At 43.2% G+C, this 72,089-nt stretch overlaps 1 long non-coding RNA gene across 1 annotated transcript; it reads left to right on the top strand.

Moving 5' to 3' along the window:
- Window positions 1-29,176: 29,176 nt before the first annotated feature.
- On the top strand, window positions 29,177-63,418 carry LOC129049924 (uncharacterized). Its single transcript, XR_008513325.2, has 4 exons — window positions 29,177-29,373; window positions 33,003-33,115; window positions 59,899-60,013; window positions 60,951-63,418. It is a non-coding gene; the product is annotated as an uncharacterized LOC129049924 (long non-coding RNA).
- Window positions 63,419-72,089: the final 8,671 nt, after the last annotated feature.

The following is a 72,089-nucleotide window of genomic DNA, read 5'->3' as shown; positions in this document are numbered from 1 at the left end:
CCAGGAATAATTAAAGGTAGCTGAAAGGCTAAAGGCACAAGAGGGATTGGTTAGATCAGATCTCCTCCACTTTCATAATTTTCTCACTGATACAATTTTTGCAAAGGTGGTTTCACTATGTGTCACCCTTCAAGTTCTCCTGCAGCCACCAGTGCATAACCTGGCTCTTGTGACCGTGAAGTCACATTCCAACCTCTAGGAAAGCAACATTTCCTCTGCCATTCCCAAACCCTGGGTTTGACTCATTTGAGGGCCACTAATTTGACTTCAAAAGGTAGTAGGATTTGGGGAGAAGGGAGAAGAAGTTAAAAATTCTTGTTTTTGAGGAGAATATCCTTCTTTTGCAATCCTTCTCTCTGTCAAACCTGTGGGTTCCCTTTTTCCTGCTGTCATCTTCTTCTTCCTAATTGGATTAATTTGGGAGAAAATCCATTTGGCTTTCTTTGATAAGTTGTGATGAGATGGGATAGTTCCCTTGACCCCCTTCATGTGCGGGAACTGGCTCATTTCACTCAGCCCACTTCTGGCCACTCCTCACAGGAGGAGCATGAGAACAAGTGAGTGCAGAAACAAGGGTGAATGAATGCTGGAACCAGGCAGTTGCTCCTCTCTGGCAGGAGCAGGCCCTGTGCGGGCCCTGCAGCAGCATCCAAGCATGTTACAACCAATATTATTTCAGCTCTGCCATCTGGGCATGGCCAAGCGCCAAGCAGCTCAGTGGAGGGCAGGGGCGGGCAGCCCCTTCCCTCTTGGCACCTGGGTTCTTGTCCAGCATCCAAGAAGAATCAGGTCACACAAACTGTCTGAAAGGTAATGAATGTGGAAGACTTTATTGAGTGGTGGGTGATTCTCAGCGGAAAGGGAGGCTGGAAAGGGGATGAGAGGTGATCTTTCCCTGAAGCCCAGTGGTCTCTAGCTGGGCCCTTCTCTGAAGCCGCACCATCTGAAGTTAGCTGTGTCTATCTGTAGTCTCCAACGCTGATTGCTTCTCTGCTCGATGCTCAGGCACTTGTGTTGCTCTGCTAGCTGAAGTCTTTTATGGGCACAGGATAGGGGTGAGGCAGGACAAAAAGGCAACATTTGGGTGGAAGAACCAGGTCAGCTCTTTTCCCTTAGGGCCACAGTTCCAGGCTTAAGGGTAGGGTTTAGCTGGCAGCCCAGCCCTTTTGTATCAGTGGTAAGATGGGCCTGAGGCAGCCTCTTACTGGACAGGAGTCCCCGCTCCTCGTGTACTGCAAGCAGAGCCTAAAGGGGAGCAGAAGGAAGGCATAGAGGGACTGTAATGTACCAGGTGTTCAGAGCCTGAGAGATGTGACTGGCTGGGGCCGGCATCACAGGCAGTAAAGAATTTACCAAGACAATCACAGATAAAGAAAGGCAGATTTATTAGAGAAAGTATGAAGATATGTTGCAGTAGTGCAACAGGCAGCACAGCAGAGAAAGGGCTGTCTGCGAAGAGGCGGGGGCTGGGGGAAGTTTTATAGGGTCATGCTGGAGGGGCTGCATGCAGACAAAGTTTGCCTATAAGATCGTGCTGCTGGGGCTCCATGAAAGGAGAGAGGTATTTGGGAGCAGGATGTCGTGCCAGCAGCGGGACCTGGTGCCCTTTCCTCATTGTTACTTACTTATTTTATTAGGACTCCACAAGACAGAAATCCCCTTTCTTCCTGTGTATGTCCCTCTGTGCTTCTTACCAACAGAGCAGTTAGAATAGATGCCTAAAGCAGGATGTCAGCCTTGGGGACAAAGCCAGAGGGCCACTTGGCCTGTTTCCAGCCCAGCTCACCAGCTGAGGACCAGGTTAGGCCGAATGTTCAGGGCCACCATGTATGATGGGTGTTTTGTGCATTTGAGACACAAAGGTCTTGACTGAGGGAGCAAAAAGTGGGGACTGTGTCCAGTTTATATTCCTTTAATTAGGATGACTCTGTCCAGAGGAAGGGGCACAACAACACTGTGAGCATGGGGATATTTGCCCAAAGAGGCCTCCTTTTTCTAATTTTCACGAAGGTGCTACATTGGCTGCCCTGCCTTTCAGAGGTGTTCGTTGTGCCACTGATAGCCCTTAGCATCCTGCAGCAGCTGTTGTTGGAGGAGTTCAGGGTTTCGAATCACAGCTTTCTCTTTTTCCTTCAAATGCTAGTCATAATATACAGCTGCTGCTTTTGCCATGAGGATCAGTCTTGGCCTTTCCGTAGGGAACTGACTGACTTTGTAGGGAACTGACTGACTTTGTTAGGAAGTTTGACACTTTCTGATTCTGTTCCTTTATGCGTGCAACAGGGATTCTCAGGAGCATTTTTCTTCTGGAAATGTAAGGATTTGGAGAGCTGATTCTCGGAAACTATAGGTTAGCAAGTCTTACTTTGCTACATTCCCAAGAGAAAATTTTAGGTAATCAAAGGAATAGAACAAAACCAGGATGGGGTGAGGGTTTTATTCTTCATGCCTTACACAATGTCATGAGAACTTTTGCATGATCAATACCTATAGAATATCTGTCAGAAAATAGAGGCCATCCACTTCTTGGAGCCCCACATGACAAAGAAAAAGCTTTAATGTATGGCACCTGTGAAACATCTTTTGGTGTAAATGAAAGAGATTGGTCACTTCCAGAAGGATGCAGTGAGCAGCTGGTGTCTGCAGATCTTTTCCTTCCACAAACCTCTTTCATTCAGCTTTCCCAAGACAAGTGGCAGGCAGGTCTCAAATCTCTATTCTGATGTCTGATGCCATTCAAGGAGCAATCTCATTAAAGAAAAAGGCTGAGAAGCTAGTTTGAGTATTATTTGACTATAATTTGACATTATCATGAGTTGAAAATGACAGAATTTTGTTGAACAAAAACTCTTTTGACTGATGTGTATCTCTTCTAGTTCGGAGCATTTCAGTCATCGTTTTATAAAAATAATTTTATTTACTTGAGGTTTGGCAAAGAGAAAGAGAAACAATTTACTCTTTAAGTCAAGGATTGCCTTATAAAGAGTATATGACCTGTTTTATTTTTTGCACAAATTTATGCAGTACATGTGCAACTTTGTTATGTGCATAGATTGGGTGGTTGTCAAGTCATAGCTTTTAGTGTATATTCCTCACTCAAATAACATACATTGTACCCATTAACTAATTTGTCATCATTCATTCTCCTCCCAATACCCCCCCACCCCGCCACTCTTCTGAGTCTTTGTTGTCCAACATCCCACTCCCTACATCCATGTGTACACATTTTTTAGCACCCACTTATGAGTGAGAACATGTAATGTTTGACTTTCTGTGCCTGGATTGTTTCACTTAAGATAATGTGACCTGTTTTGTTGTGTTTCCTTTCCAGAAACTCTTTATATCTTTTCCTATCTCCAGTGCTCTACACTGTTATGATTATATGCCTTGGTCTTTTCCATGTATTGTGTTGAGAGCTTGGTGAGCCTTTTAATCTGAAAGTTTATCTCCTATGGTCTGTGACATTTATCTCTTTTACATTTCTTTGAAAATCTTGTCCCCCTCTGTTTACTCTGTTTTGTCCTTCTGGAGCTCAGAGGATTCAGATGTTGGATTTCCTGAACTAAACCCCTAACTCGTTCAAAAATATTTTTTTCTCATGATTTTACTTAACCATTTTTAACACTTTTAAATCTTTTATTGATCTTTTATTCAGTAACCATTTTTAAACATTTTAAGACAAACCCAAACTTACAGGAAAGTTACAGATACAAAAAAGAAAAAGAACTTTTTTCCTAGTCCATTTGAAAGCAAGTTGTGAACATGACACATCATGACATCTCACTGCTTTAGTCTGTATTTCCTGCAAACAAGGACATTCCCCTACAAAAACACAAAATAAGCGTAACAATTAGGAAATTAACATTTATACATGACTACCATCTAATTCTCAGACCCCAGTTAAGTTTTTCTGTTTTCCTCAATAATGTCCTCAACAGCAAAAAGATCCAGTTCAGAATCATATATTGCATTTAGTCATTTCTCTTTAGTCTTCTTAATCTAATTTTTCCTTCATGACTTTGACACTTTGGAAAAGCACAGGCCAATTGTTTTGTAGGCTTTTCCTCAAATTGGGTTTGCCTGATGCTTTGTTTTGATTCGATTCAGGTCATGCGTCTTTGGTAGTGGATTTCACAGATGGGTCGCAGAGCATTCTCACTGCATCTGCTCAGGTGGTGCATGATTTTGATTTGTCCTATCCCTGATGATGTTCTCCTTGATCATTTGATTAAGGAGGTATCTGCCACACTTCTCTGTAAAGTTGCACTTTTTCCCTTTGTAATTAACAAGTACTTTATGGAAAGGAATTTTGAAACTCTGTAAATATCCTTTTCTTCATCAAACTTCCCATATAGTCAGTATTTATATGCGTATGACTCATGGTTTCCTATTATGTTCAGTGGATTATAATCCTTTACCATGATTATTGATTTTGATGCTCAGAATGTCCCAAATTTGAGCCGATTTCTGGATCTTTTGATATGCCGCATCATTCTTTGGGAGCCTTCTTACTTTTAGGCATACAAAATATTTCAGACTCACCTTAGTGTTGGAATTAGCCATCTTTCTAGTGGTCAATGGTATTTAGAAGTTGAGATCTGAGTGCTGTGTTCATTGCTATTGGGGCACTGCCGGGCCCTCTCAGAGGGTAATACACAAAATACACACACAAATGCACAAACAGTATACACATAACTATATATACATTTTTATTCCTATATCTATCTATAATGAAAACAATATATAGGTTCATTCTAATACCTCTAATACCATAAGGTTCATTCTAGTTTTCTCTTTTTCCATATTTGTAACTTCCTTCTCTGAGAGTGATATCTTTAACATCTTTACTTATCTGATCAATGGCTTTATGTAAACCAACTCCCAATCAAAGCCATCTTCCCCTCCCCCACGAGGATATCCGCCTCATCCTAGTCAGGATCTGACTCCCTGTGCCAGGCTGCCACTGAGCCCCCAAGTATGTGGATATCTTCCTCACTCCTCTTGTGCTCAGACACCCCAAGCAGGGCTTCTGACCCTGCACAGATACCATTTCAGGGTCACCCTGCACCAGGCCACCACGCCCCCACACCCCCAGTTCAAGCTCCAATTCCCGCACTGCGGCCAGCACATGGCCTCCCCTCCCTTAGCCTCCACATGATAAAGACCCTCACTTTTCTCAGCCTCATCTCATGGTTTTGAGACTGAATTGTTCATAAAGGGAAAAAGAAGAAATTCTCTCGATCTTTTTATTTTGCCTTCTAGAGTCTCTCTTCTCCTTTACTTTCCAATCTTTCTATTAAACTTTTAAAAATTTATGACTTTTTTTAAAGACAGGGTCTCTTTCTGTCACCCAGGCTGGAGTGCAGTGGCACAATTGTAGCTCACTACAGCCTTGAACTCCTGGGCTTAAGTGATTCCCCCTGCCTTAGTCTCCCAAGTAGCCCAAGTGTGTGCCACCATGCCCAGCTAATTTTTAAAACTATTTGTAGAGATGGAATCTCACTATGTTGCCCAGGCTAGTCTCAAACTCCTGGCCTCAAGCGATCCTCCTGCGTTGGCCTCCCAAACAGTTGGGATTACAGTCATGAGCCGACCTTGATGGCAGTGGCAGGCCCTCCAGAGCATCCACTGCCATCGTGCCAGCTGCAGCTGGAGGCGTGGGTGGTGGTGACAGGAGTGACTGCAGGAGCAGCAGTGGCCACGGTGGACCCCTGTGCCTCGCGTCCCCGAGGCAGCTGACTAGGCCACCTCCATCGTTGCACAGCCGGGCAGGACCCGCTCCCAGACCCAGAGCCTCCGCTGCAGCCTCAACCTTGCTCCCTGCTGCATCTCGGAAGCCTGCGAGCACCCGGCGGAAGGCACAGCCAGGACTTACTGGGACAGCCCTGAGAGCGTCAGGTTCATTTGTGTGGGGCTGGCCAGGGCTGCCATGCCACCTGCACCTTGTCCACAGATACTGCGGTGAAAATGCGGACAGGAGGTGGGCAGTCCCTAGAGCCCGCCCCTGGGAGTCCCTCAGAGCCCACTGCCCTGGGAACCGCAGTGATGGGGTCGGGCTGAGTTGTCCGCTGGTGGGGGAGCAGCACAGTCGGGCATGGAGGGGCGGGCAGAGAGGGGCCTCGAGGCGGAGGTAGGTCCAGGGTGGTGGTGCGCTCCACTCTCCACGGAACCAGCAGGGGCTGGGAGCAGGCAGGAGCCCCGCCCTCCCAGGTGCAGCTGCAGCCACCCAAGTCATGGCTGCACACCCAGGCATCTCTGCACTCTTGGGGTCGGGAAGGCCCCCCCCGCCCTGCCACCGCAGGCTCAGAGGTGTCTGCTCCTGCTGCCTGGCCTCTCCCCGCTCCCTGCACTTGCTCTGATCTTGGAGCAAAGTTGTAATCAAGCCTGGACGCTGTCGCAGCCTGGGCAGGTGTGTGCACGCTCAAGGCAGTATGGACACGCCAGCCCCCTGCCTCCTCGCCCTGCTGGACTTTGGGCGCCAAAGAGCACAAGAGGGAGTCCAGGTGGGCCTGAGGACAGCTGAGTGCTGGCACACAGGTGCCTATTGGCCCAAACAGCCTGAATGCCATGAATGGCAGTAGGAGGCAAGCAGCCAGAAGGGGACGAGTCCTCTGTGAATCCCCACCTTCAAGCTGGGGAGCACCTGAACCCTGAGGGCGGGGCTGCCATTCCCATGAACCAGAGTGGGAACTTGTGGTGCTTTTTCCAGGCCCACCCATCGACCAATCAGCATGCACTTCCTCTCCTTTGAGACCAATAAAAAGCTTGGGACTCAGCCAGACTCAAAGAGATGACTGGAGACCAGCTGCAAAGAGGTGCTATCTACCCTAGGGTCTCCTCTCTGCTAGGAGCTGAACACTCCTTAGGATGACCTGTCCAGCAGAGAGGAGCTACCCTTTCTGCTAAGAGCTGAACACTCGTTGGGACACCGTTGGGACACCAGAGAGGGGTTGCCCACTGTGGGTCTCCTGTAAGCTGTTACTCAATAAAGCTCCTCTTTGTCTTGCTCACCCTCTGCTTGTCTGTGTACTTCAGTCTTCCTGGACTCAGGACAAGAACTTGGGATCTGACAGATGGCAGGGCTAAAAGAGCTGTAATACAAACAGGACTGAAACATGCCCCTTGCTGACCACGTTGTGGGCAACAAGGAGAGAAGAGAGAAGGAGAAAAGAGCTGCAGCCCTTCAGGGAGCCCAGACCTAAGAGCTTGCCAAGCTGGGGCTGTGACAGCCTCTTTAGGGCTCTGTGATTCCTGGCGTCTCCAAGCTTCTGGGTGACAACACATTCCCTGGTGTCAGCCGTAGAAGCTCCCTATGGTACGCCTGGTCCAGCTGCTGCCTCACAGGGAACCAGCCCCTTTGCCGGTGCCTGGGGTTGCCCACCCCACTGGAGCCAGCATGCCTGGCTGTGCACAGTGGCCAAACCCCACGCTCACTTGCTTACACACCCCTTGCCGCCCCACTCACCCTTGGCAGGTGTGGGATCCAGGCCAGAATCGTGAGCTGAGCACAGCCTGCAGGGGCCGAGCAAAACTTGGGCAAAGGCACCTCTGGCCACAGAGGTTTCCAGCTGGAAAAGCAACAGCCCAAGGATCCCGTAACAACATATTTTTATCCTCAAGAGTTCTTTCTTGTTCTCTGAATGTTCTTTTTAAATAGCACTCTGATCTTGTTTAACAGTTATATTTCTTATCTGTCTTCTTATCTATTGCTTTTCTTTTCTCCTATTCTCTGCATTGTTTCTGATAGTTCTAAATTTCTTTTTTTATTGTTTATTATAATTTCTATCTTTCATTTAGGAGACTTCCTCAAATACCTGTTGATGACCTGTCCATTTGTAGTTAAGAATGAGCCAATAAAAAGCCTAATGCAGGTCCTATGTATGGACGAGAACTGCCAGCCAATTGATCTCACCATGACAAAGACCTCCCTTATGACTCCTTGGTTCCCTTGTATCACAAGACACCCCTACACTCAAGCTTCCCTATGTCACAAGTTACATCTAACCATAAAAAAGAAATAGTTATTAGGAAGAAATCCTTGACAGCTTTCTCTAGTAACTAATCTATTTCTGCATAAATGTTCCATGCAAAGGCATACAAGAGAACATCTAAAACTTCTTAGACTTGAGACTGAGGAGTTGAATCACTGAGGTATTGAACTTCTCCATTTCTTCCTCTTCTAAGCAGATTTTAGTAAATCTCAATTATAATCCAAAATTTGAGTCTTTATTTAAAAACTAACTATAGGATATAGATGTGTGTGTGTCTGCTGAGAGGACCTAGAATTAATGATACCCTTGTAACTAAAGGCACATTTAGAACCACCGCTAGTTTTTCAATTTCATTCTCCAGTAAAAGCAATGAGAGCTCCTTGGAGAAATAGCTCATTTTAGGCTACATTAGAAAAAGTACAAGGTAAACCTGGAACGTCTTATGTTTCCAGAAAGTAAGAAAGTACTCAAAAACTGTTGGGGATATGTCAAAAGGACAGAAAAGCCTATTTTAAAAAGTTTTCACTGGTCAAATTTGGGACAATTTGAACAACAAAATAAATAATGAGAATAATGGAAAATAACCCATAGAATAAGATAAATGTCCCTGAGTCCATACTGATATAAATAGATACTTTAATAAATAAATAACTGAGGAAAGAGAAGAAAGCTCTCACTGTAGAATTTCAATTAAAAATGTGGAAGGAGTTATGGAGAAAAAGAAAATCACCATTTGGCAATCACCAGAGTAATAGTCATTACAGTCAAGAAGCATCAATGCATGCTAAAACTAGTGGGTCAAAATTTGTTGAGAAACAGAATATGTTGCTCCCTATAATATAGTTAACTAATTTTAAAAGCAACGTTAGGGTGGAGAGGCCTGGCAGACACCACGTTAACCAAGTGATCAAAGTTAACCTCACTAGTAATGAGATATGTGGACATCATGTCCTTCCTGGTATGGTGCACTGAGAAGGAACATTCTCTAAGGCAACTGACTAGTACTTTTTAAAAGTATTAAAGTCATTCAAGACAAAGAAATAATGAAGATCTGTCTTAAACTGGGAAAAACTAAGGAGACACAAGAACTAAGTGCAGTGTCCTGTATTAAGTCCTGGACCAGAAAAGTAAAATTGGTAAGGTTTGACTAACGGCTTAAATTAATTAATAGTATAGTATCAATGTTAATCTTCTGATTCGGATAATTATACTATAGCTATGTAAAACTTTAACATTTGGGGAAGCTGGGTGAAGGATATATGTACTATACTTGCAACTTTTTAGTAAGTCAAATTGTTTCCAAAGGAAAAGTCTTTAAAATTTTTTAATAAAATAACTAAATCAGGACCATACCTTGCTTTTACACAGCCTTGAAACATCATCATAGATAAGCCTTTTGCTGGTGGTGTTCATTTTCTCCAAAGAACCTCTTTGCCAACCTTCTGGGAGGGGATGAAGAAGGCACTTAGAGTTTCATTATTTAGTCAATGTGTAGATGTTCATGCAGTTCTCTCCTTTTCATTTAGTGCTTTACCCTTTATTAAGCCTTGTGTCTCTAGGTCTGAGACCTTTATGGCTCAGTTTCTCCAAGGAGCATGCTTCTTGTTTCCTGTAATAGCTAGGGCAGGGCTGGCCATGTGGCTTCCTGGGGTGGAAGAAAGGACAGGACTCAGGTCTAAATGCTTCTCATGGAGATTTTTACCAGTTAGGTTGTTTTCAGTCCCACTCCTCAACCTCCCCTTCAGAGGTACCCAGTGCCTCCAAACCCAAAACTTTTTAGGGTCTGCATGGTACAAGTCAGCTTGCTTCTCATTGGCCATCCCTCTGAAGGCAGCTGGGCTTGGACTTTCTCCGTGAGTCATCACTCACCCATTCACCTTCCATTGTCCTGCTCTCTATTGTCTCCCTGCCCATTCTCTTTGTCTATAGGGTTTATTCCTTTAGGTGTCTGTATGGTCATTTTAGAGACATTGCAGTGGAAAGCAAAGATAAATGCATGCTTCTAATTTCCAGGCCTTACTGGAAGTCCTCAAAATATTTTGTATCTTTTCTCTGAGCAAGTCCATCTGCTCCTTGTGCAAAATGGATATGGGCCAATGCTGTAACATTCAGAATTCTGAAGCTATATATGAAGACTAGGTTCTTTCTTTGAACCCTTGCAACCTTGAGGGTCACTTGACCTCAGCACTTAAAAAGGCCTCTAGTCATATGAGAGACCAATGTAGGTTTTCATTTCAGAAAATACTGTCTGTCAAATATTCAGGCAATAGACCTCCAGGTGTACTGTAGAGGGGACTTTTTTCTGGGGGCTTGCAGATACAGGGTCACTTGACCAAGCCTTGAGATGCAGCCACTCTGGGAAGGGAGGGAGTAGAAAGTGAAGAGGAAATGGAACATGGCTAAGAGCATGAGCTTTGGAGCTAGACCTTCTGAGTTCAAATCTCCGCTCAGCCACTTGCTTGTTGTATGTTCTTGAGCAAGTTATTTATCCCTTAATATATTCAAGTTATTTATCTATAAAATTGATATAACAATACTCACCCCATTGGTTCATTGTGAGGATTAAATAATACCATGTATATAAAACATAAATGTTACCTAATTTTATTACTACATCCTATTAAAATGGTTTACTTACTGGACCTTCCAAGGATGACAGAAGCAAATAATAAGGAAAAAAATACTGTGCTCGTTTAAGAGACGAACTATGATAATCTTGCCATTTGGAACCGAGGTGGAAACCATGGACTGTGTGCACTGCTCCCCTGGATGCTCTGAGCTAGTTTTGAGTCATTTGAGCCATTCAAGCTGCAGGGGTCACCTTCCCACTCTGTGCTCTTCCCTGCCAGTGATACTGTTCTCTCCTTAGCAAGCCAGACACCTTTCAGGTGAGGCTTCTTGGCAAAAAGGACCATTTTTGTTCTCCTTTGGAGTCTCTTCGGCAAATAATGCCTGTCTCCTTTTTTTTTTGGAGGTTTAAACCCATGTGTATCTTTGGAGTAAAGCACTGATATCTGACCCAAGGCCTTTACTCCGGATGAGAAGCCATGCCTGAAGGAAGCAGCAGTACTTCTGGCCCAGGCAGCTGCCTTTGAGTGGGGCCATTAGATACATAGGAATGTTGTCCAGGGTCTTAGAGAGCACTCTGTTTCTCTTTCTCTCTCTCAAGTTCTCTCTCTCTCTCTTGCTCTTTGATTTCCTTCTTGTGTAGTTCATAGAAGGAAGGGTTCATAAGCCCCATCCTACATGGTTAGCTGGTGGCTGCCAGGAGGTCTTCTGGATCAAAGAGATGGTGGATAGGTGGACTCTGCTCTTGAATTTTAGTAGATTCCCTCCAGGAAAGTTATACGGCTGCCAAGAAAGATTGTGTTACAACAATAAGAAGAGCAGCTGTTGTCTCCATGACTGTTGTTCCAGAAACTCATAACAGCATGAGCCTTGGTTTTAACATTCTGCTAGAGGGCCTTGCAGAAGACATTTTACAGCTAGCAAATGTTATTAATCATAACAGGGTGTGTGTTCACCAAGGAGCCTGCAGAAACCAAGGGGGATACAGAGTATGACTAGAAGCCTTGCAATTTCTATAGAGAGCAAAGCGGAGGAAGAGAAGTGATCATTGCTGTCTTAGAAAACAGGAGAAGTTAACTTCTCCTAAGAACATATTTTGGGGAATAAGATTGTTTTCGCTCACACACAGACAAATATTTTAAAACACATGTTCTTCTCCCTAATCCATGGATAAAACTTCTTAAAGGAAACTGAGACCCACTTCATGCACATGGGTGACTAGCACAGATCACCTCTTATAAGTGTTACTTTTTCTATTGTAGATGAAAATTTTTGAAATCCATTAAATAGTACTGTTTTCAGGCCACAGAAGATGATTTTTATACAAATGGATGGGAAAGTCTTTCTGTGCAGCATGAGCAAAGGATTTGAGCTCTGGCTTTAAGTACTACAGTCCATAGAACACGTCTATAGTTCCTTCACTTAGACTCAGTCACTGGGTAGGGCCCACCAAGTAGTTGATTGCATGTAAGAAAGCACCCAACCCTTTTGTTCCATATGAAGTTGAAAAATCAAACACAATTAGAGAAATGATAATTCCAACTTCACTGACTACATAACATTAACCAGTCCCAAAGAAGTAATGAATCTAAGGAGCATCTTGAGCAAATAAATGGTCTTATAACATTTAACACGTAACATATTATATTTTAAAACCAAGATCCAAGGCTACTGTGAGGAAGCATTAAGGGGTTCAGCCGGCTGCCCACACAAGCTTTTTGTAGTATCCTTTAGCACGGACATCTTTGTCTAGTATCTGAATCTTCAGCATCAGTATGTACAGATGTGCCCTAGCTCTCAAGTATGGAGGAACATTTTCCAAATGCATGACACTGATTTTTAAACATACTAACACAGGACTTCTACAATGAGAGACCAGGCTTTTCAGTAATTGGATACTTAGTCCACCTATCTGTATCATCTCCCTCTCATTGTCTTCCCTGGAGACCATAAGGTTCCTTGGTGAACTTAGAGAGGAGAAAAGATTACCTAGTTTCATGGGACCAGCATGTCACAAGAACTGGAATTCTTGTCCCAGTTCCATAGGAAAAGGCACTTTTCTAGTAACCAGAAACCATGAATTGGTCAGACTACTGGTTAGACCTATTTTTAAAACCCTGACCAGGACTTCTCTATTTATCTCCTGTCCCTAGGGTCCTTGGAGAGCTTTGCATTTGCATTTGTCATTAGCATCCTACAATTTTCAAAACTGTAGCTTATCTCAATAACCTAAGTCCATTTGAGATGAGAAGTTTCCTGTGGAGACACAGAAGACACCCGGGGCCCTTGGCAAGATTCGGGAGACACTCCAGTCTTACGGGTAATGTTTGCCAAACATCTCCGAGTGTGGATGACTCACAGAGGAGGAAGAGCTGTTGGGGGCTAATCCCATGCATTGCATATTGATTTGTCACTTTCTGTTTTCAAAAATGTCACTTTCTGACTTGTTTCTAAATCCTAGTGCTAATTTAGGGACTTTTCTGACTATCCAGAATTATATTTTGTAGGATATTTATTGGATCACCAGGGAAACAACTTGTTATAATTCTACTTAGTCAAGCTGCATATACACAAAATCAAAAAGAAGAAATAAAACAAACCATGGCTTACCCCCATCAGCTCCATTCATAGGCGTGCAGCCTCTTGAGATTCTTCTCTCTAACTTAAAGTGGGGACGGGAGGAATGTTTAGGATGCCTTGCACACCACTCTGCCGTCCATTCTGCATTCATAGTGAAGTGTCTCACCGTCTTCAGTCAATCAGCAGCTTGAGGGTACTTGACCCTGGTATTTGGCCATTGTCTATTCATATCTGTCTGGAGACTTCATGGCCTCTCTGAAAAGCTCTGAGTCTGCTTCTTGGGTACATAGTGGTAAACCACTGAGATGGACTGGGACCTGATGAAAACTGCAAATGCAGCTGGAAACAGTCAACTTTGCCATCTCTCAAAAGAGAGGCTGAGATGCTCAAGTTTAATCTATTGTGTACGTATGATGAGGAAAACATTAAGAGCCTAGGAAAGGAAGCCTAAACCTTCTTCAGCCTTCCCCTTGATCAGGGTTGTGTCTGCCTCTGCTATATTTGGGAAACTCTTTCCATGTCCTGGAGAAAGCCCAAGAACTTTGACCTTAAGTTCTATGTAAGAATTTGATCCAGGATATTGGAAAACCTTTAAGGAAAAGTTTTATTTTCAAAGATGCTTTTACGTCTTGTTAAAAGCTGCAATCAAAATTCACTTCGAGGCCAGACACAGTGGTTCACGCCTGTAATCCCAGCACTTTGGGAGGCCAAAGTGGGTGGACCACCCGAGGTCGTGAGTTTGAGACCAGCCTGGCCAACACGGTGAAACTCTCCCTCTACTAAAATTACAAAAATTAGCCAGGCATGGTGGCACATGCCTGTACTCCTGGTTACTCAGGAGGCTGAGGCAGGAGAATCACTTGAACCTGGGAGGTGGAAGTTGCAGTGAGCCGAGACCACGCCACTGCACTCTAGCCTGGGTAACAGAGCAAGACTCTATCTCAAAATATATATATATATACATGTAAAATTTTTTTAAAATTCTCTTTGATTCTTTTGTTTATGTAAAAATCGTTCTGTGAGAACTTTTTTTTTTTTAAAAAAAAAACCTTATTTTTTAGAACAGTTCAAGATGTACATGTCTCTGCTTGGCTGGGATAGTTTGCCAACCTTTTCTTGCTTTTGATGGCCTTGGCATTTTTGAGCAGTATTGAGCAGGAATTTCGTAGGACAATCCTCTAGTAGAATTTGTCTGATGTTTTTCTCATGATTAGACTGGGTTTATAGATTTTGAGGAAGAAGATCGCAGAGATAAAGTGTCATTTTTACCACATCATATCAAGGTTACATGATCACATGATTTATGGTTGTTGATGTTGACTTTGATCGCGGGACTGAGTTGTGTTTGTCAGGTGTCTCCACTGTGAGGCTACCTTTCCTTTTTCTCTCTTCGCATGCTGTACTCTCTGGAAGGAAGCCACTCAGCACAGCCCCCCTTAACGAGTGGGGCATTATACTCCTTGAGGGCAGAGTGTGCATATAAATTGTTTGGAATTCTTCTGCGTGGGAGATTTATCTCTCGCTCCCCTCCCCGCATTTATTAATGTATTCAATCATTTACTTTTATCAGTGTGGACTCATGGATATTTATTTTATAGTTGGATTATAATCCAATATACTTGATTGTGTTGCCTAAATTGCTTCAGTACTGGCTACTAGGAATTCGGATAGTTGGTTCCTGGGCTCCTTTGGTGTACTCCCACCAATGCAGTATTTTTGTTTGACTGGTTTTTTAGTACTTCCTTTCTTTCTGGCATTACACGATGATCCATACTTATCGTGTATATTTTTTGCCCCAGCCTTAGAATCAGCCATTTCTCCAAAGCACTCTGGTTCCTTTTATTGGAGAATAAAAATAGAAATAAAGATCTGGGTTGTAGATGCACTCGGTACCACTGGAGTGTCACTTCATCTAGGCCCTCTGAGCTGAGAGAACCAAGAAATATGCGTGTGTATCCCAATGCATGAGTATACACGCATCTATAAGTATTTTGATATGTAACTGTCTGTATCTGTATTAAACTAATAAATTCCTCTGATGTCTCCATCTCTAATCCATTACCATACGGGTCATTCTAGCCTCCTCCCCATGCTTATCTGTAAATTCCCACTCCAACAGTGAGAAATCTGGCTCTTCAGGATCTGTTTTATGCAGATAAACCAATGCTAACATTTAAGCAAACATTTTTCAGACATTTCCGTCTTTGTCTCTGTCCATGTTCTTGCCTTTCTGCTAATATTATTCTAAATATATATGCTTATCTGTATTATTTCCTTATTTTCACATAAATTGTACCTATTCTTACATATGTACCTTTGTAATGTCCTTTTGTCCTATGTAACTACTTATCAGACACATTTTTTTTCTTGTTTCTATAGGTTTTCAGGGAACAGGTGGTGTTTGGTTACATGCATAAGTTCTTCAGTTCTGATTTCTGAGATTCTGGTGCACCCATCACCCAAGCAGTATACCTGTACCCAATTGATAGTTTTCCATCCCTCATCCCTCTCTCATCCTTACTGTCATGTCCCCAAAGTCCATTGTATCATTCTTATGCCTTTGCATCCTCATAGCTTAGCTCCCACTTATGAATGAGAATATGTGATGTTTGGTTTTTCATTCCTGAGTTACTTTGCTTAGAATAATGTTCTCCAATTCCAACCAGGTTGCTGCAAATGCTATTATTTTGTTCCTTTTTATGGCTGAATAGTATTCCATGGTATATATATACCACAATTTCTTTATCCACTCATTGATTGATGGGCATTTGGGCTGGTTCCATATTTTTGCAATTGCAAATTGTGCTGCTATAAATATGCATGTGCAAGAATTTTTTTCATATAATGGCTTCTTTTCCTTTGGGTAGATACCCAGTAGTAAGATTGCTGGATCAAATGGTAGTTCTACTTTTAGTTCTTTAAGAAGTCTCCACACCATTTTCCATAGTGGTTGTAATAGTTTACATTCCTACCAGCAGAGTAAAAGTGTTCTCTTTTCACCAAATCCACACCAACATCCATTTTTTTTAATTTTTTGATTATGGCCATTCTTGCAGGAGTAAAGTGGTATCACATTGTGGTTTTGATTTGCATTTCCCTAGTCATTAGTGATGTTGAGCAGTTTTTCCTATGTTCGTTGGCCGTTTGTATATCTTCTTTTGATAATTCAGACGCGTCTTTTTATGTTAGTAAATTCTGAGGTACTCTTTGTTTTTAAACATATGTATTCCATAAATTAACTAGTCCCTTATTAATGAATGCCTCGTTTGTTCCCAAATTTATCACTATTACAAATAATGCCACAGTGCAAAATCCTTCTGGACGTTACCTCTGCAGAAAATATTCCTAAAAGTAGAATTTACCCTACAGAGATAGGAATCTTTGAATTTTTCAAAGCATTTCCGGGAATATGAAATTTAATTTAGGCTGGACTTCTAGGAGTCAAACAAAATCTGATGTTTGGGGGTGCACTGAGTGAGGGCCCCACTGGCTCTGTCTTGGTGCCACAGTAGAGAGGGGCTGTAGGAAGGGCCCAGGTTTGTTTTGGCCTCCTCCATGGATCTGATGCTTTCTCCCCTGCGGGTTGCTTTCGACTGTCCTTGGGTCAGCACCTAGGATCTCTGTAAAGACAGAGTCTGGGTCATTGCACTTGATTGTTCTCTGGCCTAGTCTGACCTTACTCAGGAACCAACTGCTCAAATCTTCTCTGAGCCCCAGTCCCCCGCCACCACCTTTCCCCATATTCCTCTCTCTCAGCATTTCCAGGTCGATTCAACCCTGACCTAATTGATTGTTGAAAGCTCTGTGCATATCAGCCTCTGCTGTATCGTGGGAGCACCATTAACACATTTCTTTAAGTATCCGGGATAGGTGAGTCAATTTGCAGATCAAGCAAGAAAGAATAGAAATTAGATTAAAGCTTCACTCAAACCTTGCAGCCGAACCCAGGACAAGACCTACTAGAAAGTCAGACGTAGAGGCTTTGTCTTTGACGTCCTGGTGTGCTGATTCTACTAATCTCTGCCCTCAGTGTCAACTGCCAAGCTGCTTGCTGAAAAAGCCGTGGAGAACTTTCTTACAGGTATTTTCTTTAAAGAAACTCTCAAGGATTAGAAGTCTTCTTGATTCAAGTGAGTGAAGTTGTGATGAAATGGCAAAATGATAGTCTGTGGGGTCTGTGACTCCTAAACTCATGCCACCTGGGTGAACATTTATTCCCCTCATGTATTTGTTGTGAGAATTCGATGAGAAAATGTGCAGCATTTAGCATAGAGTGGATACTCCATAAATATGTAGTAACAGCCAAAATAGCTAATATTTATTGAGAATGGATTATGCACCAGACATTCTTCTAAGTATTTTACATGTGCTAACTCATTCGATCCCCACAGCAATACTGTGAATTGGGTGCTATTCTATTTCCTAATTTTACAAATGAGGAAATGTAAGTATAGGAAGTTAAAGCAACTGGCCCGAGATCACACAAGTAGTAACAAGATTCAAGGCCAGCCATCTGTCTTCAGAGTTTGTACCCTCCACCCCACTCTGCTGGCTCTCGTAAGGTGCAGTGTTCCCTAGTAGGATGAGGGTTACCTTTGGAATCCATGACAGACACTGCTAGATGCCTCCCCAGCGTCCCTGTCCCCACCTCCTCCTTGCTAATTGAACTCCAATATTTTTTGCAGGATGGTAACATGTCCAATTAAAAATTAAGACCTTCCCAGGGTCCCCTGCAGCCAGGGTGGATGAGTGGCCCAGTTCTGGCCAATGAGATGGAAGCCAAAGGGACAGACTCAGCTGGCACCACCTGTCCATCATCCCCTCCTCTCCTCTCCCGCCTGCCTGTGATTATGCTTGCTGGAAGTGCAGCAGCCTTCTTGTGGGCAGGAGGATGACACCACATGCTCAGGGTGCAGGAGCAGGAAGACAGAGGGCGGGTGGGGTGTTGGCAGCAGTGCAAGCCACCAGCAGTCCTGGAGGGCTCACAGCTGACCCTTCGGTGAAGGAGAAAAATGATTTCCTGTTTAGTTCATTCACTATAAGTCTGGTTTCTGTTATCTGCAGCCAACAGCAATGGTAACTGAAACAAAATCCTGGCTGTGCTACGAGGTCCCTTGAGTGAGAGGGAAGTGTGTGTGCGCATGTGCTCATTTTGCTTCATTAGCTCTGAGCCTTGGTTTACTTATTTATTCTTATTCCTCATGTTACACCCCACAATACCTGGAAAGGCAGGTATACAGCCCATTACCGATGAGAATGAAAGGAAGAAAGGAAGAAAAAAGGGCAGAGAGGGAGGGAGGAGAGCAGTAAACACCCATAGTACAGAGGGTGATACAGAGTAGGACTTGTCCTTTCCCATCGGGCTACAGAGTCAGCCTTGGATGGATGCCCAGAAGCTTTGAGTCCCCTGGCCTTGTCTCTTCTTCCCTTTTCTAGCCCTTTCCCTTCCCTCAGACTCCAGTTTTATCTTGTTGGTCAAAGCCAAAGAGATCCTCAATTTTGGTTTTACCCTACAAGGGCAGCAGAGGAATCTCCTACTGTTCTCTGTGTGAGGGTCACTCAGGGGGTTCTGAGACCTGCTAAAATTGATATTACTAATAGCATGGATGCAGGGGCCAAACTATACGGGTTCAAATCTCACTCTATCATTCTTAGCTGTGTGATCTTGGAGACGTTACTTGCCTTCTCTGTGCCAAGGATTACTTATCTCTTAAATGAGAGTAATAATAGGGTTTATTAATAGAGTTTTTGTAAATTTACATGTAAAATATTTAGAATAGTGATTCTTGACTGGGGGCAATTCCTGTCCCCTACCCCAGGGGTCATTTGGCAATATCTGGGACATTTTTATTGTCCTAACTTGAGGAGGAGTGCTGCTGGCATCTCTCTAGTGGGTAGAGACCAGGGATTCTTATAATGCACAAGACAGCCCCTACGACAGAGAATGATCCAGCCCCAAATGTCAGTAGTGACAAGCCTGAGAAACCCTGATTTAAAACTATGCCTTGCTCATGATAAATGCTATATAAATTAGTGCCACTTTGATGTGTTATGCTGAAGATTCCCTTTCCACTCTGGGTGTTGATAAAAAAGAATCAAAGAGGGAAAGGGGACCAACATTTTTGTTCTACCATGTATGTGAGAGGTACAACAATGAGAAATTTTAAGAGGGTTGCAAGTATTTGAGATGTGTCTTTGACATGCCCCACACTGTGCCTGGCATGTAGTGAGTGCTCCTTAAATAGATTTTAGGACTATCGTGCTTTAGTCATTGATCACATGGAGGGCTATGGATCTTCTTGTGAGTTGGAGTTGCTTTGTATTTTCCTGAAGCCCTTTGGTAACAGGACATGAGGTGTGTGGGGGTGGGGAAAGTACTGGAGCTGTTGAATTCAGCCTTGGGGAGGTGGTGTCACGGCTGGCTTTTTTCTTCCGCACTGAAAATGTTGCCATTCTAGGAGAGAGAGTTGGTCTGCTTGGCCTTGGCCTTGGTATTTGGGGTGGGGGATCTGGGAGGTGGGAAGACTGAGTGTCCTGAGGCTAACTGCTTAGAGAAGGGGTTGGCAAGTTGTTTCTGTAAAGGGCCACATTTAAATAATTTAAGGTTTTTGGGCTAAGAGGAAAAATTAAGGATATTATGCACATAATCATGTAACAAGAGAGAAAACACATTGCTACACATTTTTATTGAGATAATTTAAAACTTTATGAACACTAAATTTGAATTTTATATAATTTTCACATATCATAAAGTATTATTCTTCTGATTTTGCTCAATCATTTAAAAATGTAAAATTCATTTTTAGCTCTTGGGACATATAAAAACAAATGGTGGACTGCATTTGGCCTGTAAGGCTGTGGTTTGCCAACCCCTGGCTTAGAGCATCATCACCTCAGCCTGTGGCTGGTCTTGCCCTGAAGCCCTAGCCTGGTTCTCTCCGTCACCAATGCCGGTCATGTTCCTTTCAGTGAAGTCCCTGCTGGAATTCCAGGCTCTGCAACTGAATCCCTGTGCAGTTCCCCAGCAGCCAGACTGACAGCAAACAGTCAGCCCCTAGGGCAGTGGGCACTTTGTGCTAGGGGCCAGGACTACACAGGTGGAAAGGCTGTGTCCCCACCCCGGCGGCATTGCTTGCCATGTAGCGAGGAGGCACTCACGGATCAGGACAGTGAGATGGAGGCCATCGTGGGCACAGTGCTACAGATCAAGGGCATGGGGAAAGGAACACCCAGGTTCTCAGAGGGCATAGGGAAGGTTCACAGAGGTGTTATGCTTAAGCTGAGACTGGAAGAATACATCAGAGTATTTTAGAGATTGGGGGTTGAGGGTGTAAATTTTCAGGCAGCTGAAAAGAGCATGTGTGAATGATGCGAGATGAGATGAGAGGGCACACCATATTCATGGACTTAGAGATGCCCTCCTTTTCATTGCCAGCACATAGTTTGAGGAGGGAGAGTGGCAGCTATAAAGCTGGACCAGCAGGCAGTGCTGAGTGTGGCTGTGGGCTTGCCTCTGGGGCCTGCAGAACACTGCCATGTTCTCATTTGTCACCCAGGCCTGCACCTGCTGCTCAGACTCACACCTTGAGGCTGGGCTACAGTTGGTGCTTTCAGACCTCCCACCTGCCTAGACTTCTGCATATCACCCAACTTCAGACTAGGCCAAACCTGCTCTTTGCCAACCTGGTAGCCAGCCCTCCTGCGCCCCTGCTGATGCACCTGCCCTACCCCTCAGGATTCTTCCAGCCCTCTGGCTTCCACAGAAAAGACTCCTAATTTCTGATAAATGAAATTGTTTCCTGGAATCTGGCCTGTTTCCTCTCCTTCCTACTCACCAGTGAAATCTGGACTCACTTATTTTCCTCATCGGCTTTGTAAATGGGAGAAAGTAGAGATGCCACATGTGGGTATTCTTACCTAATCTATCTAGGAGACAGGGCATGGGATGCCCTTGCTATTCTGAGCTGCACAGAACCCTGCCTTATGTGATGGCTGCAGAGAACACATCTTGGGAGGTGCATGGCTAGAGGCATAAGGGATAAGCTCAGATTCAGCCTGACACTATTAAGCTCAGATTCAGCCTGACACTGTTTCTCCATTTCAGGTGTTAAATTCTGACTCTGCTGCTCTCCAATTGGTTGTATTTTTTCAGGGTCTACCAGAGAAAACCCAACACTAGGAATTAGACACCTAAGATCTTTAAAAGTGAGTGAAGTGGAACGCTTACACACTACTGATGGGAATATAACATTGTACAGCCACTGTGGAAGACACATTTGGGGTTCCTCAACAAATGGTAAACATTTGACCCAGCAAGTTCACTCCTAGCTATATACCCAAGAGAACTGAAAATGTATATTCACACAAAAACTTGTACACAAATGTTCACAGCAGCCAAATATTCATAAATGCCAAAAAGTGGAAACAACCTAAATGTCCACCAGCTGGCAAATGGATAAACAAATGTGGTAATACCCACAGTGGCATATGATTCAGCCATGAAAAGAAATGAAGCTCTGATACATGCTATAACATGGATGAACCCCAAAAACACTATGTTAACTGAATGCCGCCAGACACAAAGGACCACATATTGTATGATTCCATTTATATGAAATAGCCAGAATGGGAAAATCCATAGAGACAGATAGTAGACTAGTGGCTGCCAGGGGCTGGGAGGAGAGGAGATTGGGCAGTGAAAACTTAATGGGTACGGGTTTTCCCTTGGGGGTAAACATGCTCTGGAATTAAATAATGGTGATGGTTGCACAACATCGTGAATGTACTAGAAGCCACTGAACTGTACATTTTTAAAAAGGTGAATTTTATGTTATGTGAGTTTTATCTCAATAATAATAAAAAAGTGAGTGAGGTCAGCATTCAGCTTCCTGTGCAAATAGAACCCCAGGTGCCACGGAGATGTTTCCGATGTCCTTAGCTTGTGGCTCTTACAGATCCTGAAGCCCGGTGGGCCTGAGTCCAATTTACACTACTCTCCAGAAGAAAGCAAAATGAAGAATTGGCCCCTCTCCAATCCCAGGAACAGGCAGTAATTCTTCTTTTGTGACACCACTGAGATGGATATTTATATTTGGATAGTTCATCTGTTATTCTTATGGATTCTGTGTTGACACTCGGTTTGTCCCCTTGATCTGGAGGCCCAGGGCTCATCTCAGGCAGGGGCTCCAGGTCTGTGAGGAGGGGAAGTGTCTTTTCTCCTTCACTTCACCAAGTCTCCCCAGCTGTCCGCAAGTTCCCTCCACAGCCTCTCCCCTTCACAGGCTCATGCATTCCAAAGGCACCCCTCCAGGCTTTTGGGCCAGGGCCAGGTACTGTCCTAGGCCCTGAGGATCTAAAGATGAACAAGACACAGTCTCTGCTCTCCAGGAAACAGTTGGGGAGGCAGAGAGGTGAGTGCACAAGTGCAACACTGGTGTGACGGAGGAAACAGCCAAGAGCGAGACAGTTGGCAGACGGGCCGGTGGGGGGTACACGACGTGGTCCTGGGAGGGCAAGTAAGAGTTCACCAGGGAGACAAGGCAAAGAGACAGACTTTTCAAAGCCACAGTGTGTGAAATAGCCTGGGACCTTGAGGGAAAAAGTTGGGAGTGGAGACAGAGGGTGGTCAGTAGATGAGCAGATAAAGTTGGATAACTAGGCAGGAGCAAGGTTTGGAATGCCTTGTTTGCCAGCCTGAATTTGGGGTCTATCCTGACAGTGAAGAGAAATTACTCAAAGATTTTAAAAAGAGAAGTTCCATCATCAGATTTGTAGTTTAGGGGGTAAAACATTCTGGGAGCAAAAGAGAGGCTGGATTAGAGAGAGAGAGTTGGAGTGGAGGTCAGCCAAGAGGCTACTGCACCGGTCCACACGTGAGATGATGAGAGCTGGATGAAGGTCATTGGCAGGGGGGATGAAGGGGCAGGGACAGAACTGACTTGGCTGTAAGATGCTGAGTAGCCATGGATGGTGCAGTAGGGTCAGGGATATGAGGGAAACAGTGGCCCTGGCAGACTCCAGGTTTCTGGCTTGAAAAGAAGTCATTATGTGAGAAGAGGAGCATATTTGGAAAAACAAGCGACAAGCTGAGTTTGGGGCAGGAAGAGCTGAGAACCTGAGGCACATCCAAGTAAAGACGTCAGGCAGGCCAGCAGGGCTTGGAGCTGGGGCTCAGGGTAGAAGTCAGGACAGGATGGTGGCCTTGTGCACATGCCCCATTTCTCCCCAGAAGCTCAGTTTGGGGAGCCATGACCTGGAAGCTGCTGGCGGGATGCCACAGTCATCCTGGTTTAAACTCTTTCTCCTCATTGGCATGTAATTTCATGCTGTTCACTTCTCCCTTTAAATGGAAATGCATAAAATGATCTCCATCCTCCAGTGGGAATTGAGATTTTTTTCCCCTCTCAGCTCTGACACCTGCTACTGTTTCACTCATTATTAAAGGTCTGTGGGACTGGGTGGCATGCCTCAGGCGGTGATAAACAGGGGTGCAGGAGGGCCTGGAGAAATGTCAGGAGAGAGGCATCAGAAAATGACTCACAGCAGCAGAGAGCAAGTAGAGACACACTGCATGTGCTCTAAAGTCTTTGCAGGGCCTCCGAGTAAAGATGCCGCCCTGTCCCTGGAATATTAGACTCTGCTGCCATGATGCCTTCCCTCTTCCCAGGCCTCCTTCCTACCCTAGCTCCTCCAGTCCACCTTCTGGGTGTGTCTTATTCTGCAGGGCCACTGCCTTTCCTCAGTCCCTCCTGCAGGTTGCTACCCCGATCTCAGCTGCTGAAATCCTCCTCTCTGTACTGGTTACCTATGCTTTTGTAACAAATTACCACAAACAGAGTACTCACACAGCACAGATTGATCATCTTACATTCCAGAGTCAGAAATCTGACACGGGTCTCACTGAACTAAAATCAAGATGTTAGCAGGCTGTGTTCCCCTCTGAATTTCCAACACAGAATCTGTTTTCTTGCCTTTTTCAGTTCCTAGAAGCCAGCGGCATTCCCTGGCTCCTGGCCCCCTTATATCTCCCAAGCCAGCAACAATGGATGGAGTCCTTATGTCGCACCACTCTGACCTCCTTTTCTGCTTCCTCCTCCCACTTCTAAAGACTCATGTGCTTACATTGGGCTGGTCTGGAGAACCCAGGCTGATCTCTCTACGTTATGGTCAGCTAATTGGCAATCTTAATTCCATCTACAATTTTAGTTCCACTTTGCCAGGTCACATGTAAACAGATTCCAAAAATCAGGATATGGGCATATTTGAAGGCATTCTACACCAGGCACATGTGGCTATTTACACTTAGATTTAAATGACACTTTAATTCATTTAACTTACAGTGAGGCTGATACTCTGCAAGTCTCTGAGGCATATAGCAATAAATCAGACAGCTTGACCTAGAGATATATGAGCTGATAACACTTGGGTCTGCTTGTACCAGGTTCTCTTCTAGGGAAGATATTTGTGTTTGAGCAAGAAGATTTTTGTTAGGGGATCTCAATTATAATATTAGCAACATTTATTGAGCATTTAAGTTCTATGCTAGCAATATGCTACGGAGTTTTCATGCATTTTCTCATTTAATTCTTAGAATAACCCTGTGAGGTAGATAGTGTTATACCCATTTTACAGATAAGAGATTTTGAGGCTTGCAGTGGTTAAGCAGCTCGTCTAAGGACACATAGTCACATAGTTTATAAGTAGTGGAGTCAGAATTCAAGGTGGGGTTGCACATGGCAGTCTGGGCTCTCTCAGTCTCTGTCCACTGTGCTGCCTCTGTCACCATGAGGAATGGCCCCATTAGGGCCAGACTAAAAGGCAAGCTACCCGACCCTACCAGGCTCCAGCCACAGGTGGCACACTCAAGGGGACCTCTATCTGAAAGGCCAGTGGCCAGGAATGAGATATTGGGGTGGGAGCAGAGGCTGTGGGCGGTGTTCTATGCAGCCCCTTGTCCTGGCTTTCCTCGGGGCCTGCCATAGCCTTGGGTTGCTTTTCTTCTTCAGCCCTACTCAGGCTGCAGAGGGAGGCAGGAGCCACCATCTAGTCCCAGCTTGTTTGCCAATTCATTATCTCGCAAACAAATCCCGCCTTGTGGTATTGTTGCTGTCATGGGAAAGAAGTTCATCTATTTCCAATTCTGCAATGTAGGCAGACTTCTAAGGGGTCTGTTTTCAGTTCACATATTAATGTGCCTCCTGCCACAGCTCCAAATAGCTTCTGCTCCTACATGTGGGCCATTTTACTTGAAGGGATGGGGAGGGAGCAAGGGGAGTGGAGCAATATTTTGTGTACACTTCCAAATGGGACAAGGCTAAAGGGACCAAACCTTGTCTTGTCTTGAGACAATACCCAAAGGCACCTGGACAAGATAAAAATCCAAATCCTTTATCTGTGAAAATTCTTTGCTCCAACAGAGCTGAAAAGAAACATGCATTTGTGTGTGTGTGCGCGCTCATGCATGCAGGCGTGCACGGTAAAGCTGTCAAGATCTCAGGTTACCCCTCCTTCAAACAGCGTGTTACTTACTGTTGTCTCCGTGATCCTCATAGCTTCCTTTTTATCTGGGGACACCACAGATCTTAGAAGGACCAAATCAAGGAGTGGGAGATCCTTCTCTGTGCTCTTGAGGCCAGCCAGGGACACAGTTTTCAACATCTTGTTTTCCCCAAACAGCTCTAGACTGAGACACTGCCAGTTAGAAATTCTACATTGCAAGGGTTTTGCTGACATTTAAAACCCCAAACCATACGATGCCATGATATTATTTCATGTTTAACAAACTGAAAAAAACAAAACAAAGCATCTTCTCAGCCTTGGTGGGCAGACCCAGGCAGAGCTGAGCTGTTGGGAGGCCAGGGAGTGAAATCCTGGAGGGAACCCAGGAATTCTGCAACCCCCACACCACCCCACCCCACATCTGCTGCTCTGACCATGGCTCCTCTTGTGCCAGTGCCTAATGAGTTTTATTATTATTATTATTACGGAGACAGAGTTTCACTCGTTGCCCAGGCTGGAGTGCAATGGCGAGAACTCTGCCTCCCAGGTTCAAGCAATTCTCCTGCCTCAGCCTTCTGAGTAACTGGGATTACAGGCACCCACCACCACGCCCGGCTAATTTTTAAATGTTTAGTAAAGACGGGGTTTCACCGTGTTGGCCAGGCTGGTCTCAAACTCCTGACCTCAGGTGATCCACCTGCCTCGGCCTCCCAGAGTGCTGGGATTACAGGCGTGAGCTACCACGCCTGGCCCTAATGAGTTTAAGAAGTTAAAGTTCCAAACTAGAGAGGAAGATATAAATGTCCTTAATTCTCTGTCCTGAAACATCATTCATTAAAACCCTAATGTTTTCATCTTTATTTTAGATTACGTTTTTTAGTTTATCTCCCCCTTCCTCATATGGGAACCTAGTGACTTTCCATTACCACTATCTGAGAAGAGATGTGTTTGTGTTCATAGCCAGGGGCTTAGATGTGTGCTTATTATTTGCAGAGTAGTTTTTGTGCTCTCCCAGATTTTTTCTCGCTTATGTGATGCTCCTTAAAATCTACCTTTTAATCTTGACAGTCTGGGTCTCATTTGCGTTCAGGCTTCTGGGTCTTCAGACCCATGCGTTGCCTGCCCCACCATGTATTATTCATAGACACACCTGTTCTTAAGAAGAAATCAAACAGAGATTAATTCATTTTTTTGAATTAATTCATTTTTGAAAAATTCATTGTTAAGTGGGAAATCACAACTCTCATTTGTAAACCTGGTGCCCCCATCCACTCATGATTTATTCTGGAAACATCGCTTGAAAGCCCTCTTCCCCAGCAAGCAGAGGGCTGCCTTTCTTTGATTCAGAGGGAAACGAAGAGCCCTGCTGGCGGGACTTTGCCAGGGCCATATCTCTGTAATCTCTGATGCCACTCAGTTGCGTTGTTTTTGCCTGGCAGGAATGGTTCAGTGGTGAGGATAAGGCTGCATCACTGGAACGCATTTCATGTTGATATAAAAAATTTGCAGAATTTGGAAAATGGAGCAAATTGTATCCTATGAGAACCTTGCAAGGTTTGCATTATTATCGAAATTTCACCTTTGCTATTATTGATTAGTTTTGTTCCTAAACTTTATTTTTAATGCATTTGAAGTAGTCTTCTGGTTGAGGATTATTCCTAAATTTTTAATTGTTCCTTTAATGCGTATTTGTCTTTGAGCTTCTTAGTTATACTGGGACCCAAATAACACCTCTTCTTATGCTAGATTTTTCTCCCAGAATGAACCAGCTGCTGTTTTGATTCAGAGCAATGCGGCAAACAGGCATGGCATGTGAGGCAGGGAAACCCACAAAAGCTTTTGACAGAAAACTGACATTTCTTTCTTTCTTTTAGAGATGGAGTTTCTTCTGTGTTGCTTAGGCTGGTCTCCAACTCCTGACCACAAACAATCCTCCTGCCTCAGCCTCCCTTACCTGGCTGAAGTTGACAAAGGCATTTATCACTTTGTAACATAGTTTAAATGGTTGAAAGAATGGCCTCTGGGGTAGGAAAAATTCTTACATATTAGTCAACTGACTTTGTACAGGCTATTTAACATCTCTAAATATAAGTAAACTCATCTGGGGGTGGGGTGGGGAGAGAGAAAGAGTAAAGGTTTAAATGAGATACTCGATTTTAATACTGACTGCTCTCATTGTGTTAGAAGTTATTACTGTTGAGTTTGTGAACCGAGATTTAAAAGTATGACATTGAATGGGATATGGTTACATATCCGACATGTGTAGATAGATGCACAGGACGGTTTGTGTTGAAGACAGCTGTCTCCATGACAACCACATTGCCCTCTACTTAGCAGGTCCCCTGACAAATCACCTAAGGCAGCATTTTACTTATAGCTCAATGATTCCTGGCTGTTGCAGATGCTTTAATAGGGAGGAAGAGAGATTTTTCTCCTTTTTAATATAAGAATAGCTTTTATTAATTTTAATTACACATATAATACATTAACACATTCTTTTTACTAAAAAAAAATTACAGATAAGGCTGAAATCCCCTTTGACCACCAGCTCCAATCCTCATCTCTGCCCCAGAGGTAACTCTTGGTATCAGTGTTATATGTCCTCTGCATTTTTCCATGCTTTAAAGACCATAGTATCTATACCCATAGAAAAAATATTGTTTAATATGCCTGGGTGTTTTACATATAATTTATCATAGGATGTGTCAGTCTGGCTTGATTTTTGTTCACTCAACAATAGGTCTTGGGTATCTTTCCATGTCAGTACACATAGTATATATATTTTAAAACACTGTTATATATATATATGATGAATGAATCATTGTTTATTTAACCAATCCCATTTTTATGCTAATTTCAGTTATTTCTGCACCTAACATTTGATATTTTGCAAACAAAGCTGCCACAAACTTGCTGGGCACATGAGTAAGTGTTTTTCTGGGGTAGATATGGAGAAGTGGACTCACTGGATCAGAGTATGAATATTTTGCATTTTAATAGATATTGCCAAATCTCTCTGCAAAGTAATTATACCAGCTTATGATCCTACCTAGAGAGTAAAGAATATCTTTTCTCCCATGCCCTTTTTAATTTTTTCTAATTTAGCAGGTTAAAAAAAAGAGATCTCTCTCTGATGTTTGAATTTCTATTTTCCTGATTACTGGTAAGACAGAGTATTATTGTCATGCACTTATAGGCCACTTATATTTTCTTTTCTGTGAATTACAATTTTATATCTTTAGAATATTTTTCTGTTGGATTTTTGTTTGTTTTCTTTTCAATCTGTAGAGGTTCTTTATATAATCTAGATACTTATCCTTTGTTACAAGTATTTTCTGTTTTTGCCTTTTAATTTTGCTCATGGTGCCTTCTGTCACACAAAAGTTTTTGTTTTTGATGTAGTCAAATGTATCAGTTTTTTGTGTGTGTTTTGTTTTTCGTGTCGTTTAGAAATCTTTTTCCATATCAAATCATAAAAAATCCTCCCACCTCCTACTCTAATTTTTTTTATGTCTAAGTCCTTAATGAGAGAAGCTTTCTAGGTAAGTCAGTCCCTGCCTATGTTGCAGGCGTATCTGCAACCAGGTGGAAGGAGTGAACGTCCCTTCCTCTGGAACCCGGCAGGAGCCCTCAGGGAGGATGGAGCAGTCCCAATAGTTTCCAGCAGAGGGCAGTGTCTGAGTGGTCTTCCTCTACTGGGACCCTGAGGGGTTCCCTGCCTCACCAAAGAGAACAGGTAACTACTCTGAAATGAGCAGGTCTTGGGGAGGGGAGCATGTATCTGGTCACGGAAAAGACCAGGAGCAAAGTCTGTTTCTGCGTGTGTTCCACAGTGGGAAATAAAACAGGGCCACGGGGAAAGTGTCCTGGTGGACTCTGTGTTTTATCTGCATATGGAAAGAGAGAAGACTGGAGTGAGCCAGGATCATAGCCGGCTTTCTGCAAGGGAAGCTTTGAGGCCGGCTTCAATCTGGTCAGCACACCTGAGATAAAAGCTTAGGTTTTACAGAGAACACGTTATTTACCAGACAAACAACAGGCAAGATGGAAACATGCAATCCCCAAACTTATTCTTTTGATTTCATCAATAATTCAAGCCCTGTCTCCTTTGGTGGGGGAGAGGGGAGAGGAGGAAGAACAAAAGAGCCCCGTGGCCAGAGGCACAGCTGACTTCAGAGGGGAAACCGAGGAAACAACAGACAGCTCTGTTCAGCACAGTTCCCTCCCCACCTCACCCCAGGCACATCCCGGGCTAGCAGCTCTGTCTTCCGTTGGTTGTTTAATACTAGCAACATGCGCTATGCTGTATCATTAAGAAACCAGGACAGCCTTGGCAGTGAAACTCACAGACCCACATAAATATATTAATCTGCCTAGATTTGCAAATCTGAACCAGTCTCTTGGCCCACCCATGTACTGGGTTTTCTCTGCTTGGCCCCATGTGTTCACTTTGCACCTTTCTCTGGACTTGCTCTGTGCCCGGGAGGCTGCCTGTGGGGTGAGTCAATGGGCTCCGGGCTCATCAGTTTCTGCTTTGGGTGGACCAATGGGAGGCACCTGTGGAGAGGTCTGGGAATTTCCCTTCCAGGATCTCTCCTGGTTGAACTGTAGTTGGCAGTGGATCCATTCTTCTGCAGATTCAAGGCGGCCTCCTGCCACACTTGGACAAACAACTACCCACTCTCTCCTTTTTTCATTTCATGCTTTGGGGTGTTGGTGGTTTCTGGATAGTTTGTGCTTCACTATCGCTCATTGGCTTCCCTTTTCCCTGCTCACAGCCTTAGAAATAGTTCTTTCATTCATTTATCTTCAACCTTCTCTTCTGAGTGTACTGTTTGATTCCTGCCCGAACCCTGAAGAAAACAGAAACCTAAATCTGTCTTAATTCTTCATCCTGAAACAGATCAAGCATACAATTAAAATTTTATTGTAATTTTGGATTCTCTTTTCCACACAATCTCCAAGCCCAGGGTGGCTGCTGCCCTCACACCTTTCCAAGAGACGGCACAAGAAGTCATTGCAAACCTGCCTGAAAAGCTCCGCTGGCTGCATTCCTTTTCTACAATTCTCTAGTGTTGATTTATCAAAGACCCCTTTCCTCAAGCTCACAAAAATGTCCCATTGCTATAAATACTCTTCAATCCAGTTCTAAACTTTAAAGGCAAACAACCTGGAAGATGAAAGGATCATAGGAACCAACCTGGATGCCTGGAGGTTTGACTAATTCATTAAGGGATGGTTGCAGAAAGTTACTGGATATGTAAACTGCATTTATATGCAGCTCTCCTCTTCAGGGACAGGATTGTTGTTCTGTAAGCCAAATAGTTGCAATAAGCTGGCATTCCAAGTAGACGAGGCCACTTAGTGTTCATCTCTCCATAAGGCATACATTGAGTAAGTGAACTGGGTCCCCCAAGTCCCCCTTCCCTTCTCCTTCCACCTGCTGGTGAAGATGCAAATGAACAAAGCCCAGAGATTGCAATAGGAGGAACGGGACTCTAATTAACACATTGGATAACCCAAATAACTGAGAGCTGTTTGGACACCTACTTTAATTAACTGCTAAGTGAGTCTTACTTCCTGCAGACTATCCTAGTTTTCATCACGTGTTCTTTCTGGGTGCATCTCTTCTACATCTGTAGCTAAGCGACTGCCTCTCTTCCTGTCCAGCTCTCACTCCATTTTCAGCCCAGCCTAGTGACTAAGAGATTCCTTGGACACCTTACCAATGTCCAATCCATATCCAAAGCCTAAGGATGTCATCCAAGTCTCTCCTTGGTCTGCACTCCTCTGCTCACCTCTACCACCAGCACTTGGTCCCAGGCACCTGGACAACTGCAACAGCTTCATAGTTGCTTATACTCCTGAATCAGCACTTCCCTCTCCATGGCACAGCCAGAGTAAGCTTTACAACATGTAAATCTGTCCCTGATACTCTCCTACTTAAAATCGTTTGAAGGCTCCCCATCACGTTTAGGTTAAAGACCCAAAGCTTTACAAACCGGCGGCCTTGTCCTGCCCACCACTTCTGTGCCCATCTGATGCCACCTCCCTCTGTCATGGCCTGAGTCTCTTTATGGTGGTTTTCTCTGATCCTTAAACTTGCCATGCTCTGTCTCAGCTCATGTCCTTTTCCTTTGCCTGTGATGCTCTCCTTACCACCATCAACACTTGCCTTTGCTTAGTTGACTCCTGTGCATTCTTCAGAACCCAAACTCCAACAATCTCCTTCCTTAAAGGAGCCTTCACTGACCTGAGACTAAGCCAGGTTCCCTGTCAACAATCCCCCAACATGGCCACATGTTGTGGTGACTATATATTTAAAAAACTGAGGCTTGTCTCCTCCACTAGAATGTACACTCCTTGAAGTTGGGAGTGTGTCTTTGTGCACCTGACATTGTGTCTGGCATCTAGGCCTGTCTCAGCAAAGACTTGTTGAATGAATGGATGGACACTATTGTGCTCTTTCTTTTAATATCAGCAGGTGGTGAGGGCACCACCACAGACTGAAGAAATGGAGGTCCTCAGTCTGGAGAGATGTAGGTGTGATACTGATCAGAGTGGGAGGTGGACTGTGTTGTTGTCTGACAGCTGACAATTCTCGGATTTTGTGGAGTAGGAGGGTATCCACATGTTCTTGCCTCTTCTGTCTGTGTAGATACTCTCCCCCGTTTGGCTCCATCTTGTGCCAGTGTTGTGTACATGCCCACCCACACCCGCAGCCTGTGACCTGGGAGAGCCCCACCAAAGCCCCCCTTCCTCATGGCTTCATGCCCTTGTTTATTCTTGGGCTGGGAAACCTGAGTCTTCCATTCCCAGGCCTGCTTCTGATCATATACAATACAGTACTTAAAAGCCAGTTGGTCTCCTGGAACTTCTTTCTTCCCATTAATTGTTGGCAATGCAAATGAAGGATTAAATTACAAGCAAGACAGACTTTTTGTTCAGAAGCTTGAGTTTTAAGAACCGTCCCCAGGGAAATCAAATGGAAGGGGGAAAACCAAGCATACAAGGCCTTCCTTCCATTCCCCCAAATGTCAGCCAAGATTGCAGCCTAACGGATGAGTCAGAAGTAGGGGAGCCAGGGCTTGGAAAAGTAATTGTCTATACCAGGGCTTTTCATACTTTAGCATGCATCAGGATCACCTGGAGGGCTTATTAAACACAGGTGAGGGCCCACCCCTAGAGCTTCTGATTCAGCTGGCCTGGGGTGGGGCTTAAAAATTTGCGTTTTCAAAGTACCCTGGTAATGCCGATGCTGCTGGTCTCTGGGGCCCCATACCTTGAGAACCACAGCACTACGCTGTAGTCTCTCCCCATGTATTCTAACTCAGTGCCTCTCAAACTCCAACGTGTGTTCCACAGGCTCTGATGGAGGAGGTTGGAGTGCAGCTGGAGTTTCCACTTTATTTACCAGCTCCCTGGTGATGAGGACGCTGCTGCCGCACCGAGGTCCCTACGCTGAAAAGCAACGCTAGGTAAACAATTGTCTTCTAGAGCTCTGCTTCTCTCTGATAGACATCTTTTCCTTTCATTATGCCTTCCTGGTATATTGGGGATATTTGGGGAGACCTTTGAGAGAGATGGGTGCCAGGGAATAGCACTCTAAGTCTTCCTGGGTCTCGTTGGCCTGACCAACAGAAATCCAATGTTTATGTGCCAGAGGTTTATTTTGTCTAAGCTACGAAAGGAAATTTGGCCTTCTTTAACCACCCTTTGCTGGAGAGACCCTTGCCCATGATGCTGATAGGTGTGAAGAAGAAATACAGTGGAAGAGCTACCTTGGAGGAATCATGCTGCCAAGTCAGACAACTGGAACGTGTCTCACTACCGGGAGTAGTTTCTCTGAGGTTGTGAAAGGGTGGGATTCAATGGGGAAAAGGAAAGCTTGCTCCCTTTATTGTAAAAAGTGTTGACCAGGCACAGTGGCTCACACCTGTCATCCCAGCACTTTGGGAGGCTGAGGTGGGTGGACCACCTGAGGTTGGGAGTTCAAGACCAAGCCTGGCCAACATGGTGAAACCCTGTCTCTACTAAAAATACAAAAGAAATTAGCCAGGCATGGTGGCAGGCACCTGTAATCCCAGCTATTAGGGAGGCTGAGACAAGAGAATCCAGGAGGCGGAGGTTGCAGTGAGCTGAGATCGCGCCACTACACTCTAGCCCGGGTGACAAGAGCAAAACTCCATCTCAAAAAAAAAAAAAAAAGAAAAAGTGTTGTGTTGGCAGCATATGGTTTCTGACCATGAGCTCTGTCTGGGGTTAAGGGACATAGACTCAAAGCTTTAAATGAAATCGCATTTGTAGGTTGTTTACCACAGAGTTTAGCCCTTAGTGTGTGCTTAATGAATGACGACTGCCATCATTTTTAAATTGGGAAGTACTAATTGTAGCAGAATCAGAATCCATATCGGAGGAAAACTGGCAGCTTGATAGCCTGTAGAATCAAATATGATGTTTTGGCCACTGGGATTTCCTGTGCTCCGGAGGCCTAGCTCAGCCCCTGTGATATTTAGTACATTTTTGTTGAATGAAAAGAAGGAGCTATACAAGTCTGGGTAAATTGGTAGGTGGGGGTCATTTGATCTCATGGAAATTGTCCAAAAGGAAAAAAATGAATGGAATTCTGAAAGTGAGGTCTTTCAGGCCCTGGGTAACCTTGCTCGGTTTATTTATAAAATGGGTCACTCCCATTCCTTGACAGTGTTATTGTGAGAAATGTTTTATGATGGAGAGTGCTTGGTTAATTATAAAGCATAAATCAAGTATTCATTATTCTAATAAAGTGGAGGACCTAAAACTACCTAACAGGTCATTTGAGTTGTGACCACTTCAGTGATGAGGCTGGGAGTAAAATTTTCCTGCCATTAGGTGTTAGTATGTTGGATAGGCCTTTTAGGCTGGCTCTCACTTGCTAGAAAACCCTCTGAGCTTCTTAGTATTTGCTAAATTGGACATAAACCTTTTCAGAAAGCCAGAGTACAGGTGGGCCAGCAGGTAAGGCCGCCTGAGAAGGACTCACCTTTGTCAACCCAACAGGGAGCCCGTGAGCCTGGCTGGCAAGGAAAGGCCCTCAAATCTCCCTCCTCAGCCCCTTCTCAGTCTAATGCATCTCATTTCTTGTTAATGCTGTTTCCGCTGGCTCATTTGCAAACAGCCTGAATAAAATGTCAGAGCAGAGCGGGAGAGGTAGTTCTGTCTTCTGCAGCTGCCTTTGCCACACTCCTGTCCTCCTTCCTTTCCTCCAGTCCCTTCTCCCCTCATTACTCTGATTAACAATCGTTACCTAATTGGTTTGTCATGAAATAGCCAAATAGGACTCTTGGGCTCTTGCAGGGATAGTGAGGAAAAATCTCAGGCAGTCCCAGCATTTGTTTTTGTTTTTTTGGTTTTTGTTTTTCTGGATGTGGGGGGAAGAAAAGCAAACACTGAGTCTTGTCATAACCTTTGAGAGGAGATTTAGGAATAAAGTGGCTGCTCTGCTCATCCCAGGGAACTGCCTTAGCCTGCAGGAGGATGGCAAAGGGTTAGCCCAGTAGCAAACCATTCAGCACAGGTGAAACCCTGTGTAGTGTTAGGCCCTGTGGTTGCTAATGCACGTGCTACACATTGGGCTAGAGATGCAAACCTAGGCATTGTCCTGAAAGAAGGCAGATCAGGAAAAGCATGGCTCAATAGGCATGTAGTGAGCATGACTTTCAATCCACACACACAATTGTAAAGAAATAGAGTTTCTGTAACTTTCTCTGGTTTAACTTAATTACTTACTACCCTGATTCTTACAGCAACCACTTCCTTGCATTTCTTTATAGCTTTATCACAAAAAGTGCATCCCTAAGGCACTGTAATTTAGCTTTGTCTATTTTTAAAAATTTGCTATGTCTTTTAAATATTTTTAACTTAGAAGTTCCACCTAGACTTTCTCGTATTCTTATAGATTTTTTTGTTTTGGTTTGTTTAAGAATCCGAACACGTTAACCTGTAAAGTTTCCCACAGTCTGGATTTTGCTGATTGTGTATTTAAGAAACAGTTCAATATGTTCTTCTGAGCTCTGTATTTTCTGCAAATTGGTAGCTGGATCCAAAGGCTTGATTAGGCTTAAGTTTGATCCCCTTGGCAAGATTATAGATGGTGTTGTGTTTTTTGTTAGGAGGCAAATACCGTCTGCATGTCTCCCTTTTGTGATGTTAGCAGCTGTTGAAGTTCAGTGCCTAGATCCATTAATTCACTGGGGGTTGCAAAATGAGAATGTTCTAATTCTATCATTTCTTTTTCATGTATTAGTTGGAATACTTCCACAAAGAGATGTTTTCTCTCCTCTCTGATTTTGTTACCCAGTGGTACAGTTCACAAAAGAAAGACAGGATAAATGCTTGATTCTTTGCCTTTATTTATCAGTTTTCAAGATAATAAGAAGGTGCTTTTTATCCTCCCAAAGCAGCCAGTTTGTTTTGTTTTTCAAATATCATTAGGAATTCATGGATTTAAACATATTAGATGGATTAAATATGTATATACAATTGAAAAATTTGTTTTGAGATACAAATGTCTCATCTCTGGCAGCAAGAGCTTCTTCAATTGGCTTATGAGTCCTTTTAACATGACCCTAGCAGTCTTTGATAGCTTCCCTGCTATCTGGAATAACAAGATGTTCCAGACCCATCCCCTGTCCCAGACTGAAACCAGCCATTTCTTTAAGAAACCCTGATTTCTTTTAATGGGATATAGTATTTTGAGACCTTAATCATGGTGCTACGGATGCTCATTGCTATTCCACTGCGAGGTTAGTCATGATTTTAAGTCTTTTCCATTGGACAGAGCTAAAGGAGCTGGGGGAAAATCTACCCACAGCCGTTCTGCAATAACACTTATTTTGAAAACACTAATTTGTTCAACCACAGTTGATATGTTAGGGAACAAGTGGAGCATTACACAAATTTTGTGTTTGGCTATTTTATACAGAAGAAATAGTCGACAAATGCAGAAAACCACACCAAGCTGAACAAAACCATGTAAGAATATATAAAATAATAAAAAATAAGAATAGACTTTTTCAAAATCAAAGAGAAGCACAATCTATACACCATCTCTCTATAAACACCTTAAACAGAAATTGCCAGATCTAGTAGATGCAGCACCTTTTACTGCTATAAGTAGTGGGTTTGGTGGTTTCAAACACCACTCTAATTTCCAGAGTTTTCAACTAAGGGGCAAAGTTGCAAGTGCAGATGAAAAGGCAGGAAAGGAATGTCCAGCAATTGCTCAGAAATTAACCGAATAAGGCTAGAGAACAGATAAAATTTTCAATTTTGATCAAACAGTTTATCTATTACAAATGCGTTCCTCAAAGGGCCTCTATCTCAAAGGCAGAAAAAAATGACCCAGGATTTGAGGCTACAGAAGGTCAGGTAACTCTCATGTTCAGCGTCAATGCCCAACAGAGGACATTGAGCCACATTCATCCACATCTAATGTGACAACTTTCCATCCAGTTTCAGATAAGCTTTCTTCCACCCCTTCATGATGACTGAACATGCTGCAATCCTTCCAATGCCCACTTCCACAAGCAAATTTCAGGTCTTTTTCAATGTGAGGTACCATATTTATTGTAGTATTTACCTATTTTTAGCATATTTTTAGCCATGTATATAACTATGTCATTTTTGCTAGATTTATATCCTTTTAAAAATTTGTCACTGAAGCTTTTGAGTGTTGTGCCTTTACCCACATTTTTTACCATAAATCCAGTGGTTTTTAATCTTGTGATTTTTTTGCAACATGAGGTGATATTTTTTGTTGTTTTAGGAATGCATATGTCATATTCTGGCAGAACTGAATACATGCACACACCTCATGAATTCATACGGACTTTCCAGTTTAATTTCAGTACTATAAGATTTTTACTTAATCTATAGGACATCTATACTTCCTTTCTTCTATACTCAAAATCCTGGTTCTCAAGGACACAGGAGATAATAGACTATTCAATAATTATTAATTTGCATTATCCCATTTTATACATACAACAGCCTCAGAATAACAGTAAGAAAACCACCACCACCTCCATAATTACTGAGAATCTTCCCAGGGGGAGCCCTGACTGCTCCTTTCAAGAGTTGGCAAGGTATAAAGACAAGACTGCTCTGGTCTCCCCAGAACTCCTTACAAACCTTCCTGCACTCACCACTACTGGAATGGTGTGGTGGGTAATTTTATGTGTCAACTTGACTAGATCAAGGGATGCCCAGATAGCTGGTGAAACATTATTTCTAAGTGTGTCTATGAGGGTGTTTCTGGAAAAGATTCACATTCTAATCAGTAGTCTGAGGAAAGATCTGCCCTCACCAATGGGGGTGAGCTTCATCCAATCCATTGAGGCTCCACCTGATAGAACAAAAAAGTGAAGAAAGGGACAATTCTCTCTCTCTTCTTGAGCTGGGACATTGTGATCTGCTGCCCTCAGAGCTCCTGGTCCTTGGGCCTTTGGATTCTGGGACTTACACCAGCAGCCTCCCCAGTTATTAGGCCTTTGGTGTTGGACTGAGTTTCACCATCATCTCTCCTGGGCCTAAAGCTTGCAGACCACATATTGTGGAACTTCTCAGCCATTATAATCATGTGAGCTGATTGCCATAATAAATCTCCTCCTATTTATCTATCTATCTATCTGTCTACCTACCTACCTACCTATCCACCCATCCATCCTGCTGATTCTGTTTCTCTGGAGAACCCTGACTAATACAATTGGGTAAAATCCCTCCTAGGTCCAACTGCTATTCTCATGAGACCCTGCTTTGCTTCCCAGTTTTGGGGTTGGCCTATTCTCAAATCTGTCGGATTTCCCCTTCCTCTCTCAACTTCCTCTGGCACATATGCTGACACCTTGAAGATCTTGAAGCCGCTGGTGGTTTGCCCCATCTGCTTGTATTTTAGGGTTTGTGGGAATACTTTGTCACTTAACGTTGTAAATATTGTCCATGGATTTTATAGTTTTTGGTTGTCTAATTGCTCCATCTGTTTTATGTCGGAATTCTGGGAGATTTAAAAACTATGCCACTGTCATTTCTGTCTTCTCAGAATCCCTTCTTGATAACCATTTTTTTCATAGTTTGTCTTTGAAGATAAATATTGATTTTTAAAAATATACAGATGTTTTACATTTTTATTAGTTAAATCTATTTGATCTTACCCCATTGTTTTTATGTGTAAACAGTCCTTTACCATGTACAGGTTAAATAGAAATCCTTCTACAATTCCTTGTGATGTTTTAAGTTTCATTTTGTACACATAACTCTCGTATCCATCTTATCCATTTGGAAACTATTTTGTAAAATACTCTGGGAGGAATATCTAAGTCAATTCTTTTTTCCTAAAATACTAAAATTTCCAACTCCATTTATTGACTTTGTAATTCCTCCTTTATTATAGATCAATTATAAATATCAAAGTCTATATCAAGGTTGTCTCTTCTTGGTGTGTCTGTCCATTTTTGCAATTGTACCTTAATACTAACTTATTTCAGCTTACTGGTATATTTTAATATCTAGGGCATGTCCCACCTCACTATTTTTATTTAAATAAAAAAGCCTACTTGTTTTCATCTGTATTATCTCTCAATGAATTCCAGCAGAGGGAAAATTCAAAGTCCATCTTTTGGGTAGCTCTTTGGTTCCCTGACAATTTTCTTATTTGAAATGTATCTATATCTACTCATTTGACCTCTTCCAAATAGTGCCAAACATTCCAGGAGGTGCTGTCCATGGCTGTAGCTCAGGATAGGCTGGCCAGGGTCATGACATCAAACCTTCCTTGGGGGAAGGTTTAGGGCCTGACATTAGACCTGCTCAGTAAGATGATGGAAAGCCATTGAGCTTAGGCATACCATCTGACAGTCAGGGTTCAACCAGGTAGACAAGACTTCTTGTGCCAAGAGACTTAGCCTTACCAGCTGTGGTTCAGAACATGCTCAGCATTGATAGGTCCAAGATGGGGAAGAAGGTCCATTCACAGGTAACAAGAACTCAACGCCAAGCTTCAGGTCAAAGCAAATGCTTCTTACAACACATGACATACATTTACAAGATAGCTGGTTAGAGCTAGGACCATGATCTGAAGCCATGGGACAAAACAAAACTCATGAAATTACATGGAACAAGAATCCATGGTCTTAATCTCTCAAGGTTGCTGAAACCATCTGACATGGCACAGTCATAAGTCAGCAACAGCAATACAACATATTTGAATCCTGCACTTGAATTTTTTCTACACAGAGCTTTCAGTTCTGACCTTGTGAGGTGAGACTGACAGCTTATAAATACCTTCTCTTGTCTTCCTGAGACAAAAACAAAAACAAATGAATACGTCCAAAAAATGGAATATAAATACTCATCTTGTAAATAAACTTGGAAAAATATTCTGAAATATCTCAGAAAGCATCATGCTACAGCCTCAGCTGAGATTCAGTAGATTTTATTTTATGTGCAGCCTATTGTTTAAAGGGATATGAGGAGTCAAATAATAAAACTCAGCCTTCAAGAAGATGCAGAGATACTAAACAGGAACAGGCAGCTCATGTCTGTCGGCAGTGAATCCTCTGGCAACAGGCCCATTAATCTTTTTGTAGTTTCTGTTTTCAGCAGTCAGAATCTTCAATGCACCTGCAAGAAAACATATTCACTGATTCCATTATCTCATTCAAATTTAGAGCGTCCAGAACTCTTAAGGATGACCACTTCCATCCCCCTCATTTCATAGGCCTAGACAGAGGCCCACAGTCCTGCAGAGGAAAAGGACTGGCCCAGAAAACCTGTCTGCAGAAAAGCCAGAACCTCCTAGGTCATTGCTGTAAAATGGCAGCTGCACTCAGAGACTTCACATTCTTCTCATGTTGTAGAAGAGCCAAATGAAGCCAGCAGTAGGGAGACTGTGGGGACAAATTACCAAAGGCTATCCCGGGAATCCTACTGGTGAGAAAAGCATCAGGCTGGAAGGACCAGAGCTTATATGTGGTTGCTTTTGTATAAACTGCCCACAGTGCTCTCTCAGTGGGTGCAATCCTATAAGGAGCCACAAATAGAACATGGAAGCAGTGCATTTTAATTACCTAAAGAAAACAATAAGGAACGATTTTAAGCTAGGAGGGCTGCCATAATACTGTAAGTAAAGTCAATGCACTGCTTAGTACATGAAATGAATTAATTAGTATTTAAATAATAGAAATGACTGTCAATTAGAAAACATTACCACAAATCACTTGCTGCACAAACAGCGCTTTTTTTGCTATCATTAATAATTCCAGCTACTGATTTTCTGTAATTGTAAACCACAATTTCCTTTTGGATGAACAGCTGAGCAGGGTCACAATGCAAAGTCAAGTTCCCACTCACAGGGATGAAAGTCACCTGGTACCCCGTTCCCCCTTCTGCTGACTCTTCAGAGCTCTCTTTCTTCTCAGCCTCTGTTCTGTGCTGTACGAGAAACCTAAGAGAATCAACAGCTTAGGATTTGCCCATTATGGATAGAACTGGCTTTTATATTAAAATCTCACATTCAAGAAAGCACCTGAGGCAACATTTTCTGTTTGTGAGCATGGCTTGCTCTGATGAAATCATTCCACCTTGTATGACATTTTCTGTTTGTGAGCATGGCTTGCTCTGATGAAATCATTCCTCCTTGTATGACATTTTCTGTTTGTGAGCATGGCTTGCTCTGATGAAATCATTCCTCCTTGTATGACCAGCTTGGTAATGATAGGAAGCAGATCTTGTTGGGTAGCAGATGACAAGGAATAATGTGATTCATTAGGAGGCCTGGGCCTGTGCTTTAGAAGAGCAGAGTTCAGACTCCTGCTCTTTAATAATCTCAGTGTGGGACAAGTTATTTAACCAATATGAGATTTTATTCTCCCAGTTATAGAAGGTAGGCTGTGCTTCTAGGCATTTATTTGACAAAGAAACAAGTGGAGATTATAACTGGTATTTAAATCCTAAAAAGGACATATGACAGATGAGGAAAAACTTTGCTCTCCTTTCCCCATTTAAAATAAGTTGTCTGTTACATCTCGGGCTGACTGTGGTTGGGTCAGTCATCTGTCCTGGGTGGACAGGGCTCCAAGAACAAAGGTGCAGGCTTTGTGCATTCTGCACCTTCCTCGTCCCCTCTGAAAGACACACACAGAGTCAGGTGCTGCCAAATTAGCAGAGCTGGCCTTTACCAAGTGCTCCTGGTGGCCAGCACCATCCGGAGCCTTGACGCAGACTTTCTCATTCATTCCCCCGGCAGCTCTATGAGGTAAGCCATTTGTGCCCCCTTTTACAAATAAAGACACTGAGACACAAAAGTTTAAGGTCACAGAGCTAGCAAATGATAGAACCAGGATATCTTCCCAGGAGGGCTCTTAACCACCCTGTCAAGCTATCATATGTACAGTGGTCATCTTGGGATAGGCCTCTGCCCTGAACCTCTGCCAGCTCTCCTGTTCAGTAATCTGGGTCTAACAACGTAAAAGGTAATTGTCTTACATCAAAGGGGCTTTCCAAGCAGAAGGCAGCTCAGACTGCACTTTCTCCAGGAAGCCCTCCACAGGGTTCTCATAGCTCCTGGGCTCTCCCTGTCCTGGCTTTAGGCTCAGTGGCCCTGCAAGACTGGGAGCTTCTGGAGGACAGACAGTTCATTGCTGGGCCCTCAGTCTGTTTTGCAGAGTCTGCCGCTAGTTAGTAAATGTTTTGATAACAAGGCCTTTCCCTTTCTCTTTCACACACACCCAACAAAGACTGATGACCTTTGGACCCCAAAAGTCCCAGAACTCCTCTCCAGAACCCATGAGTGTGTAATCTCTTCCCTCTGACCAAGGGCCTTTTCTAACCTATCCCCAAAGTTGGGTAGAGGGAGTGGGGACAGGAAAGAATGGCTGTCCCACTCAAATTCTAGTTTTCTATCAGACACGGTGTGGGGTTTCCAGTGCCTCTTTGCCCATCCCCCTAGGCACCTTTCTCCCCCAGAACACTGGATATCTTTTCCCAGGCCCTTCCTCTGGGGGGCTGGGTGGAGGAGGCAGCAGACAGAGTCCATGAGAGCCAGAGGACCCTGGTATCTGCTGGGCTGCTCTCCTACCTGCCACCTGCGAGCCACCTCCACCCTGTGAACCATACCACCCACTCTTCAAAGGTTACTGCAATAAAAGAGGACATAAAAAGCAGAAAGCCCATATTCTTTGGCTGATCAGTCTTCGTAATAAATGCTACAAGGTGGAACAGAAATAAATTTATGAACTATCTGAGCTGCAATTTCTTGATTTCAAAGTAATCCAGTCATGGGGAAATGTCAGTTCCAATTGAAAAGGAAAACAAACTTCAAGTGTCTGGTGTTCCCTAGCCTGAGCAATCGCCAAGGTAATAACTGTGGTAATTGTTTGAGAGCTCCATCAAGTCCTGTGCTGGGCTTAGTGGCCGTGTGTGTTTGTATGCACTCCTGCAAACTTTTCACTCCTCAATAGCTCACGTTCTCACCTCTCCCAGTGCCCCTCCTGCCCACCATAAAAGGGGCGTTGGTATTTGAGCCACAGCTGGTCTACAGAATTCAGAATCCAGAATGCAAGGGAAAAGAGCCCAATGCCATATTAAAACCAGGAGCCACCATGGATCTAGAAGGCAGAAGCCAGGCTGGATCGATCAGAGGCTGCCAGTGCATTCAAAACATTTACCTGGATCAGTGGGAAATGAGTTAGAGACTGCACCCAGCCCAAGTGCCTGACAGACACAGCTTCTCATGGACTTGTAGGATGGTGTGGCAATCAGGCAATAAAACGGTCTACACTGACCCTGATTTCTACCATGCAAATCTTACTGTGTTACTCCCCATTGTCCATTGTTTTTGAGATAGAGTCTAAATTCATGATCTGACCCCCAGCCTATCTGTCCTCTCACACCACCAATCACACTCTGCTCCTTTTTACTGCATTATACTTATTTTCAAAATTTGCCTGAGCTTTCTTACTGCCAAGCCTTTGCACAGCTGTGTTTCTTTGCCTGGAGCATCTCTTCATCCTCTTCCCATCCCACCCATCATCTGGCTAATTCCATTTGTTCTTCAGGTCTCTGGTTTAGCCTCATATCCTCTGAAAACCCTCCCTGACTCCAAGATAAGGCTATGTTACCCTTCTATCCCTAGAGACATTTCCTTGTTTCTTGTTCTTGTCCCTGCAATAACACGTAACCATCCATATTGTAATTAATTACCCAAGGAGAGAAACAATGTCTTCGTCCTAGTGCTTAGCCACTGTGCCAAGGTCACTGTACGTACTCAATAAATAATTTCTAATGGATGGCTAAAGGGTATCACATAGGAATCTGTCCATGAATACTAGTTTAGTGCCTTTGTCTTTTTCCTTTTTACATAAAATTAGATAAACTTAAGGTATCTGTATATAAAGGCCCAAGGTGGTCTGGTTCAGTTGATGAGATAAACATCTCAGATTTGGGCATAAAGTGTGCCTTATTCTGAATGGAGATCCACCTGTTTATGCATTTGCACATTTAAAAATAAAAAGCAAATCATGTTTCTGTGGCAGACATTGCTAGTTGCCTACTACTCAATAGATATTGCCCCTACTTCTCTTTTAATAGAACTCCAATTCTGCTTGTCGTCTCAATGTGTCCAACCCCAGAGGATGATTCCTGATTGGTCTAAGCCAATCATGGAATCCTTGTTGCCTTTGCCAGGGTAGACATGTGACCTGACTGGCCATTGAGATCTGGGGTGAGGTCAGCTGGCTACTCCAGGAAAATGTTCCTTTCTGATAAAAGAGGGAGCATGTATTAGTTCATTTTCATGCTGCTGATAAAGATATACCTGAGACTGGGTATTTACAAGGAAAAAGAGGTTTAATGGACTCAAAGTTCCATGTGGCTGGGGAGACCTCACAATCATGGTGGAAGACAAGGAGGAGCAAGTCACATCTTACATGGATGGCAGCAGGCAAAGACAGAGAGCTTGTGCAGGGAAACTCTCCCTTATAAAAGCATCAGATCTCATGAGACTTATTCACTATCAGGAGAACAGCATGAGGAAGACCTGCCCCCACAATTCAATTACCTCCCACCAGGTCCCTCCCACAACACATGGGAATTCAAGATGAGATTTGGGTGGGGACACAGCCAAACCGTATCAGAGCAGCAGGAAGAGAAAGGTCCTACTCCCCATCCTCTTCTTTGCTGCTTGGGAAGATGTTTTGTGAGGATGTGATTCTGGTGAATGTGCAACCATCTTGTTCACCATGAGGAGAAACATCACTGACCTACTGAGAAAGGCAGAGAGTGCCTGGGTCTCTTCTGCCCCTGAGCTGCTGCCCCCATATTGGGACCACCTACCTCTAAGCTTTCTGTTACAGGAAGTAGTCAAATGCCTTTATTGCTTAAGCCACTGTTTTGTGGTTATTCTATTATTTGTAGCTGAAATAATTCCTGGCACAAATGACTTTGAAATTTATTTCTGAACACCCCAAATTCGTTATTAGCAAATATCAGAAACTTCACATCACTCCAGTCTGTTATTTCACATGGTTTTCTTAGGGCCTGGAAAGTTTTTACAGCTGGCTTTTATTGACTGTGGTGACTGCTATGCTGAAGAATGGAGCTCATTGGTTTGAGGCTTCTGCCACTGCTTTTTTGATTAATCAATATTCCAGTCCTTACATTTTTCACATTATATTTCTTGACTCGTCGGAGGAACTGGCCGGGGTGGAACTGAGACCTCCTCACCTGTATTTTGAGACTTGTCCTAGGAATAACTCATCAGTGTGCTAGGGGGAAATAATGGCCCCCAAAGATGCCCATGTCCTAATCCCTGTGAATAGTTTACATTGCAAAAGGCACTTTATAGGGTGATTAATTTAAAGGCCTTGAGATGAAATTATCCTGGAATATCTGAGTGGGCCCAATATAATCACAAGAGTCCTTAAAAGTCGAAGGGAGAAAGAGAAGAAGAGTGTGAAGCGGAGATGCACTGCAGGAGAATGGTCGAAGATGCAGCACAGTTGGCTTTGAAGATGGAGGAAGGGGCACACACCAAGGAATGCCGGCAGCCTCTAGAAACTGGAAATGCAAGGAGAGGGATTTTCTCCTAAAGCATTCAGAAAAGAACACAGCTCTGCCAACATCTTGATTTTAGTCCAGTGAGGCCCATTTCGGACTTCTGACCTCCAGGACTACAAGATGCTAAATTTATGTTACTTAAGCTGCTAAATTTGTGGCAATTTGTTATAGCGGTGAAGGAAACCAATACAATGAGAGGGCCTTATTGACTGTAAAAATGAGCACTCCTGATTTGAGCAAGTATCTGGGTGCTGCCTGCCTGAGGGAGCATCCATAAAGTATAAACTCAAGCCAAAGCTTGAGAGGCCAGGCTCAGTACTGGAGTAGACCTCGTTTCGAAAGCATCAGTAAGTAGGTAGGTCCCTGATATGGTTAGCCATTGTGTCTCCACCCAAATCTCATCTTGAATTGTAATCCCCAGGTGTTGAAAGAGAGAGACCTGGTGGGAGGCGATTGGATTATGGGGGTGGTTTCCCCCTTGCTGTAATTGTGATAGTGAGGGAGTTCTCATGAGATCTGATGGTTTTAAAAGTGCCAGTTTTTTCCTGTGCTCTTACGTCGCTCTCCTGCCACCTTGAGAAAGCTGCCTGCTTCCCCATCTGCCATGATTGTAAGTTTCCTGAGGCCTCCTCAGCCACATGGAACTGTGAGTCAATTAAACCTCTTTCCTTTATAAATTACCCAGTCTCAGGTATTTCTTTATAGCAGTGTGAAAACAGACTGATACAGCAGTTCTCCTTAAGAGAGAGAAAAACCACCATGCTGTGAAAGACAGTACAAGTCCAGGGGGAATGGGAGTTCTAAAGGTGTCATTTAACACTTGGAAAACCAGGGCATCCTACTCTGCTGTCTTTTCTCCCCACTCCCCTCTACCACTTCTTGTTTTCCCTGCTAATGCCCATGGAAGTGCCCAGAGTGTGTGTCTCTTATAGCCTGCGAGCAGCCTTATATCCCATGTGTGGTTAGGAAGAACCTGAGTCCAGGTTGCAGGGTGGAGAGAGTGCTCTGGATCCAGCCCTGGAAAGATGTCAGCCTTTTCTTCTATCAACAGCAGCAAATGATGGGCCATTCATTCAACAAATGTGAGTTAAGTTCCAACTCACTGCACAGTGCTAGATGCTGAGGATACAGTGTTGAACAAAATAGATACGGTCCCCATCTTCTCCCCTAAATTCTTCTGAGGAAGACAGATATTGAAACAAAATACATTAAATAAAAATATAACAACACTTAAGATATATGATATGTGCAATGGAGAAGAACCGGATATTAAGAGAGAATATGAAGTGACTGATTTGGATTGGAGGGCCAAGGGAGGTATTTCTTAGGAAATGATATAGGAATTGAGACCTGGAAGATAAGTAGGAATTAATCTAGAAAAAGCTAGAAGAAGAGACATCTAGGCCCAATAAGCAGAATGTGCAAATGCCCTGAGGCAAGAAGGGAGGGGCAGGTTGCTGTGGCAGTTGTGTAGTGGATAAGGGGGAGCAGGGCATGAGAGGGGCTGGTGCCTTTTTAAAAGTCTTTGGTGGTTTCAGGCAAAGGTTCTGATTTTCATTTGTCAAGATGTCTGCGACATTAACTATGAGTGCCCATTTATTGAAGAGAAAACAGTATAGAGGAAGGCTCAGGGCCCCAAGCTCCATGGTCCCCTGCAGCCCATCCTTTCTCTCAGGGGTGAATCACGGGGCAGGGGTGAGGGGAGCCAGGAATACTTGTATCATTTCTGTGTGTGTCTTTCTTCCTGGCTCAGTTTCTTTGCTGTAACCTCTGGAAATTTTCAAAACTAGAATCATTACCTATATGGGGAGCCTGAGATGCAAATCAAATGAAAGGCAGTGGAGGGCTAATGAAGGCCAAGGCCCTGGCAACTCAATGAAATGAACAGCCCTGTTACAGGTAGAGGATGACACAATATTATATGCTGCTTGAGCAGGAACAAAGGGAAATTCAGGATTTGTATTGTATTCTAAAAGGGCAACTACAACTTAAATATCTATTATCCATCTGCCTGTCTGTCTGTCTATCTATCTATGTGGCAAAGGAAAAAAAATAAGGTTTAGATGCCTTGGACAGGCAAAGTGCTGTTTAATTGAGTTTTCTCAGGTCTCAGTCAAGCTTCAGTTAATGAGGTCATGAATGGGTCAGAAGATGAGCCTCTAAAGCCAATATGGTAGAATGTACTTTGGATTAGCTGAGTCACATGTATATGTCCAAACTGAGATGAAGAAGTAAGATTGAAGGATAATGCAAAACAAAAACATTTTTTCCTTTTATATGTAATAAAATACAAACATAGTATGCATATATACTTAAAAGCTTTGATACTAAGAATAACATATACACATATGTAAAGTTAATTTATTCATTTGAAAACCATTCCTTGAAAACCACATATGTGCCAGGAACTATTATGGGAATAGACCTGATTTTTTCTGAATCACAGATGTTTGAAAAATACAGGTTGTCCCTAGATTTCATCTGATTCAAATTTTATGCCACTTTTGGAAAATACATGTCAATGTAGTTGGCAGACCATCATCCTCAGAGTCTATCTTAATGGGTTTTTCAGTTTGGGAACTCAGTGAGGTCCAGTGCTAGTAGGCTCTGTTTAGGTATTTCCCCATTATGCTGTGGGGTTACAGGATATTGGCTTTCTGAAATGTCATTCATCCAAGAAATACTAATAAGTGCACAGATGAGGTCCTGGGACACTCTGGTAAAGATGACAATCAAAGTTACAGCTCTGAGTGGGCTGACAATCGACTAAGAATTCAGTGACCAATTCTTGACATTAAACAATGTCAAGAAAACATTGGAAGCTCAGAACTGGGGAATATTTGCTTGAAACCCACTAACTCAGGGTAAATCAATTAAGCTTGTTCATTTTCTCAGCTCATCCAGTTTCCATAGAAGCTTTTGTTTGTTCATTTTCATGAAAATTCAGCCCCTACTTTTATTATCAGTAAGTTAGTAGGCTTTATTTTTATATTCTTTTATCCTGAGATATAATTCTTTATGTTCATAGATCAATATTAGGGGAAATTTCTTTGCCAAGTAATGATCCATGTAGTTATAATAAAAGGGAAAAATTCCAAAGGTTTTTAGAGCCAAAAAGAATTATTATAGATTCAAGTGGCTCAATGACTGTGTTGTCCAAATGTTTCACCAAATTTATTAGCCATTTTCAGTTCTTTCATGATTGAGAATGAACCTCTTGCTAGCTGGGGCCAGGAAATAATCTGTTGAATTTTAGAGCTTGAAGGCATCTTACATGCTATAAAATCTAATTCATGCACTTAGGGATGAGGAGACGCAGACCATGCTGTTGACAGCTCTGCCCATGCGAAGTCTTCCAGGTCATGGCCATTGATTTCATAAATTACAAATAGGATCTTGCTTAACCACTTGTGTGAGTCTTTCTGCCAGTCTAAGTTGCTTTTTGAGAAAGGCTGAGGCTGAAGGAAGTTAATCTGCTTTAGAAGTAGCAGTCATTGTAGAATTGAGACTAGAACTTAAGTCTCCCTAACAATTAATCTCGGACTAATTTTCATGTAACCAAAAAGCATCTGTAAAATGGGGATAGTAATACCACCCCCACTGTGTTATTGTAAGGATTAAACAGGACAATCTGTGAGAAATCATTGTTTACCTAGAATTTGTTTTACAGTAGGTCACTTGCCTAATCAAAAAGGTGGGTTTCTCAAAGCACCTGAGGGCAAGTTTGCAGGGAGACTTCAGGAAAGAACTGTAACCAGGAACTAGAATGCATCAGGGCTCTCTTTCTAGCTGTCCTCTCTAGCTCTCCCTTCACATCTGTTTGAGTCTTCTTTATTTATAGACCATAAATCATGATTCATAAATCATGGTCACTGAATTTACGTGTGGGAAACGAACTCTTTCAGTTTCCATTGGTCATTCTCAGGGAAGAAACTTTACTTGCCCATAGGTTAGGCACAGACCAAGGAACTGGGTATGTTAGGGACAGAAGTAGTGGGGACAGCAACAGGATGACCATAAGTTTGAAAAGTGTCAGTAAATAGGTAGTTCTCCTCAAGGGAGAAGAAAATTCTCATGATATGAAGGACTCAGTACAAGCCCAGACTGGCTGGGAGTTCTAAACATTTCCTTTAACATTTTGGTAATGAGGACATCTACTCTGCTGACTTTTCTTCTCACTCCTTCCCTCCACGTTTTTTCCCCTTCCTAATGCCCATGGGAGTGCCCAGAATCTATGCAAACTGTGAGCATTCTTTTGTGTGGTTAGGAAGAACCCGAGGCCAGGTTGCAGGGCAGAGTGTGTGCTCTGACTCCAGCCCTGGAAAGATGTCAGCTTTTTTTAAACCAACAGCAGCAAGTGATGGGTCATTCATTCAAAAAATGTGAATTAATTTCCAACTAACTGCGTGGTGTTAGATGCTGGGGATACCATGCTGAACAAAATAGATAATGTCTCCATCTTCTCCCCTAAATTGTTGTAGTGAAGCAGATGTTAAACTGAAGACAACAAAATATATGATAACACTTATGATAAGTGTGATAAAGGAGGAAAATAAGATACTAAGAATAACAGAAAGGACTAATTTAGATTAGAGAGCCAAGGAAGGTTTTTTTTTTTTTTTTTTTTTTAGGAAATGATATATAAATTGAGACTTGAAAGATAAGTAGGCATTAATCAGGGATACAGCTGGGGGAAGAAAGATTCACGTCCAGGAAACAGCATATGCAAAGATCCTGAGGCAGCAAAGGGGTCTTTGAGCACCATTTGGGCTCCTATCATATAGAATATGATGACTAGAGGTGGGAAAGAATGGTACTCAGAAAAAGAGGACCAGAAAAATAGCTCAGGAAGTATCATCTATAACTGTAAAATATTGTACATATGAGAGTTTTAATATAGACTTGGAGAATCTAAATCATTATAAACTTAGAGAATCTATCCTCACATAGGCAGATTGTTATACAATTAATAACCTGACATTGGGACTATTGGAAACTACTCATGCAACAAATGCTACACAAGTGGAGAGGAACATTGTGTGGACTACTTTTGGGGCCTCTGCTCTGGTGGAAGAAAGTGACAGGATCCCATTGATTTCAGGATCCAGCTTGGGACTTGTCATTAGCCTTATGGGATAGTGGAGAGTGGTTGCCAGTTGGCTTATCAGTCGGGTCAACAACAGTTTGGGTTCTTGGTCTCTTTTCCCTTCATGAATATGGAGCAATTTCTTTCTAAGTAAAGACAATTCGCTTGGAGCATATACAAGGGGTCTTCAAAAAGCTCATGGAAAACGTAAATTACGGAAAAACTGTGCATGGATTTCAATATTATTTTTTGCACCAAAAGAAATGTGTAATAACTTGTTATAACATGTCTTAACAGGATATAATTTGAGGTGCTAAGAAGAATAAGACATCCACCTAAAAAGAGCCCCTATCACTTTGGAAGGCTGAGGCAGGCAGATCACTTGAGGTCAGGAGTTTGAGACCAGGCTGGCCAACATGGTGAAACCCCATCTCTACTAAAAATACAAAAAAAATAGCTGGGCATTGTGGCAGGCACCTGGATCCCAGCTACTCGGAAGGCTGAGGCACAAGAATGCTTGAACCCGGGAGGTGGAGGTTGCAGTGAGCTGAGATTGTGCCACTGCACCTCAGGCAGAGCAAGACTCTGTCAAAACAAACAAACAAACAAAAACATGTATCAGAGCAACATAAATTCTGCTAAAATTAAAGCAAGAACAAACATCAGGTTTATGCTGAAGCTTGGGTGGAAGAATGGTGAAATCATTGATGCTTTGTGAAAAGGACAATGCCCAGGAAAATCAGCAGTTTACAAAAGGATACCTCATTTTAAGAAGGAGTGAGGCAATGTTGACAATGAAGCTCATAGCAGCAGACCATCCACATCAATTTGAGAGGAAAAAAAATCTTGTTTGTGCCCTAATTGAAGAGGACCAATGATGAACAGCAGAAATAATAGGCAACCCCATAAACATCTCAATTGGTTCAGTTTTCACAATTTTGACTGAAAAACTGAAGTTAAGAAAACTTTTCACTCAACAAGTACCAGAACCATTGCACCCCAGATCAACTGCAGACGAGAGCAGAGCTTTGAATGGAAATTTTAAACAAGTAGGACCAAGATTCTGGAGCATTTCTTCAAAGAATTGTAACAGGAGATGAAACATGGCCTTACCAGTACGATCCCAAAGACAAAGCACAATCAAAGCAATGGCTACCAGGGAGGGAAGGGGTCCAGTCAGAGCAAAGGTGGACTGGTCAAAAGCAAAAGTTATAGCAAAGTTTTGTGGAATGGACCTGGCATTTTGCTTGTTGATTTTTCTGGACACCCAAAAAATAATAACATCTGCTTAATATAAGAGTGTTTTGAGAAAGCAAAAGCTTTAGCAAAGAAAAAAAAAAAGAAAGAAAGAAAAAACACCTGGAAAAATCTTCATCAGAGTCCTTCACCAAGACAATGCTCCTGCTCATTCCTCTCATCAGACAGGCAATTTTGTAAGTGTTTCAATGGGAAATCATTAGGCATCCACATTATAATCCAGATTTGGTTCCTTCTCACTTCTTTTTGTTTCCTAATCTTAAAAAAAAAAAAAAAAAAAGTCTTTAAAAGGCACCAATTTTCCCTCAGTTAATAATGTAAAAAAAAAAAAGACTGTATTGACATGGTTAAGTTTCTGGGATCCTCTGTTCTTTAGGGATGGACTAAATGGCTGATATTCTCTCTTACAGAAATGTCTTGACCTTGATGGAGTGTATGCTGAGAAATTCAGTTTATATTTTTTATCTTTATGTTTTAACTCAATTTTTTCGTGAACTTTTTGAAGTCCCCTCTATTTGTGAACTTCTATATTTAGGCTGTGAGAGAAATCCTATATTTAGGGATGTGAGAGAAATACTATCAGGTCAAGGGCAGTACAATGAGTGATCTAGTTAGTCTCAGCTCCTCCCTCATTCAGTTTAACCTTGGAGTTCTCATACAGGCTTCAAGAATTGAGGAAATTGCTAATGGAACCATCCCAGGGGTTGGCAAACTATAGCCCATGGACCAAATCTGGGCTGCCACCTGTATTTATAAAGTTTTGTTGGAACACAGTCACACCCATTGGTTTACCTATTACCTATCACTGCTTTCTCACTTAACTGAAAGTGAGACCCACAAAGCCTAAAATATTTACTCTGGCCCTTTATAGGAGAAGTTTTCCAACCCCTGGACTATACCATGTATTATCCATAAACTATTATGTGAATGATAATTTCACATTAAAAAGCTAGAAACAAGTTACAAGCAAAAGTGTAGGGCTAGTTAAGGTTTTTTTTCATTTGAGGAAAGGGTTCCATGTGAAGAAAGGGAGGGAGGGAGGGAAGGAGGGAGGGAGGAAGGCAGGCAGGCAGACACCGATTTGGTCTAGTCTAATTCTTTTATTTTACAAATAAGAACACTGAAGCTCAGAGAAGTAACACGGCCTCCTGTGGTCATATGACTAGTCACGTGACTCCCAGTGTAATGCATCCTCTCCCTACTCAATGGGGCCTAATACATCAAATTGCAACAGTCTTTGTTCTCATTTCCAGTTTGCCTGCTCATATTCTATAGTTTCTTGGGAGGTACAGGAGTTAATGGCATGGAAACTTACCTTTTGGATGGTCAGAGAGTTGCCTGGATTACTAGCACACAGGCCCCTTTCACTCTCTGTAACAGTTATGAAGAGGAGGAGGGAGTGTGTCCAGGGACCGTGTGTTTGCAACCAGCGTGGCAATGTGTGAGCTAAGCAAATATGAGCCATCATACTGGCTCTGCTGCACCATTGGCTCCTCACACATGTCTGCAAACACATATCAGACTTTCTAAACAGGGCGGATGGGTCTGAATAACTTCAAGTACCCTGAACACCAGCCATCTGAATGTAGTCAAGTAATATTGGAGCTTGCATTCAGCACATGCCACTCATCCCTTCTTATCTGCCACAGTCAGCAGCATATCAGCAGCTGGGAGCGCTTAATCCACATTCTTCAGGCTCTCCCATTTCCTCTTGGTGCCGGGAAGGCTTAGACAAACTCCCAAATAGGTCCAGCCAACTTGCGTGGGGCCAGGGCACCTGGCAGAGCACTGCTAGTGGCTGATTACATCCTCTGTTCTCTCAAGAGCAAGTTGCAGGACGAAGTCTGGGGAATAGACAAATCCCTTCCTGGGCCATTTGATCAGAAGGTTCATGAGCTCAGCTTTGGGGCAGTCCCAGGCCAGTCCACTCACAGCAGTTATCATGGTTCCCCTGAGGTCTCCTCTTGCTCCCCTCCACCAGGGAGATGATGGCTCTGAATATTTGTCCTGGCCCCTAAATAGCCAGAGCCTTTTGAATCCCCAGATGTTCACTTTGGCCTTTCAGGTCATGGTCTTTTCTATCTAGTAATTAAGCAGATAATTCACCCTAAATAATCTGCCTAAAAAGGCCACAGCATGTGCTGACTGTCTTTTACCTGAGGGTGAGTCCTCTGTCCGCTGCCTCATTTCTTTTTAGGGCTGCTTCTTTGTTCTGCATCCCCACCCCCACCCCCTCCACCCCACCCCACCCCCCCACACACAGCCACTTCTGAGATTAGAGCAGCCCTTTGTTCAAAAGGCTCAAGACACCATTCCAGCCCCGAGCTCTCCCTCATCATGTTTTTCATCAGCTCTTGATGCATTCATGCAAAGAGGCTCCTAAAAGCCCCTGCGAGTCTAATGAACTAAAACCATGCCTTCCCTAGGCTTCTCCTTCCATCACATTCAACAAAGATGCGATTGAAGCAGTCACTGTAATATTGGGTTTCCCTACCCTTGCACACTCTGCTATTCTCCTAGATGACTCTCAGACTACCAATGCCTTCTTCACTATTCTTGCTCTAGACAGATAGTCTTGTTTCTAATTCTCTGGAAAAATTGAAGCAGAGACTTTCCACAGATTCTCACAACCACATCTATCCCCCACCAGCACCTGCACCACAGATTCTGCCTCTGTGTACATTAGCTTAGATAAACATCCATTTTCTTTTGTCTTTTCAAGGACATTCTTCCAGCAATTTATCTTTCTCTCCGCTACATCATCAATTTTCTCTCTATACTGAGTCATTCCTTACTTGGGAGATACACGCATTCAGTTATTTTCCCCATCTAAACAAAAGTGAAAAAACCTTGTTCTTAACTCCACTTTCCCCCGCCTACTACGTCCCATTTCTTTCCTCCTTTTTGCAACAAAACTCCTTGGAAGAGACGAAGGAACTAGTTTACATCAGTTCCTCTCCTCCCATCTCTCCTAAACTCTTCTAACATCAAAGTCTTCTTGTCAAAATCACTAATAACTTCCATTTGGTTAAATCAAAAGGTAATCCACATTCCTCACTTTCCGTGCCCTATCAGCATCATTTGACACAATTCAGCCTTTTCTCCTCCTGGATACACTCTCTTTTCTAGGCTTCCAGGACCCCATACCCTCCTGGCCTTCCTCCTTTCTCAGTGAATGCTTCTTAGTCTCTTCTGAGTCATTCTCTTTTTCCCAACCTTTCAGTGTTGGACTACCCTGGGGCTCAGTCATTGAATCTCTTCTCTTCTCTGTCTGATTTTATTTCTTTAATGATCTCATCATGTCTCTTGGCTTTAAATACCATCTATATTTCTCCAACACAGACCTTAGTCTGGAACTCTAGACTAGTATATGCCACTGCCTACTTGACATCTCCACTTGGATGTCTGCCTTAGTTCATTCCTGCTGCTATGACAAAATGCCTTAGACTAGGTAACTTATAAATAATAGAAATTTATTTCTCATTGTTCTAGAGGCTGGGAAGTCTAAGATTAAGGCACCAACTGATTCAGTATCTGGTGAAAGCTAACTGTCTGCTTCATAGAGGTGCCTCTTGCTGCCTTCTCCCATGGCAGAAGGGGAAAACAATCTCCCTTGGGCCTCTTTTATAGGGGCAATAATCCCATTCATAAGGGCAGAGCCCCCATGATTTTTATTTTTTATATGGTGTGTCACTCTGTCACCTAGGCTGGAATGCAGTGGCATGATCTCAGCTCATTGCAGCCTCCCAGGTTCAAGCGAATCTCCTGCCTCAGCCTCCAAAGTAGCTAGGACTACAGGTGCGTGCCACAATGCCCAGCTAATTTTTTGTTGTTGTTGTTGTATTTTTAGTAGAAATGGGGTTTCACCATGTTGGCCAGACTGATCTGGAACTCCTGACCTCAAGTGATCTGACTGCCTCAGCCTCCCAAAGTGCTGGGATTACAGGCGTGAGCCACCGTGCCCGGCCCAGAGCCCTCATGATTGAATCACGTTCTAAAAGGCCCCACTTCTTATACAACCTACCTTCAGTTCCTCTCCTCCCATCTCTCCTAACTCTTCTAACATCAAATTCTCCTTGTCAAAATCACCAGTAACCCCCATTCGGTTAAATCCAAAGATAATCCACAATCCTCACTTTCCTTGACCTGTCAGCATTCATTTGACACCAATATCACATCGGATACTTGTTTCCAATGTAATTTTGAGGAGATACCAACATTCAGACCATGGCAATGTCAAATCAGCAGACTAGCACCTCAAATTTGTCCCAAACTATCAATCTTCTCCTTTGAATCTGCTCCACCAGGAACCCTGTTTTTCTCTGTTGATGGCAACTCTATTTTTTTTTTTTTTTTAGTTATTCAAACCCAAAATTTGGAGTCACCCTTAACTCCTGTCTTTCTCTCATACTCCATATCTAATCTTTTAGTAGATGCTGTTTGTTCTATCTTCAAAGATATTCAGAATTTGACATTTCTTACCATCTCCACTGCTATCACCCTGATCTGAGCTACTATCATGTCTCACCTGGATTATTATGAAAGCCTTCCTGCTATCATGTTCTTCCTGCTTCTATATTTTTCTCCGCTACCTGAGGGTTCTTTTCATGCTTTTAAAAGGTATATTTGATCATGTTTGCTCAAAACCCTGCGGTGGTCTCTGTGGTGGATGGGAAAACAGTTCCTATAACATATCCATGTCCTCATCCTTGGAACCTGTGAGCGTTGCCTTACATGGCAAAAAAAAAAAAAAAAAAAAAAAGGGATGGGGGAGCTCTTTGTTAATTGCAATTAAATTAAGGATCTTGAGGTTGGGAGATGATCCTGGATTACCTGGATAGGTCCTAAGTGCAATCACATGTATCCTTATGAGAGAGAGGCAGAGGGAGAGTTAACAGATAGAAGAGGAGAAGCCAGCGTGATCATGGAGGCAGAGATTGAAGTGAAGCAGCCTCAGATGCTGAGAGAGGCAGGGAACAGATTCCTCAGAGCTGCTGAGGAGCACAGCCCTGCTGACACCTTGATTTCAGTCCAGTGAACCTGACTATGGACTTCTGAGCCCTAGTCCTGTGAGAGAATACATTTTATTATTTTAAGCCACCAAGTTTTTGGTAATTTGTTATAGCAGCCACAGGAAACTAGTATATCGCCGATTTCATTCAGAGTAAAAGCCTACAAAACCCTGCATGATCCAGCTCCTATTAACTCCCTGACTCCACTCCTACTGCTCTCGTCTCCCTCACTGGTTCTGGGCACATTGGCCTTTTTCCCTTTGTTCTTTTTTTTTGTGTGTGTGTGTACTGTAAGTTCCAGGGTACATGTGCACAACGTGCAGGTTTGTTACATATGTATACATGTGCCATGTTGGTGTGCTGCACCCATTAACTCGTCATTTACATTAGGTATATCTCCTAATGCTATCCCTCCCCCTCCCCCCTACCCCACGACAGGCCCTGGTGTGTGATGTTCCCCATCCTGTGTCCAAGTGTTCTCATTGTTCAGTTCCCACCTATGAGTGAAAACATGCGGTGTTTGGATATTAACAGACACTTCTCCCTTTGTTCTTAAATAAACCAAGCCCCGCCCTATCCCACGAGGCTTTTGCTCAAGTTGTTTCCTCACCTGATACCCAAGTAGTTCCCCACTTCCTTCAATCATAGCTCGAATGAGGTCTCTCCTGAACACAGTAATACCCCAGGCTGCTCTGCCCTTTACCACCCATTCCTAGTCCTCTTTGTCCTGATCTGCTTTTTTCTTTTTCTAAGCCCTCCTCTCCTTTCAACCCGCAATGTAATTTTCTTGTTTATTGTCAACTTATTATGTATTGTTCTCTTCCTCTGCAAGACTGTAAGATTCTCAGGGCAGAATCAATCACCTCATTTTTCTGTGCTGTATCCCAAGCACCTAGAATGGTGCCTGACACATGTAAATATTTGATTAATATGTGTTGAGAACATGAAAGGATGTCCTTAGAGTTCCTGTGGTAAAGATAAAAATTAGAGACACCCCCTTGTTTCTCCATCTCCCACCCCCTTCCTTCCAAGGCCCTCACTGTATTGTCAATGCGAACAAACATAGTAAGACAGAAAATTCAGTTCAACATGATGGGGAATATCTGGGTAGGTTAACACAAGCAAAGGTAACCTTCTCCTCCTCCCCTTACACTGGCCTTTTGTACACATTAATATGCAAGACCCATAATTACCAAAATTTTGATGGTTAGTCTGCAGAATTGTTTATGTAGCAGGCAAAATAATTGCAGGCCACAAAACTTAGGTGTTCAAACACAGAAGTTTTAAATTTTTTCTTTATCTTGAGTCATTTCACATGGTTGCAGAAAACACACTCTCTCACCAATTGAGGGCAAACTCAGTCACTTCAGGGTTATTTCCTTCCCCCACTTTCCCTGGTGTAGGCTGTATGCCCAGGGGACTAGCATGGTGTTGTGGCATCAGGACCCTGGCTACAGAGATGCCTGCCAAGCTGTCATTTCCTAAAATGTTCACATTCCTTTTTGGACCTCAGCAATTACAATTCATACTAGATCCATTAAGCTTCTTACCCCAGTTAGGAGGCCAGATCCAACTATCACACCTGTGCTACTCTTAGCCTTAAGAGAGAAAAGCAGGCTGCCTTGGCTTAGCTGCCTCAGCAACCAGGTGATCTGAAAATACCGAGCACCACTGATTCCTGGGCACTGCAGATGGCAATGCACAAGTCTGCCATCAGAATATTATGTTCTAGAGAAGAGAGCCAGGTCATAGACACGAAAATGAATCAATGAAAAGAGGAGACAAGGAGTATTGTGAAGGGGGCCAGAGGTGGTGAAGCTATTCTCAGTCATGACATTTAGGCTGAAACAGAATGATGAGAAGGAAGCAGCCATGCAAAAATCTGGAGGAATGGATTTCCAAGGGGGAAGAAAGAGAAGTGCAAAGGCTCTAAAACAGGAAGGAATTCAGCCTCTTTCCCGGACTGAAAGATGATTGCATAGCTAGAGCGAAGAGAAGAAAGGGAGAGTGAAGAAAGAAAACCACAGAAGTGGGCACAGCCAGATCAGGCAGGGTCTTGCAGGCTATAGTAAGGGGCTGGTATTTTATTCTACATGTGAAAAGATCCCCTGAAGCCATCTCTACAGCATTCTGACATCTGTCCTGCTATGGTCTATTGGAAAATATATGTGAGGATTTTCCCCTTCCACAGAAACTGAAGGGAAGCCTGGCACTTGAGCTGTCTACCTGCTCCTCCTCCCCCAGCCCCATCCCCAAATCCTTGGGTGTCTATATAGCCATACCCTTGGCTTAGCTGGGAATAGGGCAAGACACAGAGTCCCCTCTTAGAGACACCCCTCATACCTAACCACCTTGTCAGCAAAAATTGTGAAAGACTTTGGAAATAGGCAAAATTGATTAGTGGGTGTCCAATCTAGAGCACCCTTTTGGGTCATCTTTTATTACCAACTATTGTACAACTCTGTCAAGATGTGGAATTCTGGTACTAATGCAAGTGATTCTGGTCCATGGGAATGCAAACTGTGTCCAGGGGGTGGAATTTGATTATTTCTCTGTAGAAATTGATCAATTTTCTATCTATCTGTATTTATTTCAGCATTTCTGATGTTCTGTATATGTGATGTTTTAAAAATTCTCCTTTGAACTAGTTATAACATCTTACCAGTTTCCTCGTTAATGATGACAAGTTTATTTTGTATTTGTGAGTCAAGATTTTGCCTTTTATAAAAAAGTATTATTTGGGAACCTTAACCTCCTCTCTGTTCTTTCTCCCCTGCCCTCTTTTTCTTATTCTCTTGTTCTAAACAATCACAAGACCCAAAGGTAAGTGAAAGGTAGATGGCATTCTTGTTCATATACAGAGGAAACAACTGGAGCTTGGGGGAGTGAAGACACCTTTGGTTTGCTGACTCCTGTTCTGGGGCTCCATGGTAAGTGGAAGAAAAGCACAGCCTCATAGGTTCTTTGGGAAATGCTTTGAAGTATTCTTGGGAATAAGGAGGGGGTCTATTCCTGGGACGTAAATTCCCTGCAATGTACAATGCAACCCCCCCCCCCCCGCCCCCATCAAATGAAGATTATCCTGCTATAAATGCCAGGAGCACCCTCAGGGAGAAACACTACTTGGACAACATAGATCTACAGAACGTTGCTCTTGCATATGGGGGCTTTAATGACTGCCCCCAAGAATCCAGCTGGGACCCAGACAAACATTTTATTCATTTACCAAATCACTAACCCAGAGCCAGTTTTATGGTCATATGCCCCCTGCCAGACATGCAAAAAAAGGTTTATGGCCTTCAGTAAAGACTTTTCTCTATTGAGTTGAGTATATATTGTTTTAAACTCCAGCATCCTCCAGTAAGATTTATATTCTTGCTTTGCTTAAGAGTCACATTTTAATGTGGCAATAAAAACAAGTAAGATTTGTCTCATTGGAAGGCATCCTGTTTAGTTAATTGTCAGACCCCATGCTGCAAATCACTGCATTGGGTTTCTTGTACCCAGAGAAAGCTGCTGTTTCTTCCTCTCCTCACATGAGTCACATGAGCCTGAGAGCCATGTTGAAGGAGAAGATCTGGAGCTAGAGGCAGTGGGGAGGGGAAAGTAAGAAGGAGGAAACTGCCCTATATTGTGCAACACCTTCCACAAAGCCTGCAATGTATGCATCAGTTCCCTTGGAGGCAGTGTGGTGAATGGACAGTGTCCCAATTCTGAAGTCAGATCTGGAATCCCAGCCCTGAATTTACCAGCTCTGTGACCTTGGGTTGTTTAATGTCTCTGAATTTCCAGTCCCCTCCCGTCCCCCACATAGATTATAACGATGCTATATCAATCTTCCTGGCTTTGTTTTGAACATTATATTAGGTAATGGATTTAAAGAAGCTGGCATCAGAAAAAAGCAAGCAGTTCATGTTGGATCTTTCCCCAGTAAAGGCTGACAACCTTGACAGGCATCCAGCACAATGTGCCTGACACTTGCCAGGGGTCACCAGAACTACAGGCAAGTAGCCAGATAAGTGGGAGCAGACAAGCAGGCATTGGGGGCTTAGGGATTCAGGCAAGAGTCTGAGCAGCAAGGAGCGAGGACCCAGGCAGGATTAGGGACAGAGGAGGTCAGGAGCAATACAGAGAAGGGGTGACAGGCACACAAGTGAAGAACAACAGTGGGCTTGTTATTAGCCCAGTTAGCTTCTGGGGTATTTCTGGATCAAGACCAGGAAGGTCAGAGACAGCAGGTCGAAGACAATGGGCTGCTTCACTTGACAAGGAAAGTGGTATGTGTTGGGCAGGGTGAAGAATCGAGGGCTGCTAGGCAGAGGCAAACCAAATAAGTCCCTCTGCAGGACCCTTCCGTATACAGCACAATCTTCCCCTTAAGTAGACCTTGGTTTCCCAGCCTTCTCCACCCACAGTGCACATGAGCAGTGCTAAGGGCATCCCGACAATACAGGATGGCAGCTGTGATGCATCAATGATTTAAGCATCCATTTAGGAGGAGCCTCTATGCCCTAACAATAATTTGTATACCCTTGGGGCTTTCAAATAGGTTTTATCTCTAGTGTCAACTCTGAACAATTGGTAGTGGCTGCCTGAAATATATTTCTGTAGAGAAATATTTTGAAGGCCACATTTGAGAAGAATGCTGTGATTGATTATTTATGTCTGCCAAGGGCTTAGAAATGATGAGTGGAGGTATACTTGCTATCTTTTAGCTTGAAGTAATGCAGCCAATTCCTCCTAGCTGGTGTGCAGCTGGAGCATGCCTATAAGGTGCTAGTGGAGGAAGTTATTCATTCGTGTATTCATTTATTCAGCATTCTCAGAATAGCCTCCATCAGCAGCACTGCCGCACTGGAGGAAGAGAGGAGGTCCTGTAGAAGGAAGTTCTGGGGACTCTCAGAGCTGTTTTCCAGACTCGAGTATGCTTTGGCACTTCATTTAGATTCAACATCAGTAAATAACCCTGGGAACTAGAAATTATTATCAACCCAGTTTTTCAGGATAGAAAACTGAGGTTAATTTTGGTTTGGAAACAGCCAGTGGAATAATTCCTACCGTAATAATTATCATGTCCTAAACTGCAGTCATTTGCATCTTTCACTGAGGGCCCTGAAGAGAACAAGATCATGCTTGTTAGAAGACATTTGCCCTCTGTGTTATTTAAGGTCAGCCTTTCTGACATATCAGCCAGCCCTCAGCCAAGCTCTGAGCAATACCTAAACTCAGGGAATGCGTATTCAGTGAATTGGCCCATATTTTATCTCCCTACAAAATAGCTATTTAAATATCCCTCGAGTATGCACTTTCTGAATCATTATGGCTTCAGGGTGCATCAATTACACTAATTTGGGAAAGTGATCAAATTCATGCAGGGCTGTTATTTTTAAGGAAAAGACATTTTAGTGTATTGATGGGATATTGGTGTCTGGAGTATATAGATTTCCAGTTATCTCCTGTCATGGCAAGAGTCCATCGGTTTCCTTTAAGAGATGGAGAAAACATTATGCCTGCTATTAACAAAGATCAATTTCAGTAAAGGAAGACATTCAACACAAGGGAATTGAACTGAGCTGGGAATAAATGATGTAATGTTTGAAGCAATAAGGGATAAGTCATGCTGGGACTCCAAGTTCTTGTATAAATGATGATTAAATGGATTTTTTGTCCCTGCTTTTTGCTAGGGGTGATTTTTCTTTACTGTAAAGCATAATGTATCTCTTTCAGCCTTGTCAGCAAAGTATGCAGCTCATAATTGGACTTCTTAAAGATTTCAGATTTCTTTGGTCCTAACGTGAAGGGAGGGTCTTATCTTTATTGCCAACTCATTTCTACTCTTCAAACCAAAGTGACAGTCTTTTATAAGAATTTGGCTTTGGGTGTTATCTTTCAAGAAAACTGTATTCCAAACTTCAATACAGTGAACAGAGTTACAAAGACACCATGAGGATAATATGGAAGATTTTGGAAATAGAATACAGATAAGCTCTCTGTGAGATGTGAGATGCAGTGAAAAAAAATGACAAGATGAATAGGAACAATAGTGGTGCAGGATTTCTATCAACGTCTCTATGGGAAAAAGTCAAACCAAACCAGACTTTTTCATTTTTCCTGTGAATACATTTTGCGGGGAGCGGGGAGTCAGTCCACAAAAGCTATTTAGCTATTTAAGCATCTCATAACAATATGTAGATCTGGGAACGACCTCAGATAGTTCAACAGATAAGAATACTAATACCCAGGGAGGGAACGTGACTTACCCAAGATCACAGTTTCTCTTCCTTCTGGCTTGAGGTATTTCTTCGTAGCTAATTTAGGAAATTTCATTTTTTAAAAGGAGCACCATTCCAATTTTTTTCAATTTTGTTTTTGATGGTGATATTGATTTCTGAATATGCACCAAAAACTAGCACCATGATTGGATGCCAGAAGTTCTAACTTGGAACTAAATTGAATGCTGAGTTTCTGATTCCATGTTTCTTGGGGATGATGTGGCAAGCATACAAAAAGCACATTTTCACAGAGCAACATTTGGAGGGCAGGCAAAAAAAGAGAAAAATTATATTTAAAAAATTAGTTTTGGTTTATCAAGTAATAGCTCTTTTCTTACCAGCACCCTCCCAAGATGGAGGACTGGGAAGCAAAAAGAGAGAAGGGTTGAACTACCTGAGGATTGGCATTTGTGATGTCTCCAGCTCAGAGACACAGTCATGGAGGAGCCAAGGTCTAAACCAGAAGAGAAGAACCAAGCACCTCACTCTTATTTTTATTTTTGTCCATGCCAACATTTTTCTCCATCTAACCTTTAGATGGGTTCTTTTAAGGACTTACTCCATAATGAAGATGTTTGCTGGGAGCCACAGTTCTCAACCTCAGAGAAAGACACACCCAGAGTTTTCTTGAGCAGAGACAGAGCTGCCATCCTGACACCTAGAATAAGAACTCTGAGGTGGGGCTTCAGAAGTTTTATTCTTCGGGAGCTACTTATAGCAGAAAAGGTGTGCAGTGCTTATTAATGGAGAACACACACAAGATGGCAGCCCAGAGGTCTGGGCTCCAATCAGAGCACTTCTGTCTACCAGCTCCATGTTCTCTGGAAAAATCTACTTCCTGTCATGAGACTAACTGACCTCTAGGTCCATGGGGACAGATCATCCAACAGCCCAGTCCATATTCTCACCCCTGTTATCCCCTCTGCCTTATCCACCAACTGCCACCATCACATCAGGAAACATGCCATCCTCCTCCCTCTCTTTGCACTGCCTTAGATTTGGAATCTCCACTCCTGGTGTATTAGAGTTCTCTAGAGGGACAGGACTAATAGGATAGATGAATATTTGAATGGGAGTTTATTAAGGAGTATTGACTCACACCATCACAGGGTGAAGTGTCACAATAGGCCATCTGCAACTTGAGGAGCAAGGAAGCCTGTCCGAGTCCCAAAACCTCAAAAGTAGGGAAGCCAACAGTGCAGCCTTCAGTCTGTGGCCAAAGGCTCAAGAGCCCCTGGCAAACCACTGGTATAGGTCCAAGAATCCAGAAGCTGAAGAACTTAGAGTCTGATGTTCAAGGGTAGGAAGCATCCAGCACGGGAGAAAGATGAAGGCCTAAAGACTCAGCCAGTCTAGTCCTACCACATTCCTCTGCCTGCTTATATTCTAGCCTTGCTGCAGCTGACTAGATGGTGCCCACCCAGATTGAGGGTGGGCCTTCCTTTCCCAGTTCACTGACTTGAAAGTTAACCTCCTTTGGCAACACCCTCATAGACACACCCAGGAACAATACTTTGCATCCTTCAATCCGATCAAGTTATCACTCAATATTAACCATCACACCTGGCCATCTCCCTATTCCTCCCACACATCTCTAGTCCCACCAGAGTTGCCATCTAGTCCCTCCATCCTTCAAGATCTCCAGTTCCCTGACTCTGCAGAGCCTCCCAGCATTTTCTGGCTTTCCTTCCTTTTCTACCTATGTTCTTCATGGGTAGTCACTTCAATAACACTCTTCCTAATACCCTTATCTGCCTCTGGAGCTGTCCTTCCTCTGATCGTCAGCACAACAATTCCAACTCTGGACAAATCCAACCATCCGCTTCCTCAGATCCTGCTTCTTAGTGGTGCCTGTGAAAACTTATCATGGTGCCTGCCTTACAAATTAAAGATGCCAACCCCTTGGCAACTGAAGTTTCCAATCTGGTTCCAAATGACTGTTTTAAACCTTTAGCACTCTCCTCAAGCCTTCCACTCCATTCCTAGTCCTGGTTTCTTTCCTGTCATTTGCAGCAGATGACTTGGCTTTCTATTTCCTGAGAAAGAGGTCAGCAGGAGTTGGGCTAATACAGTTTCATGAAGTCTGAATGTCCTGTATTGGGAGACAAGAGGGCAGTTCAGACCAGGGTAGCATGAGCCAGAAGGAAGAACATTCTTTAGCCATCAGAGAGGATGAGAAACTAGATGGCTCTTCAAGGTGGGTCCCAGTGCAGGAGGTCCTGAGGCCGAGGCAGCACGGTTCATGAGATACCTTTCGACAGGACTAGTTCCATGCCTCATGGAATTTCTAGATGGATTCAAATCCCAAGATTTTTTAGTTTCTCCTCTACCTGAAACTCTTAAATTGTCCAAATCACAAATAAATTTGCTTTGAAAGGCATTTCTGGATATAGAGTGAAAGAAAAGATGTCACATAATAAAGTTGTCTTTTTTATATTGAGCTGAGCTACAGGAGTCCTTCTCTGAAATTCTGTAACTCAAATAGAGTTCTGAGCCAATTATTTCCCCTTTTGTTTTCATCCTCTGGCTTCCCCACATGTGTAGAATTTTAGCCTGAAGAAAGATTTTTGGCTAGGGATTCTGCTCAAGCCATGGAGTTGTGAAGGAGATTCTGACAGATCAGAAGTACACTACGTGGAGGGGCCCTATTATGGTTGGCTTCTCTGCCTCACTTTGTTTTTACTCCGCTTGTTTTTTGATGATTCCTAAGCAGGATGGAAGAAAGTAATGACCAAGAGCAAAGAGCATCGCTTATTTTACTTCTTTTGGTCATAAGGTCTGGGTGTCTTTTGGCTCTTCCCCAATGCAGGAAGATAATCCATAGAAAGTTATATTTTAGGTGCAATTTTTGGGAATCAATTTCTCGTTATGGAAGTCAGTAGTTCTGTGCACATACAGGCCCTAGGGACAGCATGGCCAATGAGAAAGACTTTATCCTACACAAAAGTTCCTAGACAAAGTACAGATGTTGAGCCTTTCCCCAGGGAGTAGCAAGGGCAAGTGTAGCAAGAGGGAGAGAAAGATTACAAAGTGGACGATATAAGGATTACGAAGTGGACAAAAGAAAGCACCTGCCCAACCTCTTAGCTGAGTCAGCAACCTTGCAACTCCAGTGGAGTCAGTGGGTCTCCTTTCTTAAAAGCTGAATGAGAGCTAAGGTGGGGAATAGATACTGGGTAATGGTTAGCGGGAGATAGACCCACCACTAAAAGCAGGAGCTATTGGTCAGTGGAATAGCTGTGGGCCAGGGCTTCTCTTCAGATATATTTATTAAACCAGGGACATGTTTAAATTTCAAACAAAATTTATTTAAATGAGTTTATATCCTTTAATAAGCCATGATATTTGTTATTTAAAGAAGCCTAGACAAATTATTCTGAAATAAAAATTATTAAATTTTGTTATGTCAGTAAATATGGTTATCCATGAGGTTGTTTATGGTAGATACTCTCACCTATTTCTAAAAGAGGGTTTGGGGTGGAGCCAAGATGGCCAAATAGGAACAGCTCCGGTCTACAGCTCCCAGTGTGAGCGACGCAGAAGACGGGTGATTTCTGCATTTCCAACTGAGGTACCAGGTTCATCTCACTAGGGAGTGCCAGACAGTGTGTGCAGGACAGTGGGTGAAGCACACTGTGCGCGAGCCAAAGCAGGGCGAGGCATTGCCTCACTCGGGAAGCGCAAGGGGTCAGGGAGTTCCCTTTCCTAGTCAAAGGAAGGGGTGACAGATGGCACCTGGAAAATCGGGTCACTCCCACCCTAATACTGCGCTTTTCCAACGGGCTTAAAAAACGGCATACCGGGAGATTATATCCCGCACCTGGCTCGGAGGGTCCTATGCCCACAGAGTCTCACTGATAGCTAGCACAGCAGTCTGAAATCAAACTGCAAGGCAGCAGCGAGGCTGGGGGAGGGGTGCCTGCCATTGCCCAGGCTTGATTAGGTAAACAAAGCAGCCGGGAAGCTCGAACTGGGTGGAGCCCACCACAGCTCAAGGAGGCCTGCCTGCCTCTGTAGGCTCCACCTCTGGGGGCAGGGAACAGACAAACAAAAAGACAGCAGTAACCTCTGCAGACTTAAATGTCCCTGTCTGACAGCTTTGAAGAGAGTAGTGGTTCTCCCAGCACGCAGCTGGAGATCTGAGAACAGGCAGACTGCCTCCTCAAGTGGGTCCTGGACCCCCGAGCAGCCTAACTGGGAGGCATCCCCCAGTAGGGGCAGACTGACACCTCAAATGGCCGGGTACTCCTCTGAGACAAAACTTCCAGAGGAACGATCAGGCAGCAGCATTTGCAGTTCACCAAGATCTGCTATTCTACAGCCACGGCTGTTCTGCAGCCACCACTGCTGATACCCAGGCAAACAGGGTCTGGAGTGGACCTCTAGCAAACTCCTGCAGCTGAGGGACCTGTCTGTTAGAAGGAAAACTAACAAACAGAAAGGACATCCACACCAAAAACCCTTCTGTACGTCACCATCATCAAAGACCAAAAGTAGATAAAACCACAAAGATGGGGAAAAAACAGAGCAGAAAAACTGGAAACTCCAAAAAGCAGAGCATCTCTCCTCCAAAGGAACGCAGCTCCTCACCAGCAACGGAACAAAGCTGGATGGAGAATGACTTTGATGAGCTGAGAGAAGAAGGCTTCAGACAATCAAACTACTCCAAGCTACAGGAGGAAATTCAAACCAATGGCAAAGAAGTTAAAAACTGTGAAAAAAATTAGATGAATGGATAACTAGAATAACCAACACAGAGAAGACCTTAAAGGAGCTGATGGAGCTGAAAGCCAAGGCTCGAGAACTAGGCGAAGAATACAGAAGCCTCAGGAGCCGATGCAATCAACTGGAAGAAAGGGTATCAGTGATGGAAGACGAAATGAATGAAATGAAGTGAGAAGGGAAGTTTAGAGAAAAAAGAATAAAAAGAAATGACCAAGCCTCCAAGAAATATGGGACTATGTGAAAAGACCAAATCTATGTCTGATTGGTGTACCTGAAAGTGACGGAGAGAATGGAACCAAGTTGGAAAACACTCTGCAGGATATTATCCAGGAGCACTTTCCCAATGTAGCAAGGCAGGCCAACATTCAGATTCAGGAAATACAGAGAACGCCACAAAGATACTCCTCGAGAAGAACAACTCCAAGACACGTAATTGTCAGATTCACCAAAGTTGAAATGAAGGAAAAAATGTTAAGGGCAGCCAGAGAGAAAGGTCGGGTTACCCACAAAGGGAAGCCCATCAGACTAACAGCAGATCTCTCAGCAGAAACTCTACAAGCCAGAAGACAGTGGGGGCCAATATTCAACACTCCTAAGAAAAGAATTTTCAACCCAGAATTTCATATCCAGCCAAACTAAGCATCATAAGTGAAGGAGAAATAAAATCCTTTACAGACAAGCAAATGCTGAGAGATTTTTGTCACCACCAGGCCTGCCCTAAAAGAGCTCCTGAAGGAAGCACTAAACATGGAAAGGAACAACCGGTACCAGCCGCTGCAAAAACCTGCCAAATTGTAAAGACCATCAAGGCTAGGAAGAAACTGCATCAACTAACGAGCAAAATAACCAGCTAACATCATAATGACAGGACCAAATACACACATAACAATATTAACTTTAAATGTAAATGGGCTAAATGCTCCAATTAAAAGACACAGACTGGCAAATTGGATAAAGAGTCAAGACCCATCAGTGTGCTGTATTCAGGAAACCCATCTCACATGCAGAGACACAGATAGGCTCAAAATAAAGGGATGGAGGAAGATCTACCAAACAAATGGAAAACAAAAAAAGGCAGGGGTTGCAATCCTAGTCTCTGATAAAACAGACTTTAAACCAACAAAGATCAAAAGAAAGAAGGCCATTACATAATGGTAAAGGGATCAATTCAACAAGAAGAGCTAACTATCCTAAATATATATGCACCCAATACAGGAGCACCCAGATTCATAAAGAAAGTCCTTAGTGACCTACAAAGAGACTTAGACTCTCACAAAATAATAATGGGAGACTTTAACACCCATTATTATTAATGTTTAACTGTCAACATTAGACAGATCAACGAGACAGAAAGTTAACAAGGATACCCAGGAATTGAACTCAGCTCTGCACCAAGTGGACCTAATAGACATCTACAGAACTCTCCACCCCAAATCAACAGAATATACATTTTTTTCAGCACCACATCACACCCATTCCAAAATTGACCACATAGTTGGAAGTAAAGCACTCCTCAGCAAACGTAAAAGAACAGAAATTATAACAAACTGTCTCTCAGACCACAGTGCAATCAAACTAGAACTCAGGACTAAGAAACTCACTCAAAACTGCTCAACTACATGGATATTGAACAACCTGCTCCTGAATGAGTACTGGGTAAATAACGAAATGAAGGCAGAAATAAAGATGTTCTTTGAAACCAACGAGAACAAAGACAACATACCAGAATCTCTGGGACACATTCAAAGCAGTGTGTAGAGGGAAATTTATAGCACTAAATGCCCACAAGAGAAAGCAGGAAAGATCCAAAATTGGCACCTTAATGTCACAATTAAAAGAACTAGAAAAGCAAGAGCAAACACATTCAAAAGCCAGCAGAAGGCAAGAAATAACTAAAATCAGAGCAGAACTGAAGGAAACAGAAACACAAAAAACCCTTCAAAAAATTAATGAATCCAGGAGCTGGTTTTTTGGAAAGATCAACAAAATTGATAGACCACTAGCAAGACTAATAAAGAAGAAAAGAGAGAAGAATCAAATAGACGCAATAAAAAATGACAAAGGGGATATCACCACTGTTCCCACAGAAATACAAACTACCATCAGAGAATACTACAAACACCTCTACGCAAATAAACTAGAAAATCTAGAAGAAATGGATAAATTCCTTGACACATACACCCTCCCAAGACTAAACCAGGAAGAAGTTGAATCTCTAAATAGACCAATAACAGGCTCTGAAATTGTGGCAGTAATCAATAGCTTACCAACCAAAAAAAGTCCAGGACCAGATGGATTCACAGCCGAATTCTACCAGAGGTACAAGGAGGAGCTGGTACCATTCCTTCTGAAACTATTCCAATCAATAGAAGAAGAGGGAATCCTCCCTAACTTGTTTTATGAGGCCAGCATCATCCTGATACCAAAGCCTGGCAGAGACACAACCAAAAACAGAGAATTTTAGACCAATATCCTTGATGAACACTGTTGCAAAAATCCTCAATAAAATACTGGCAAACTGAATCCAACAGCACATCAAAAAGCTTATCTACCATGATCAAGTGGGCTTCATCCCTGGGATGCAAGGCTGGTTCAACATTCGCAAATCAATAAATGTAATCCAGCATATAAACAGAACCAGAGACAAAAACCACATGATTATCTCAATAGATGCAGAAAAGACCTTTGAGAAAATTTAACAACCCTTCATGCTAAAAACTCTCAATAAATTAGGTATTGATGGGATGTATCTCAAAATAATAAGAGCTATCTATGACAAACCCACAGCCAATATCATACTGAATGGGCAAAAACTGGAAGCATTCCCTTTGAAAACTGGCACAAGACAGGGATGCCCTCTCTCACCACTCCTATTCAACATAGTGTTAGAAGTTCTGGCCAGGGCAATTAGGCAGGAGAAGGAAATAAAGGGTATTCAATTAGGAAAAGACAAAGTCAAATTGTCCCTGTTTGCAGATGACATGATTGTATATCTAGAAAACCCCATTGTCTCAGCCCAAAATCTCCTTAAGCTGATAAGCAACTTCAGAAAAGTCTCAGGACACAAAATCAATGTACAAAAATCACAAGCATTCTTATATACCAATAACAGACAGACAGCCAAATCATGAGTGAGCTCCCATTCACAATTGCTTCAAAGAGAGTAAAATACCTGGGAATCCAACTTACAAGGGACGTGAAGGACCTCTTCAAGGAGAACTACAAACCACTGCTCAATGAAATAAAAGAGGATACAAACAAATGGAAGAACATTCCGTGTTCATGGGTAGGAAGAATCAATATCGTGAAAATGGCCATACTGCCCAAGGTAATTTATAGATTCAATGCCATCCACATCAAGCCACCAATGACGTTCTTCACAGAATTGGAAGAAACTACTTTAAAGTTCATATGGAACCAAAAAAGAGCCCGTATCGCCAAGTCAGTCTTAAGTGAAAAGAACAAAGCTGGAGGCATCAAGCTACCTGACTTCAAACTATACTACAAGGCTACAGTAACCAAAACAGCATGGTACTGGTACCAAAACAGAGATATAGATCAATGGAACAGAACAGAGCCCTCAGAAATAATGCCACATATCTACAACCATCTGATCTTTGACAAACCTGACAAAAACAAGCAATGGGGAAAGGATTCCCTATTTAATAAATGGTGCTGGGAAAACTGGCTAGCCATATGGAGAAAGCTGAAACTGGATCCCTTCCTTACACCTTATACAAAAATTAATTCAAGATGGAGGGGAGGAGCCAAGATGGCCGAATAGGAACAGCTCCGGTCTACAGCTCCCAGTGTGAGCGACACAGAAGACAGGTGATTTCTGCATTTCCATCTGAGGTACCGTGTTCATCTCACTAGGGAGTGCCAGACAGTGGGCGCAGGTCAGTGGGTGAGCGCACCGTGCACCAGCCGAAGCAGGGGCGAGGCATTGCCTCACTCGGGAAGCGCAAGGGGTCAGGGAGTTCCCTTTCCAGGGGTGACAGACGGCACC

The sequence above is a fragment of the Pongo abelii genome, chromosome 15, assembly GCF_028885655.2.
Source record: "Pongo abelii isolate AG06213 chromosome 15, NHGRI_mPonAbe1-v2.0_pri, whole genome shotgun sequence".
Classification (NCBI taxonomy): Eukaryota; Metazoa; Chordata; class Mammalia; order Primates; family Hominidae; genus Pongo; species Pongo abelii.
The sequence above is the reverse complement of the archived record's forward strand: the minus strand, read 5'-3'. Positions and strand labels throughout refer to the sequence as shown.